Raw genomic sequence first — 72089 nt, forward strand, 5'->3', positions numbered from 1 at the left:
ATCTGTGTGGAAAGTGGGCCCTGGATGATTTATGTGTGAATGTTCCTAGTTCAAAACACCACATTAGTGACTTCAAAATGGTTCAAAAAGATCTCACTCCAAACAATCATAAAATAATTCAGTACCCCTAATCAATTTATAAAAAATAGTGTATTTTACAGTAAGGGAAAAAAATGTAAGATGTACAATAATACAGAAGGTGCTCAAAAAGATACACAAACATATGTCAATCACAGAGGACAAACTAAAGTGTAAACACAAATAATAATCATGGCAAAAAAGAAACAATTATATACAAAAAACAGGTTTGTAGGGTCACAAAAACAAACAACACTCAATGCTTCCTTTTATTTTTTCCAAGGAAGGCGTCAACGGCGTTTCGACCATATTCAATTAACTGGTCATCAACAGGACAAAACAATTAAGGATCAACCATCAGTTCTTCAAACTGAAAAGAGGGAAAAGGGGATAATTAAAGGTAATGAAAAAAACTATTTTTGGGTTGTAATCAATATGCATAGTGTGGTTCATATTAATCACACTTAGAAGGCCGGGGCCCAAGAAATTGAAAAGAGAGTCCTTCAGCAATTGAAGAACAAAAATATATCAAAACTAGAAAAATTCAAAAGTGTATAAAAATCATTAAACAAAGCAGCCACCACATGTAAGTGAGTCTCCATGCATAGTTATTGGACCATAAATTACCAATTCTGGTTCATCCCAGACTGCAGGAAAGTACAGTTAATGTACTTCGTGTCATTCATATTAGTTATAAAAATTATAAAGAGAGTGATAAACTATCCGTAGTATGTTATACATGGCCAAAGGGCAAAGGATGTATAGGCAACTAGCGAATCATGTGAGGACAGAAGAATTATGACTTGACTGGGGGAATAATAAATTATTATATTGCTTGGTCCCTCCAAAATCCAATCCATATAAAGGAAGTTGCTGGCACAGAAACGGAAAATTATTAAAATATTATCAAGTGCCGAAATTATAGAAACAACAAAAATGCGACAAAGAAGTTCTGCAACATCTTCTATGAAGACAGGACCTTCCAGGGGCTGCAGCATGAGAGCAGCACGGACAGCACAGGCCTACACTTCTACTTTAGTGGCTGCAACTCGATCTGTGTGGAAAGTGGGACCTGGGTGATTTATGAGCAACCCAACTCCAGGGGCTATTAGTATTTTGCAGTGGCGGCTCGCAGAGGACCTGCTGCGGGGCAGTTGGGCTGGGGAGGGCCAGGGTGGGGGGTGGGGGGGTAGTGGTGTCGGACATACGACGGCCAGGAGGAAAGTAAGCAAATAAATAAATAAAACTATTTACCTTGCGCTCGCTTACTGTAAAATACACAATTTTGTATAAATTGATTAGGGGTGCTGAATTATTTTAGGAATTTTGGAGTGGGATCTTTTTGAACCATTTTGAAGTCACTAATGTGGTGTTTTGAACTAGGAACATTCACACATAAATCATCCAGGGCCCACTTTCCACACAGATCGAGTTGCAGCACCCGAAGTATGTTGATATCATACAATGATATCGATGTTGCCTTTTGATAACAGTAATTGGTAGAGGTGTATGACCAAGGTGTGGTGCTCTGTATATTGTTCCCCCCAAGCAGCAGTGTGCTGTGCTCTAGGGAGTCTCAGCATCACTGGTGCCTCTGAAAGCCATAACATACATGTAATAAGACATTTTGACAAATATGTCACCATTAAACCTTAACCAGAGGTATTTAGCTGCGCCAGACCTAAAGACTAGGTTTGTGCTTTATTAGGGTCTGGCTTGTCAGTGTTACCGCCATCCTGCCTGATTGTTACCAGTTCTTTAAAATATACATACAGTGGGCTTTGGCTCCGCCCAGAGGAGTATTTCTCTCTCACCATATTCTGTTGGGTGTTGGATGTATCATTCAGTCTCCTATGAAATGCTTGCATTCCAACGTATGAGGGTCTGGTTCACAATTTAAAAGTAAAAGGAATCATCACATTTCTCTCATACATGCATTATATAAAGACAACAATCGTTTCCTTGATTTGTTGTTTGGCTATAGTAGAATTTCGTAAACGTTCTAGTCAGGAATAGTATGGAAGTCACACACATATACGTACTGAAATGCACAAGAACACGCAAACCCAGCTTCTTAAAGCAAAACAAAATTTGGCAAAGCCAGTAAGTTTAGCTTTAATGTAGTAATGCATGGAAACACAGGCTCACACACATGCAGTTTGCATTTATTAACGCATTAATGGCAAACCTATTGCTCATGCTTGTTGCACCTTGGTATATCAATTTAGATGAGTGAGTGATAAGAATGTGGAATGAGTTGTCTGAAAGCAGGATGTATACCCAGGCACCTGGAGTGACTCAGCATTGTACTGAAGGCTGGCGCAGGGTTTCAGATATGTTAAACCGTTGCTATCCTGGCATCAAACAGGGCTAGAGGGTGGAGGAAAGAAATAATGTGCTGATCCTGCAACAAACCTTCAGTATCCTGATTAGGGTTGCCACTGGTATTTTGATGTCCCAGTCAGTACAAAAATATGCAAAATGGCCTAAAGCCGGTATTTTTAGCACTTATCTGTGGATACTTCAAACAGCAAATATAAATAGAAAGAACTTTTAAAAGGGTTCTAGATCTGCATTAATGATCGATGACTGATAATTGCAGCTTAAGGTTAATCAAACAAAAGGAAACAAAGACAGACAAGTCATGTTAAAAATGAATACATACCTTATAATTTACAGCCCTATTTACTGGGAGGAGGGGAGGCTACGGCCCTTTTAGCCCTGGGCGTTGCACCCTGGCTGACCTATGCATTGAGTCCGGGAAAACTGCTATTAATATTACATTTTGACGACCAAACTATTTTACTGAATTCTGATCTACCTTTGCATTGTCCTAGTAAATAATTTACTGTCTTATCCATTAGATTAGTAAATTACGTCTTCACAATCAGCAAGGCCCAACGAGGCCAACGACCTTCAAACTCTTGTTCTGTGCAGTTAGTAAGATCAGCACCAGCTAGGGTACACTGTATGAGGGCCTGCCAGTGGGCTACTTCTTGACTCTGTTGAATAAGGATGCCATGGGGATGACAGTACTTCAGAGGTACACAGATCATAGATTTAGAGAGAGAAATAAGAGTCTGGCACAACTTTATTGGTATTCTAAGTAGGATGTATCTTGATTTTACTTACCAACTCACACAAGGCATTTTTAAAACTGTTCAATATACGGAGGCAAATTAAAATGACACATTGCATTTCTTTCCGAATTCACACATGTTTAGGTTTACATCCACCCTCGGGCGGGAAGCAAAAGCCAACAAGTATATGTACAGTAAAGAAATATTGATGACTGAATATGACATCATGATAAAGTTGAATTGCATATTTGCAATACCAGCAACAAGGGAACTGTTCAACAGACTTAACAGACTGCCCCTGCTCGGGTCACCCATGACCACACTGGTCATACCCCAGGAAAACATAAAACCATGGGAAATCCAACGATAGAGCTATAAGGCCTGGACCACCAGCAGGTCAGCTGTTTTACTACCCTGCCCCATACCCACCTGAAACATAAAACCGTTGGCAACCCTGAGGTAAGGCTAGAAGAGTTATCATCAGCCTGGTGTGGAGGAGTGGGTGACAAATAGGATGTCCCAGGGAGGCAAATAGTAGCGGCTGCTCTCATGGCAGAGTGGCTGGGTGGGGGAGGTTTGTGAGGTGGAGGGGGACAGACGGACGACAAAAATAAAGAAAAAAAAGAACTTGCCTTCTCCTCATTCATTGCTGCTCTGATCCTTTCTGCCGAGGCTCCCAGATTCCCAGGCGGCCAATCCCAGCACTTCTCTCATGCTGCTATCAGCATGAGAGAAGCGCTAGGACTGGCCAAACTGTCATGCACACTGAGTGCAGTGCCTCCACTCCTCCTGTGACTTCCCCCTGCGATGGCCACACCCACAAGACGAGTCAGGAAAGGAAAAATAAAACAATAATGAAACACTTTTTATTATCGTTTTATTTTTCACATTTTGAGGCCGCTGGAAGTGGGGGCGATGCTCTTCCACCATAGCGGAGGAGCTGCCACTGGAGGCACAGGTTACATACCCACTGCCTGTCCCCTGTTGAAGGACACATTCGGGTAATGCTTCGCTTGCTGAACACGAAGCGGCACAGGGGATGCAGGAGGCCTCCAGAACAAGAACGTAGCCAACTCCCTTCAGTGACTACTAGCGCGCCTCTGCTATTTTCAGGGGGATTTTGTCAAGCCTCAGCACATTTATTCTCACTAGGTTAACCGTGTACTTTGGATGGAGCCGGTGGTATCTGGCATAGCAGAGAATTTTTCCTGCATTTATTGTTAAGAGAAATTTTCCCCAACTCCTGCAACTCAAACAGATGTCTTTTTAAATCACTCATATAAATGTGGATTATGAAATTTGCTGGCTTTTAGGAGAGCCACGACTAATAACTTATCTGTTCTGAAAGCAAAGTTTACCACTTGTTTTGCCAAGAAATATCTCACCCGTGGCATAACTACACGGACTAGTACCAGAATATCATTGCCAGAATATCAACTGACAAATGTTGTGTTGTCTACAAAAATATCGCCGCATTAGAGTTTTTGATAGAAAAGCTGCACCCCATCATACTCTATGTTTGTAAATGAGAATTTGGACACAATATTCATGTCAGACGATATTACTGCATATGGCATTATGACATGCAACCAAAAGGGAGGCGGATTACCCAAAATGTAAATACCATTCCACTGTTGGCGGTGTGTCTACTACAAGCAGGGCCCTCCTTCAACAACACAGGAACCTCCACTGACAGCCACACCAGCAAAGACAACATTGTGCTATGAATGACTTTATTCTTGATGTCTTAGGACAATGGAGAAGCCTCCACTCCTTCATATGTAATATACCCACCAGGCACTGGACCACTACCCAACAGGCACCTACTGGTAGCTGAGCGACCTTTTCTCCTCTGTCACCACTTACATCAATTACAATAAATGAATTATGAGCTTTTTTTACTCTTCTTTCCTAATGTCCTGTTTTATAAAAAGTGGTTAACTTCAAATTTTAATGAACAATTGGCTGGGAATGCTGCTAAATACGGAGTGTAAATCAGTTTAATATCAACCAGATAAAGTATTTTTCTTAATGTTGACGTAAAAGCATCAATCGCTCCTTCTCAAGTGTCTGTGTCGTACAAGAATCAGGTTTGTAATTGCTGCTCAAAATATGGGGAGAATTTGTATATGTATTGAAAATTTGCAATTAAGGAATTGCCATGTCTTACAGTATTTTAGTATATAAAGTCCATGCCAACAAACATAGAAATGGCAATGATCATTCTGATATTGGAACAGGGCAGGCTGAGGGGGTCAGAAGAATGACAGCAAGGGTCCCATCTTAGGGGGCACAGGTACTTGTTAAAGTGAGTTTCAACTTGAATCTCTCACAAGCACAATTTCCATCAAAGAGAGGGCAGCGCTATACATCCAACCTCAGTAGTGCTTACTGTACCGATGAAGCTAGTGGTTAGTGGTAAGTGGGTGATTTATTGGTTTTGTTTAGTTGGTTTAGCCTTGTGGTTTCACAATAAAGATAACCTTTTTTACACAATATGCCATCTTGATTTTGGTGGAATTAGTGGGTGTTACATGTGAATGCTAGCAGGGAAGTGTGAGGGGCTGGGAGGGCGACCTTAGTTGATGTGAATGAGTGGAGGGTTGAAAAGATAGAATCGAGAAAGATTAGAGAAGTGATATGTTGCAGACAAGTGATTATCACATTCTGATTATTAAGGATTTGGCAGGATCTTTGCCGCAGAAAATTGCTATCAACAATGGCCTAAGAAAAGGCTATGTATTGGCCCCCTTACTCTTCGCTATATTCTTGGCAGATCTACCATTGACTTTGGAAGTAGACAGAAGCGCAAGCCCAAAAATGAATGGAAAGCAAGTATCCTGTCTACGTTATGCCGATGACGTAGTAATTTTGGACCAGACAGAGTTGAGCCTGTAGCGGCAGTTAGATCCATTTAGCAAATATTGTGGTGCAAAGCATTTAACCGTGAATATGGATAAGACCAAGATTTTATGCTATGGGAAGAGAGATCAGAGGTTCAATTGGAACTAGGGCACATCTAAATTGGAAATTGTGAATGAGTATATATACCTTGGGGTCTGGTTTGATAAGTCTTTAAAGTGGTATACGCATTTGGAGGCCCGACATCTGTGTGTGGGTTGAAAAAATGCAATCGTATCTATGGAGACATTTCTCACAGACCAGTGTAAATGGTCTACAATGCTATGATACCACCCCAACTACAATATGGTGCAGAAGTAATCTGCTTAAGTGGCAAAAGCAGCTGGGACGCAGAGGAAGGGAAATGCATAAAATCCCTACCAGGCCCATCATTGGTCCAGGCAATTAAAGTAGAGCTGTGAATGACATCCTTGAATGTATAGCCACAAGTAGCCTTATTAAGATAATGGAAAAGATTGGGTACAGGAGAGGCCATAAAAGTGTCACAGTGCTGCAAGAACGAATCTCAGCTCAGCAAACTAAAGTGGGCCAAAGAGGTCAGGAAGAAATTGTATCTAGTTTGTGAAAACCTAAATGTGAGAATTGACCGGGAGACCATAGAAATAGACGTAACAAAGAGTGAACTCAGAACTCTAGGAAAGGAATTGTCTAAGATGGAAGACATGGAGTATCTGAGATAGAAAGAGTCAGTGAAATTAATGATAACTAGTTGGGAGAAAGAAATCTGGTACCCCTATTTGGACACATTACCTAATCAATGGCTTGGATCAGAGGTTCTAAGATTGAGAATTGGTGTTAACCGTGGTATGATCAAGGGAAAGTAAGAGCTGAAATGATGCAACCCGATGGTAAATGTTCATGTAAGCTGGGTACAAAATGCGATAATTTACACATTTTAGTGGACTGTCCAAAAGCGCTGGCTCTTTGGAAACAGTTTTTACGTCCTATCTTTTTAAAATATGAGACCCTTTTGCGTGCACAAGCCATCAAACTTTTCACAGATACGACAAATCTTGAACTTGTAGTAGCCGTTGCAAAGTATATGGAGGCCGTAAAAAGGTTTTTCACGGACAAGGTTGAGAGGATGAAAGTTATGATAGTTTTTTTAGATAATGTTTTATGTGACATATATTGTTTTAGGAAAATATTGCATAATATAATATTTTTATTGTTTTTACATTTTTTATGACTATTTATAGACGTGTGTATGAACTACAGTTTAATTTTGTGTAAATTTAGGAGAAAGTACATGGAAATTAGATATTTGTAATGGAAGCCGTGATGAATTGAGTGCATTAGAATTATTGTATAGGGTGTTATGTGTTTACGTGTTTAAAGACCTACGGTCTAAATAAACGTTACATTTTTGACTTTGACTTTGATTATTACATTCTGATGAGGGAGGGGTTATGGACAGAGATGTGGGCAATTCACACTAGTACATATCAGAGACAGATCAGGGGACTTGATTTATGAAGTAGTCCAATAAAGGGATACCGTTTTGAAAAGGAATTAAATTGAGGAGCCAGGCTTGCAAGGGATGGTGGGTATTTGATGGTCAATACATCATTATCATTTTTGTTTTCATGTAGGGTTTACGGAATGTGGAGTGTGAGAAAGTGGGTTGTTGGTTGAGTGGGGTGGAAACCCTGCTCAATCAACAGCCACATTCCCTGTCAGGGTGAACCACTAAAGTCACTAAATGAACCTGTGCTTAACACTGTGGTAGCCTGGGACAAAAGCAGTCAGACTTACCTTAGAGGCAATGTGTAAAGTATTTATGTAGCACACAAGCAGTAATAGAATGAAAACACACCAGAAGGAAAATCCCACACCAATTTAGAGAAATAGAGTACATTTTAATAAATTATTTGACACCAAAACAACAAAAATCCAATAGGTAGAAGTGGAGTTATGAATTTTTAAACTTTAGGGTAGAAACTAGCTAAAAGATCATAGGGCCAACAGCCAATATCTAATCGGACAAGACCAGGACAAAGTCGAAGTTTATGGCTGAATCCGTTGGAGCATGAGTCGGATATACTAAGTGGATTGGGCCTGGTCTCTGCTTATCGTCGGTCGTAGAAGAAATTTTGGAAGAAAATGCCTGAGAAGGTAAGTTTCAGCGGGGCAATGCAGCTGGTGGTATCTGAGGAGGAGGAGGCATCATTGTTGGGTAGTGGCTGGACAAAATCTCAGTGAAGATTCCTACGCTCAAACTTAGTCTGTTTTTTGTAAGTTGAAAATCTCCAACCGTTTGTCAACTGCAGGCAGTAGCTTACAAGGGCTTCACGAGGCTAGATACCCCTTGTGCAAGGAGCCGTTGAACAGGATTTGCTGCTGCAAAGAAGAACTTAGCAGGAGCTGCCAAGGGCAATGCACCTTTGGCAGATCGATTAGCAGGTAGGTTCCAGCTTCTCTCAGTTCTCAGAGCAGTTTTTGGGCAAAACTTTTCAAAGTCCCAAGGTTTGGATTTTGGCCATCTGGGCCCCTTTAGTACTACTGCCAAGGGCCCGGGACTGGAGAGGTACCACTTGGATGGTCAGGCTGGGTCCAGGTGCAAGTTCCAGGTGCAGCAACCAGTCTTCTGAAGAACACAGTAGGCCACAGCAGCAGGTAGTCCTCTGAGAATATTCTACAAGTCCAGAAAGTGAACTGAAGAGTGGGTTATAAGGGTCCTATTTTTAGGTCTTGCCTAGACAGCGCTTGCGCTGTCTCTCCGAGACATGCATTATACACTTTAGTGTGGAAGCTTGATTGAAGCTCCACCCACTGTCCGCCCATCTTTTCCATTGGCTTAGGTCAGTAAATGCTGCCTTCCGATTGAAATGAGGCTTGTTAGTCCCGCCTCATGACGTTTATGTCGTCATTTGTATCCTTCCAAGGCTACAGGCCCCTTTACTCTACACACTTTGTTCTGGCCGGCGCCTAATCACAATGGTGCGCATGTGATGACATGCTCTGTTCCTGTTTTTTTACCTCGAGGCAAGCGTGGGATGAGTGGATGCGTGTGTGTGCGCGTGAGGCTGCAGGAGTGGACAGATGGGGGATTTCACGATCACCAGGCAACCCGGGCTGTTTTACTTTTCCACTGCCTGGGGGTCAGATACCAGAGCCGGGAGCCGTAACGTCAGACAGAAATGAGGGAGATAGGCGGGGAGGGGGCAGTAAGTAGGGAACCCGGTTCGAGTCTCGCATCGGCTCACCATCTCGAAATCCTGGGCAAATCATTTAATATCCCCATGCCTAAAAATACACAAAAATGAATTTGTTCTTGTGTGATGTAAGCAACTAGTGCTCATATAAATCACTTCGCATACTTCCAGGTTGAGTTTGCGCTACATAGCCTAGCCCTTCCTTTATTTCTTTAACCAATAAAATTTATCTTCCCAGAACGAGGCTTGGAACGCACTTCTCCTCCCGTGTGATGTTTCTGCCAGCTAGCTTAGAAAACCCCTGCCCACACAATTGAATCTGTGCTAAAATGAAAACAAATAGTGAAATAATCCCACTGCAAAATGTGCTCAATCACTCCGCATAATTTGACTTTCGTGCTGCATCGTTTAGTAAATGCTGAAGCACAATTTGGTGCTCCATGGCTGTCTCATTGTAGTGCCTTGAAAAGCCTACGGGAGTAAAGAGCTTCAGCCTCCACCGTTCCCCGGTAAGCAGGTAGTGGGCGAGCGTGAGCAGCGGCCTGGCGGGCATTGGGCAGTGCGTGCTACCATCTAACCCTGATCCATAACTGCTCAAGGACCACCAACATCCGGGGTGGTGGAATTCCGCACCACTGAGCCTGACCGGGTGGGAGGGGAAAGGTGCTGTTGCCTGGCCTTGAGGAGGTGGGCCCTGGCTGGCCATGACTTTGATCAGGCAGGGGCTTTCATTACAGAGGCAGAGAGTAATGTATCTTCAGGGGGGGTGGCATGCCTGTAAGCCCATGTGTGATGGCATCTTCACGCCTCGGAGGCCCGAGGCGGGGCGCCCCTAGCGTTACTTGGAGCAGTGGCACTATTGACAGTTAGCATCTGGTTGCACACCTGGCGGAACTAGGGGTGCTAGTTGTCAGGCGGCAGTGGGGATCATCTGCATGCATCATATTGTCATGTTGCTCGTAATATGTTACAGAAGGTCTAAGTGCCATAAGACCGAGGTGGGTACGGATGGGTGAGTGATCAGTACAGTGGTGGCAAATGCGTCTTGTGCCACGGCAAAGGGGTGCTGACTATTTTGCTTTACTGCACTGGGCCTCTGTTGCTGGTTATCCTTGTCTTCTTTGCTGCTTCCCTTTTCCTCCCGTGTCGCACGTACCACGGGAGTGGGCGCTGCAAGAGAAGGGGTCCTCACTGCACGTGTTTGACTCCTGTGCCGCAGGGGTCGGCAGTACCCATTTGTTTCCAGGTCTCGATGCAAAGTAAGTGTAGGCCTTTGACAGTTAAAATGCTCTGACTCCTCTGTAAGCTGGAGTCATTACAACAGTTTTTGTGCGTTCACGGTATCAAGTGGAGTTTTGCCTACTATCGTGTAATTTTTAAATAGAAATGAATGAACTTTATTTTATCGATAGGGTATGTGGAAGCATAATTCTCACTCCCACCTTTGTTAGCAGTTGTATATTGTATATTTTGCTGGATGGTCGTGGTGCTAGGAGCAAAGATGTTCGGGTACCTTTAGAAGTATTTGAAGGAACATTTAAATGAGTTTGTCTCTAGATTTCTTTTTTTAATTTTTATTTTAGTTGTCACATGGCAAACTTTGACCATATGATATCGGGTGCCTACGCTGTGACAATGCAACACCAACCGTTGTATCAATAAGTTATGATCTCGCTTGTGTTGCCAAGTAGCCTTCAGGCTTGGGTACACAAAACTGCGCTGGCTCTTTAATTCGCTGCCACGTGATCTCCACATGCCTGCTGTAATTGCCGAACGCCACTGAAGGGATAGTGCTAGACACTAACTGTGTTTACACCTCACTTCTGTTAGTCGTATGCTGAATGATGGTTTTTATGCATGGCGTGTGCATGAATAAATGTGATCATATATTGATTTGTCTTGAGATTTATACATACATGTTTATCTTGAATGTTTGCCTGATAAGTTCGTCTTGTACTGGTGTGGAAGGGTCGTTTGTATATCACTTCACCTCGCCAGGCTGCTTAGATATAACGACTTAGTGTAAAGTATTTTGTTTGAATGTTTTAGGCCTTCGGTGGGTATAGCTCTCTAATCACCCTTAAGAGTATCCATCTGCCATACTTTCTCATCTTGGATAAAGTGACGACTTCAGATCTTGTCTGTCCCTTCCTATATGCATGCATAGCCTCTGCCCCCTTTTCTCTCTCTCGCGCTCTTACTCTCTCTCTTTCTCTCCACACTATCTCTATTTCTCTTTCCCTATTGCTTTCTCTATGTCACACACTCTCACACTATCTCTATTTATCTTTCATTATTGCTTTCTCTCTCTGTCACACACTTTCTCACTCACACACAAATGCTCACCCTTCTTTCTCCTTCCTTCTGTCTCTCCATTCTCTCGGTTTTCACTTACACCCACACATTCGCAGAGCTTATTTCTCTCCATATGTTCCCATACCAGGCGTGTCACGCAGTTTGGTGCTTACTTTCCCTCCATATTAAACAATAGTAAATGCTTCAGCACCCAGGCAAATATGCTGCGTTATTAAATACATATAAGGTCCTAAAGGCAAGACCGATGCATTGCAAATGCTTGTTATATCTGGTGCCTACATTGGAGATTCCCTTTAAAGTGATGGAAATTTCCTGCCCTCCTACCCTGGCTCCAGGCACAGTAGACTTGTGTGACGTTCTTTGTGTAAAGGCAGGGCACAGCCTATTGATTTGCAAGTGTGGCTGTGCTCAGCTCCGCAACCTCCCTCCTCCCCCCCATTATGCCAATAAAGGCCCAACCAGGCAAACCGAATCCCTCTATTGTGTGACTATCTGGGAGGCCTATACAAAGACCTACTGACAACTACACCCAGTCATGTGACCCAGAAACAGGCTGCAGGCACCAAATAGGGCAGGAAAATGCCTACTTTCTAAAAGTGGGACAAAAAATGAGAAACCCAATAAACCCTTGGAGGCTTGGGTAATCTAAACAATGAGGTAATAGTGCCTTCAAGGGATTCTTTGTGATATCAATGTCATTAAAAAAAATACACAAAATGAATTATCTTTAAGCCCCAATTGATGGCTTAGCACAAACAAATGTCAAAAATGAATTATCACTCTCCTATCTTTGTAAGAAGTGCGTAATTTTTGATTAGCAATTTTTCATGCGAGAAGCATATATAAATGAATATACAGCAATGACACATTTCAGTCAACTTTCCTTGATGTAAAAAAAGCATTTTGAGTGAATAAATTCTTTATTCTCACCACAGATTTTTAGCGTGCTGAAATTGTTTTTTGTTGATGTCTAGTATGAATCTGGAATTTATGACTAGGTTCCCAATTTAATATTAAGCTGGTGAAGGGTTAGTAATTTCTATTTTCTAGGCCATCAATTTCTCTTAAATCTGGTCATAGCTCTCTTTTATTGATTATTCACTAACATCATTTTTCTTCCTTTTTTCACATCCCGGGTGTATTACTTCTTCATTCTTCGATATCTTTTATTGATGTACAATTTTCTAGATTATTCCATTTTTATAGGGGTCATCAGTACACATAAGAACTTACATCCTGAAGATGGTCTTACAGATGCCTTCACTACAAAGACCGAAAAGTCGACAATTTGACCCATTGTCTTTGTCATTACTTTATCAGGAAATTTTCATTGTAAATCCAATGATGTTGTTTCTGTTATTCAATATGTGAAATGGACTATGGCAAAAGTATTAATGACAGAAAGATCTATATGAAAGAAGGTTCATCCTAGTTTCTTTTACCTTTATGTAAATTGTAGTTTGTACCCTTTTACATAACATAACGTTTTAAATAAATTTTGACTCTTTGAAGTATACACCTGTGCAGAATTGTTTTTCTTACTGAATATATCTCAGTTTTGCGTTTGAGTTGTTGTTTAACCAGATAATTTATTTTGTATTTTCTAAAAGTTGGATTTTCAAAATTGTAACCTAAAATCCGGCTTAACCATTAAAGAGGGTTTTAAATTAAAATATCGTAGACACAAAATATGACTTTTCCACCTGTTCCCAATTAAAAGCTAGCACTTATTAAATTCAATAAGGTAATCCAATGTAATGCTATGGGATAGGTAGGCATCACAGTAGTAATACATGAATCTGTGAGTTTTTCAAAACTAGGACATGTAAAACTTAAAAGTGCATGTCTAACCTTTTATTTCCAATGCACCTTGCCTAATGGGCTGCCTACGGCCTACTTATGGGTGACATATATGCAATAAGAGGGTAAATTAAGGCTTGGCAAGGGGGCTTTTTTGCCAACTTGTTTTTCAGTTTAATACTGCATACAGGCTGCAATAGTAGACCTGGGACATGTTTTAAATGGCTACTTGAGGGTGTGGCATTTAATTTACAGGACCTGGGTATATGGTTTGCAACTGTACTAGGGACATATCAGTAAATTAAATATACCAATTTTTTAGGGAGTGAGCACAAGCACTTTAGCACTGATTAGTAGTGGCAATGTGCAGTGTCCTAAGGACTAAAAATTGTTTCTGAAAGGTTTAGGGATGACCATACAGAGAGGGCCAAGTCCAACAAAGAGAGGGGAAGATTGCTGCATTTCATACCATTTGAGAATATAGGTAGTAGGAAGAATTAGTAAGTTTATGCGATCCGTTGGGAGGAAGCATTTTGAATTTCATAAAGAATTGAGTTGATAGATAGTAGAAAAATGACAGGAGTATTTGAGTGTTTCCTAGCATTTTATTTTGAATATTTGACAATAAAGGGCAAGCAGAAATAAAGATATGGAGGCAGGGAGATTGATTGAGTTTCTGCATAAGGTCTAGATAGATGGCCATATCTTCTGTTTGTAGTCAGAACAAGTGTTAATCTTGCTGAGTGTCCTGTTTTTTCAATGTTGGTTCATCAGGGTGTCTTTGATGTTCAGGTTGTGAGCAGCCAGCCTTTAACCATTCTTCTAAATTTCAGATGGTTGTCAGTGGCTCTTATTTTTGGTGCGAAATAATTCCATAATTTGGAAGCCTGTATGGAGAAAGAAGTGCTAGTGTTGCTGACTGTTTTTCTTTTTTAAGGTGGAATGATTATTTTTGGTGCTAGCCTGGAAAGTAAATTACTAGGTTGGGAGTATTTGTTGATTTTAATATGGAAAAATTCAAGACTGTTGCTATTTATTGCCTTGTGGGTGATACAAAATAGCTGGAATAAAGATGGTCTTATGACTAGCAACTGCGACGAGACTTCAGGACACGGTTGATGCACTGTATATTTTTACATGTAAAAATAATCTGCAGTTGAGTTTTGAATTCTCTGAAGTCGTCTCATGGTTGAGAGTGGCATCCCATTATACTGTCCATTTGTGTAGTCAATTTATATGAAGATGAATAATATTGTCACTTGAACATTTTGTGGAAATCAAAGATGTGGAAAAATGTAGTGATGATCACCAGATCTATGCCAGTCTCTTTGTGTCAGCTTGTCAATATCCATAAAGGAGTTCAAAGCATAAAAATCCCAAGTCCTTCTCAGTTATTGTTGCCTTAACCTTTACAGATGAAGTCTTCCAATCTTTCATGAAACTAAGAAGGTCAGTTTCTTTCCAGAGATGTACATTCAGTCTATTCCATCTTTGGGCCACAGAGACAGAAAAGCTTGACCCTTGAGGGACCTGTAATGGAATCCAGGATCCACCAATAGGGATAGGCCACTAGATCTAAAAGGTCTTGAATGGTGGTACCACTTAAATTGACCTCTCAGAATGTATTAGTCTATTCACCAGTCATAAAGATTTGCAAGATATACACTCCTTAACTGGGAACCAATGACGAGAAGGTAGAGCCTGAGAAATATGATATCAGGCTTTTAAGCCCAATGCTAACCTTGCTGCAAAAAGTTGTACTAACTGCTATCTATAAATTTGATAGTCTGGTAGATTCAGATAAATTGTATTGCTGTAGTCCAAGAAGGCCAATATGAATGTGTTTAGCATCATCACCTTATGCCAAAAGGAGAAAAGCCCTAGCAATCGCTTCAGAGATAGTAACTGAAATAGACAGGAGCTCACCACAGATTTAACCTTATGCGCTAACAAAAGACTTGAATTGAATTTCACTTCCAGGTTCTTAACACATGATTCTGGAATTGCCTTGGAACCCATAGAAGTAGGCCAGAACTGAATATTTCAAAAAGAGGTTGATTTCAAAGCGCCGAGAATCTCATTTGTATTCCTGTTCAGCTTCAGAAACAGGGTTCCACATGAGATGAATAGTTGAAAAGTTTGGATGCCATATCATTTAGATAATTTCAGATCTTTATTACAATCTTTGTATCATCTGCATACAAGAAAATTGCCAAATCCACGTGATCGAATCAACACAGCAATAAGAGCCTTGACAGATTAAAAAGTAGAAGATATATTATTGAATCCTGAGGTATTACACAATGTAACGTATGAACTGATGATACACACTCTCTAATAGTTACTACAGAAGACATGTTGGAAAGAAAGTCTCAGGTCTATTCCCTTACTGGTTCTTTGATAGTGAGAACCTTCAGATGATCAAAGAGGTTTTAATGGTTCTCAAAATTGAAGACCTCAAATAGATACAGCAGAATTAGTGCTACAGACATATTGCCATCTGTGCACTGGTGTAACTCATCAAGAGCAAAATTACCACTGTTTCTGTACTATAGACTGGCCTGAAACCAACTTGCAAAAGGTTAGGTCAATAACTGCCACAAAACTGCTCTTTCAAGCAGCTTTCTCAAAATGGCACCTATAAAATTGAAGGATAGTTTGACAAATCTAGTGATTAAAAGTTTGTTTCGAAACAGTGGCCTGATTGAACTCCTCCAGAATCCTGCCAGTTAACAGGGAAGTTCTGATAATATCTTTCAGAGGGGTGAATTCCCTCTGTAGCAAATCCTTGAAAATTCTGTCAGGCAGAAGATCTTACAAACATAGAATCAGAATGATTGGTAACGGGAGGCAAGGTGGTAAATGTTAAACAAAAGTACACTTGCTGATATACTAAAGCTAGCAAAGACCAATGAAATTCTGAATTATTTCACAGACAGCGTGGCATGAAAAACTAAGGCGCCAACAAAGATACAGATATAAAAGAAGAAAGTACTGAACCTCAATGCTACCATTTGTTACACAGTATTTACATGGGAATCATGTCATTTGTTAGAAGGGGAAACTGGAAGGCCTGTAGCCGGTGATGACCAGTGCTACAGCACCACTTACTGGTTTTAGGCCTCACTCATTACCAATGTGGATCATAGAGAAATGAAATATTTGTCCTATGAAGTGTTTGTCCTATGTTGACTTCATAGACTACTCAGTAAAAACACTAGATGGTTGGTTAACTGAAAGTGATGTGCGCGACTATGCTGGGCTTTATGATCTGTTCATGAAAGAACACATGTTAAGTAATTGCACTAATAAAAAGTTGCATCAGTGTCTGGTAGACATAGGTGTAACTTCCCCGAAGAATTGAGAAAGAAGGCAGATCACTAGTTCAAGACTAGGGTGACCAAGACTAACAATGTGGGTGACCAAACAAAAGCGATTACAAAACATCCCTAAGGGAAAATAAATGGGTGATCACACTAAAGATAAAAACAAAGAGTTTTCTAACGGTCCTCAAAAATCTACACAGGAGGGTGGGCCCCAGAGCTCTTCCCAGCACAGTGGTGGGTACAAGAGTAAACATTTTGATCCTCTGAAGGCCTGGTGTCACATCAGTAAGACGTTGGGACACTGAACTGGAGACTCTGCTTGTCCCAAATGAATGCCCCTAGTCTTCCTCCAGTTAGCACTATTGTGGCAATTCTCCAGATGTGATCAATGCTGTGCCCAGAGCAAATCAGGGTTCACACTGAAGCTGTTTTAGTTTCCGATGGTGGGGTAGAATTGGCCACTCTAGGTGTTTGGCCCCCTAATCTGAAAAAGTGCAAGTTGGTTCCCTTGATTAATGGGACTATAATAGAAGCCCTGAGGGATACAGGTGCCAGCGTCACCATGGCGAGAGATACACTGGTTGCCCCAGGACATACCTGTATGGAAAAAGCTACCCAGTCACTAATTCTGATAATGTCACTATAGCCCACCCCATGGCTATGGTGTCATTAGATTGGGGAGGGGTTACTGGCCTGAAGCAGGTGGTTTTCTCTCCAAAACTACCAGTGGACTTCTTGCTAGGAAATGATCTAAAGACCTCAGCCTGGGCTGATGTGGAGCTAAAGACCAATGCAGCCATGCTAAAAATCCCTGAAATGGTGTGTGTGAAAACAAGAGCAAAAAGATGAGTACAAGGTGAAAATGAAGTGTTGGAGCCTGGAAGAATGGCCGAACCTTTCAAGAGGAAATGTAAGAAGCCTGGGCGACCAGCTTCTGAATGGCAAAAAGCTCAGGACTCCTCTCATCAGGGAGAGGACTTGTTAACCCCAGAGGGAACTGAGTCCATACGACTTGAACCTTAACAGGCTGAGCTCCTGGACCCAGAGGGACCCTCTAATGAATGGCTGTACTTTGGACAGAGGACCTGTTCAACTCTTGAGAGCCTGCAACAGCAAGCTGCTGCATAAGAAAATGGAGATGGCAGTGGCTCCCACAGGACCTATTAGGAGGAGGGACTCCTTTACACTGAGGCCAGAGTCCCCAAACCTGGTGCCACTAGGAGAGTGGTAGTGCCTCAGACGTTTGGAAAATTCTTCCTCACTTTGGCCCATGAAATTTCTCTAGCTGGGCATCTTGGCAGGACAAAGACTAGGGGTAAGCTTGTCAGCCACTTCTACTGGCCAAACACATCTCAAAAATTGAAGGAGTTTGATAGCTCCTGTGCCACATGTCAAGCCAGTCGCAAAACAGGTGGACACCCAATGGCATCCTTACTTTCTCTACCACTGATTGGGGTTCCCTATGAAAGGGTAGGTGTGGACATAGTGGGTCCACTGGAACCTCCCACAGCATCAGGAAACACATTCATACTGGTAGTAGTGGATCATACTACAAGGTATCATGAGGCAAATCCCTCTTAGGACTACTACAGCCCCTGCAGTAGTCAAGGTCCTCATTGGTATCTTTAGCATGATAGGGTTTCCTAAGGATGTGGTATGAGACCGAGGATCCAACTTCATGTCTGCATACCTATCACACATGTGGAATGAGTGTGGGGTAAACTACAAGTTCACCACACCTTCTCATCCACAAACCAATTGCTTTGTTGAGAGATTCAACAAGACATTGAAAGGCATGACCAAGGGACTCCCTGAAAAACTCAAAAGGAGATGGGATGTCCTTTATCCATGCCTGCGTTTTGCCTACTGAGAGGTGCCTCAGAAGGTAGTAAGGTTTTCCCCCTTTGAATTTATGTTTGGCCATCCTGTTAGAGGACCACTTTTGTCTTGTAAGGGAAGGTTGGGAGAAGCCTCTCTAAGAACCGAAACAGGATATTGTGGACTATGTACTAGGCCTCTGCTCCAGAATGGCAGAGTACATGGATAAAGCATCTTTAAACCTTGAGGCCAGTCAAGAGCTTAAGAACCTCTGGTATGACCAAAAGGCTGCACTGGTGGAGTTCCAACCAGGGTAGAAGGTGTGGGATTTGGAGCCTGTGGCACCAAGGGCCCTCCAAGTGAGGTCACCTATTTGGTCACCCTGGGCACTAGCAGGACTTCCAAGAGGGTGATCCATGTGAACCGCCTCAAACATTTCTGTGGCAGGGCTGATGTGACCATGCTGATGGTTATGGATGAGTATCAGGCGACAGAGAGTGAACCTCTCCCTGACCCCCTTCCTTACAGTCTAAAAGACGGGTCAGTTGATGGAGTGATCTACTCAGGCACCCTCTCTGCCCAACAGCAGGCTGACTGCAGGCAATTCCTGCAACAGTATGCTAAGCTCTTCTCCTTAGCCCCTGGACAGAGACATTGGTTTACCCATAATGTGGACACTGGAGACAGCATGCCTGTCAAAACAAAGATCTATTGGCAGTCTGACCAAGTTAAGGAGAGCATCATAGCTGAAGTAAGCAAGATGCTGGAGTTAGGGGTTATTGAACCCTCTGAGAGTCCCTTGGCCAGCCCAGTGGTTGCAGTCCCCAAACATCACTCACAGGGTGGAAAGAGAGAAATGAGGTTATGTATGGACTACAGAGGTCTCAATGAAAGATGCTCAACCTATACCCCCGGCTGATGAGCTGATTAGGTGTAGCCAAATTTCTCAGTACCTCTGACTTAACTGCAGGGTACTGGCAGATTGATATGGCTCCAGGAGCCAAAGAAAAAACAGCATTCTCCACACCTGATGGGCATTATCAGTTTACTTTTATGCCCTTTGGTTTAAAGTATGTCCATGCCACCTTCAAGTCCTTACTTGGTTTGAGGCCTTTACTGCAGCATATCTAGATGATATTGCTCTCTTTAGCCCCTCCTGGCACGATCACCTGGTCCACCTGATGAAGGTTTTACAGGCCATGCAATCTGAAGGCCTAACTATCAAGGGATCCAAATTACAGATAGGGCAGGGTACTGTTGTGCACCTGGGCCATATTGTAGGTGGAGGGCAAGGGAAACCATTACAGCCCAAGAGTCAGACAATTCTGGACCAGGAAGCCTCACCAACCCAGACCCAAGTCAGGGCATTCCGTGGCTTGACTGGGTACTACAGGATGCTTGTGAAGGAGTATGGGTTTATTGTGACACCACTCACAGAACTCGCCTCCAAAAAGATGCCCAAGAAAGTTGACTAGACAGTTAGTTGTGAAAAGGCTTTTGTCACCCTGGAAGAGACAATGTGCTCAGCACCAATTCTCTAAGCTACAGACTACTCTAGCAGTTCATACTGACGCATCTGAGCTAGGGATAGGAGCAGTCCTATCCCAAACCAATGACGATGGCCAAGATCAGTCTGTTGCTTTTATTAGCAGGAGTTTACTAAATCGGGAACAGTGTTGTAGTGTCATTGAGATAGAGGCCTTTGCTGTGGGTTGGTCTCTGAAGAAGTTGAGACCATACCTGTTATTTACTCACTTCCTAATGCAAACTGACCACAGACCTCTCAGATGGCTAATGCAGATGAAAGGTGAGAACCCAAAACTTTGGAGGAGGTCCATCTCACTTTAGGGAATGGACTTTACTGTGGAACACAGACCTGGGATGCCCTTGCCAATGCAGATGGACTTTCCAGGTTCTTCCACTTAGAAAATGAATACTCTCTTGGAAAAGGTAAGTTTCATCCTCTTTTGTTTGGAGGGGTAGTGTAGGAAAGTGCCCCTTTTTGGCATGGTTACACCTTACATTTTGCCTAATATCTGATGCACTTTGACTGAGTGTGCCCTGGGTCCCTGACAATCAGGTTCCCAGGGCCTGTGTTATTTCCCAAAACTGTGCCTTTGTTTCCCCGATTGGCACACATGTGGCCCACATATAAGTCCCTTGTAAAAGGTACCAGTGGTACCAAGGGCCTTGCGATCAGAGAGGTTCGCTAAGGGCTGCAGCATGTATTGTGTCACTCTCCGAGACCCCTCCCAAAACACATACACACTGCCATTGCAGACTATGTGTTTTGGTGCAGACAAAATATAAGAGTCGACATGGCACACATTCCTGTGTGCTGTGTCCACAAACCGCTGCCTGTGGCATAGGTAAATAACCCCTCTAGCAGGACTCACAGCCCAAGGCAGGGTGCACCGTACTACAGGTGAGGGCATTGCTGCATGAGCAATCTGCCCCTACAATGTCTGTGCCTATTCACAGACATTGTAAGTGCAGTGGAGCTATATTGAATATGTGGGTTGGGAGTTTGTCATTACAAACTCGACAGCTCCATGATGGCTTTAATGAATGCTAGGGAGTCCTCAGCATAATAAATCCACTGATGCCAGTGTTGGATTTATTACGAAATTCACTCAGAGTTCATCAAGGAGACACCCCCTGAAAAACGACGAACTCCTGGTGTCCAGCTTACTGGTCTGCATCAGCCTGCCACTCCCAGACATTTCTGACCCTCTGAGAATAGAGCCCTTGTGGGTCAGGGACAAAGGCTGCTCAGGTGGAGGCGCTTCATACCTACCCCCAAGCAGCAACAGCATTCAGGGTGGTAAGCCTTCAAGGCTTCCTTCCCTTTGATATGCTAGCAAGGGCCTCACCAGGTAGTGGAGATGCTACCCCCCTGACTAAGCACCACTTTTGTCAGCAAGGTCGGCAGAAACATTAGTAGTCAGGAGAGGTGTATCTCCCCTCTGCCAGGACCACCCCTAAGGTACCCTGGCGGAGGTGACCCCCTCCTTAGGAAATCCTCTACCTTGACTGGAAGCATTCTATCCAATCAGGTTAGGGGATGCCCCCTCCCCAAAGGGAGGGACATACAAAGGGTGGAGTCGCCCTAAAGGCAAGCCTATTGGCTACCAGGGTCCAGAACCTGTAAAGCCCCTAAATTCAGTATTTTGGAGCACCCCATAACCTTGATCCTCAGATTTCTGCGACCTAAGAAGGACGAAGAAGATGCCATTCAGCAAAGCTAGTAGACAACTACTGAATTGGCCCAGCCCTACAGGCCTGTCTCCAGCTTGAAGAGCCGGCGAAGGAGACAACGCCTGTCCTGTAGCCTGCAACTTCCAAGAACTCCAGGAAGACTGCAACTCTTCAACAAAGACCAGATCTCCCGAGGACTGAGGCCATTTCCAGAAAACCTCCAACTTAAAGGACCCAAGATCAAGGCAGATTGCGACCCTAGTCTGAGTGGTTTAACTGTCCTGTGACGTTTCCCCAGCTATCCAGACCTCGACTTCATTACTGGCTTACCTCTCCTGGACCCCACAAAGTCTCCTGCAGCCTCAACACAAAGTGCCCCCCTGGCCGTGACCGGCTCCGGTAATGAAAATCCGCCACCAAAAGGCACCCCTGCATCCTCAGCCCCCTGTCCTTTGGTATCCCAACCGACAGTGACCAGATCTTGCCTGGCAAACCAACTTATTTGTCCAGCTAGTAGTCTCCTTCATCCTGCCACGTGGCTCGAGCCTGCAGCCTCTTTGTGCATTTGTTAACATTGGGTGCCCAACACTGATGTACACCCTGCACCGGCTCACCTCTGTGCCGCTGGTGGTTTAGCTTTGATGCTGCCTTGTGCCCCCTGTGCTCACCTCAACCACTGGGGCCTGCGACCTGAAACCGCAGGTACCTATCTGCAACCAGCACCTCTTGTGGGTGCCCCCAGTCTCCGTTGACTAACATTGGGCCATTGACCTGATGCAGTACCTACCTTAAACAAAACCTTGCCCAGAGTAAGTAGTGTACTTACCTATTAATGCATAACACTATTTTCCTTCTATAGGATTGCATTGCATTTCTCCTATTGCATTCAAACTACCCATCTTTGACTACTGTTAAGTTCTAATGTTTTTGATTGACAAATACTAAAGCATTTCTATTACTGTAAAGCATTTTTACTGCCTTGGAAAACAATTCCTACTGCATTTCTGAGAGGATTACTTCTCTTGAAACTGTTACTAACCGACAACTGAGTTCTTCTTGGCTCTAAAATAAAATAACAAAGTAATAACTTTTTTACACAAAATATTGGTCTTGGATTCAGCCTCTGAGTGTGTGCAACCATTTCTTGCTTGAGTGTGTACAACAAATGCTTAACATGGCCTTCTGATAAGCCTAACTGCTTGACCACACAACAAAAAATAGAGCTTTTAATAATATCTATGTAAGCCTTTCTAAGCGTCTGGGGATTAACCAGACTCTGTGCACACTATACCTTATTTCGGTATAGCATATACAGAGCCAGCTTCCTAAAGTGGTACAATAATAAAAGCGAATCTCAGTGCATAAAAGGGAGGTGCAAGCAGCAAGTAACCCAATGTAGTCGGAGGTGCTCCCAGCTGTGGCCCTGCGAGGCCCGCGCAAAACATATATAACAACACCCATACTTATGAACCCAACTCAGTGGTCTCCAATGCCTGTAGGTAGTCTTGCAGGGGCTGCCAAATGCCCTTTGCCAAGAAGTCAGAGGCTACAACGCAGCATATAGTTCACTGGTAGTCATGCATTACATTAGGCTTTCTAACCAGGCTTTGTCAGTCGGCCAATGTCTTCTAACCCAATGAAGAGCTACAGTAATGCAATAGCAGTGAAATGTCAGACACTATTCGGTATATCTTGAAAATAGCCCTGTAATGCTAGCAGGGGGTCCGGAGCAAGACCAATGTCAATGATCAGTGCTAACTTGGTAAATATTGATTTGATGTATGTATTTGTAATGGGCAACTGTCACTCTGAAAGGAGCATCCTGGCACTGAGCGAAATAAGAATAGCGAGTCAGACATACAGTGATGTATCTCAATTTACACGAGAGAAGAACAGAATGCGTCAGTGGACCCAAAGATCCAAGCCTTGAAGGCTTTCCTGAATTGGGTTTCTGATTCCATCAACCACAACTGTGTAGGCATGAGGATCCTTGCTCTGGTTCCCAGGACTGCCAAAGATTTTCCTCCGTTCGTTTTGAACCTAAAGGTAGGAGGCTTTATTAGGTTTGCTGAAGAGGATCTGAGTGTTCTAGCAGTGATATACGGAATGAACCTGGCTGCTAAGTATTTGGGTCTTGAATCTCTAGAGGCCCTAAAAGTGATTAGCAGAAGCTTAAATAGAATTCTTTTTTGAATAGGCAGCCAATGAAGGCTTTTAAGGGCTGCTGAGGCAGAAGATCGCCGGGCAGTTTCAACACCAGGCGGGCCGCTACATGCTGTACAATCTGTGGCTTTTTTAGTACTTGTTTGTTAACTCCTGCAAACAGGCTGTTCCAGTAATCTAATCTAGACAGGATAAGTGCTTCTGCCACAGTCTTCCTTGCAGAGTAGGGAATGAGATTGAAAACGTTTTAAGAGTTTTGATGAGATTGAAGCACATCCCAGCCGCTGCGAGGGCTTGTGGCCGAAATGAGAGAGAGGCGTCGAATTTTACCCCAAGATTCTTAACAACTCATATAGTATTGGGTGGAGCAGGCCCGTCTTCTGATCACCATTGGATCGGATTGAAGGGATTATCTTTGCCTATTAACATTATCTCTGTCTTATCCGTATTGCATATAAGATGGTTGAGTCTCAACCAATGGATGACCTCTGTTAGACATTGCTTGAAGTTAAGGTCTGCTTCATTACAGTCTTTGTCTAGGACCAAGATCAGTTGCGTGTCATCTGCATAGGAGGTTGTTTTAATGTTGAATGAGGATATTAACAAGATTAGTGGGGCCATGTAGATGTTACAGGGGAATTCCCTTGGCTAACATTTTTGGGTTAGTAATGGATTTTACAATTGTGAAATTAATTTTCTGATCATGTTGAGCATCTAGGTTTTTTGCGAAATACTCCTTTTTGCTAGCTTGAGTTGTAGATGATATTTTTTCCAATTTATTTTGGTGAGGTTTAATTCTTCTACTTTGTAGGCTCTTCTCCACCACGGTTCCAGTTGCTTGCACTGGAGGTGGAGCTCTGCTAATGTAGGCGTGTACCAAGAAGCCAAGGTTTTAGATATATGTTTGTTTGTAGTTTGCACTATAGGAGCTAGATCACTGCTGATCGATGTAATCCATGTGTCAAAGTGCTGAGCATCATCCAGAGTATTTCCTGATAGGGTAGGTATAGATGCCCGTGCTATATGAGGCAACTCTGGATTTGCTATCGTCTTGGCCAATTCGCGACTTGGAAATGAAATAGTTTTTTGATTCAGAGAGTAAGTCAGATGAGGGAGATTAATATTAAACATAATGAACATATGATCTGATCAAACTTGAGGAATTGGAGTACTAACTGTTAATGAGGTGAAGTTGAAACAAACCCCATCAAGAGTGTGTCCAGCCTGCTGTGTAGGGGCTGAGGTCAACTGGTGGATTCCAAGAGTTTGTAATGTTTCAAGAAAGATATCTACTCCTGTTTTTTCTGGCATTCTAGGTGGAGATTAAAATCTCCTAGGAGAGTAAAATTTTAATACTAAAGAGGGAGGTGGCCTAATGCATCTTTTAAACTTTCTCGAAATTCAAGGCTGGAGCCGGGGGGGACTATAAATAAAGCCTCCTGCAAAGGAGAAGCAGCCGTTGAGTTCAAAACAAAACCCCATGCTTTTGTCCATTTTAGGGAGGGAGGGTCAAAGTTCGTACATTGCAAAGAGTCGCGATAGATAATAGCCAGCAAGATGGTATAATTAGGAGGAAGGCTAATACAATGTCAGGATTAAACCATTCCTTAAGTCACGACTACAAGCTGTGAATCGATAATCATCCATTGATGCCTTGGGCGTGTTTACAGAGGGAGAGGGCGTTGATAAGCCCCCCTTTAACTATTTATCAGATGGTGTGTTACAGGATGTAGTTGATCTAATATCAGAGAACTTAAGTTTGGTTCTACAGTTGGGACACGTTAGGGGGCCTTTGATTTTACAAGGTGCCAGACCACCATCAAATTTCCCAACAGTGTTTAAAGCTTTTAAGATGTCTTATGACATAGAAATACCTAAGAAGGATGGAGCAGCAAGGGTGGTGTTGGCTGCGTTCCGGATGCGTATGGGCACAGACTGGCGCAGACAGGCTTGCCTTTGGCGCGCCTGCTGTGCGTCCACGGTGGCAGGCCCATTAAGTACTGGTGCCTGCTAACCACTAGAGCGCTGCAGCACCAAGATGGCGGCTCCAAACGGGTGTTCCTCCTTCCGGAAGGGGAGGTTGAGCAAAGTGCAATGCACAAATGAACCAGGAATAAAAAAAAACACATACACAGAGTGTCTTTAGCACGAAAACTCCAAGCAATATGCGAGCAGCAATCAAATCAATGGGACTTCAGGGTAAACAGTAAATTTCACTTCCCCTCAAAACCATGTTAAAATAAGTCAATATTTTAAAATTGAAAATAATACAGATAGTGCTTTAGAGAGCATACGCGATATGGCATGCAGCCTAACCTTTGTTTTATCCAAAAAATTCTTAATATAACTACACGTCATATGTACAAAATCAGCCCCAGCGACACAGCAGTTAGGGTAACTAGAGGATCTCATGGAGTCAAATTGTGCCAGAGTGCTGGGCGTAACATAGGCTTTCTATAAGAATTTGCAATATATGAGATTGTGGTGGTGATTGGCTGAGATAAGGTGTGCTTGGGCGCCAAATCTGATCAGTCAGGGGCGTCCCAGGTGTGTTTCCTAAGTGTCTCTAAGTTTCACATCGGGCAGCGGCAGGAGACCAACCTCTCCCCATTGTTGTCTGTGATCACTAGTGTCAAGGGGAGGAACTCCACTGGCTCCAAAGGATATGTGGGGATCAGAGCCCGCAAGGCACTGTGGATGCATCATAGAACAATATGGTCCATATAGGTGGCATTAGTGAAGCCAACGTCAGCAGCTTGTGAAAGAACATGACCGTCCGGAAAGAGGTCACCAAAAGTGTGGAAGGTGTGTTGTGTCAATGTGTGATGGACCAGCTTTTCTTGCGATGTGGGGAGCCACCAAAGGCAGTGCCGGGGAAGAAAGAAGCCCTCACCCAGTACGTTTCCTCCAAGCCCAGCTGGTGGTGGATAGAGTTTGGATATCAGTGGGATTCATGGGGAACCCTATGGGGAGTATTGAGCAGAAAGGCATCAGAGAGGCCTAGTCTACTTCAGGTTTGGAATAGGGGAGGCATGCATCTGCATGGCGTGGTACTTTGAAATTTGGGACCGCGTAGGAGGCAGGGCCCTACCCCTGTCTATTCCGGTATTAGCGAACCGCGAATGGTCCATGCGGTATGTACAAGTGCTTTGTATAACGTTTTAGCTATAAATGCACTGTGTATACGATGTTATACATCACTACGTGGGTTCCATCTTAGAGCGGTGGCCATCTTATGGTTGCCCTCACAAAGGCTACACATTACGAACAAATAAGGGCCTTTAGATCACATGTGCCCTCCTTTGACTTCTCTGTGACCTGGGCAGCTTGGCTCCGCTGCCCCAGGTCAGTCCGGTCTCACGAGCTCCCCGTCCTACGGCCACCTGTGATTATCATCAGGGTTTGACACACCATAAAGCCTTTTCATCCCACACAAGCCTCCAGCTAATCTCTTTCACACCTGACTCTTCCTGTTTTATGGCTTGTTTCCCAAACAGGAGATGCCCGTGTTTATTGGGGCCTGTTGATATCTGATGTGGGATCTGAGCCTCGCTGGGTAAATAATTGTGGGCTGGCTAAACTGGAATGTGGGATGGTCATCATGACTCTGCCTTTTCGTTTGTAATGGATACATGTAGATGACCATATCGTAAAACAAGGAATGTATGCCTGAAGCATGATATTTTGTATTTAAGGAGAAGCCCGTTTCCGTAACTTTAAGCAGTCTCCTGAGAACATACATTGTGTTGTACTTCTCGGATACCTGTAATTGGTCTGCAGCCAATAAATCGATCTTTGACTTCACCTAGAAGACTCTGTGTTTCTGTTGGTCTGAAACAGGAAGAACCCGAAGTCTTAGGGTGTGTTCCCCTGCACCGCTGGGCTTAAAATTCCCGGTACGTCAGTTGGCGCCCAACTCGGGACGATTTCAGCGGTACCAGTCCAAGCCAGAGGTTCGTGAGGAGCTTTGTGTGGAAATTCCGGAGGAAGGCCGCCACTTCATCGACCCCTGCATGTCGACGTGGTCCGAAAGTCTTTTCTGCGAGGTTCTCCACGTCCCGACGGCTACGAAGGACTGCTGCCCTGATTAATCGCCCTGTTTTGGACCCTTGACGATTTTGGTAGAGCGAAACAATCGAGAGAGTCTTCTGGTGATGCCATCGATCATCGATATTCAGTTAAGTATAAGTGGAGCGTCTCCCAGTTTGTTTGGTATCCTTTGGGATTTTTGGTATCATTCGGGATCATTTTGATTTGGAGCTTGCAAGTGCCAAAGCCAGAGGACTCGTGTATTCACGAGACTATCGTAATCGATAATCCTTTGAAGTTTGAAACTAGACTAGTGAGCGAAGATGCCTGGTTCTAGTGTATTTGGAAGATTGTTTTGTTTGGGTTGTGGAAGGGATTTCCAGTTAGAGGATTCATGTCCGGTTCCTCCAATTGGAACTCCAACTTATGAGCTTTATGTAAAACATGGCGTGGGCCCCATTGCATATAATGAGGTATGGATCCGATACACCAGAAAGGACGGTGTTTTAAAATGGCCCCAAAATGGTAGTTTCGATACAGATATCTTAGATAATTTGGAAGTTAAATTGTTTAAAAAGAAAGCCCGGCCGGCGATGTTTGATTCTTTCCGCCTATGGCGAAAGGAAGCCAAACAGAAGGGAATTAAGCTAGCGAAAAGGAATAAGAGAGAAAGAGGTATGTCAATGATGCAAGCAGCTGTGCAATTTAAAGATAATGAAGAGGAACAAATGAATGAACAGCTACATAGACAGCGCAAACTAGGGATCGATAAATGTTACCCTGTTTTGTCACCCCTTGTGCAAGATGAAACAAAAGAGAAAGATTCCCTCATGTCCCATTTGCTAAGTTCGCCACCCCCGTATGCGCAAAATGCCACAGCGCCTCCACAGCTTGTAAATGTGCAGCCTCCAGTAAATATGCCGCAAGCCTTCCCACAGCCGCCAACTCCTCCTCAGCTGGCTCCTATCCCTGCAGTGCAGCCCTCTCAAGGGCCGCCAGTTGTGTTACCTATTGCCCCTGCGCTTCCTGCGACTTTGCCTAGTATGTCAGCTGCCTCCCCTGGCGCTCCTTCTTGCACTACCCCGGTACTTGTATCTGAATCCGTTTTCTTCCCTCTGTCTATCCCCCCGTTTTCGCCTCAACTTCTCCTTCAGCACGACAATGACTAGCTAATGTAGTTACTAGTTTAATGTTGCCTCTCTTTGGGTCATCTAGTATGACTCCTGGTTTACAACGTAAGCAATTGCGCAGTCAGCTGCCTGGTCCTGACGAGAAAGAGGTGTTGGATAACCTGGCGCGTAGATGGATTGGTTTCCTTTCACTCTATAATGTGGAATCAGTTGTTAAAGTTTTCGACCAATGGGATGCCCCAAAACAGAGATATGTCTTTGACAAAATGTGTGAATGCCTCTGTGAGGAATTGGAGGATCATGGTTCAAGCACAATCCCGCAGGAATTGTGTCGCGTGCGATTTGATTTCGAAAAAGGTATAACTGTGGGTCCCGATGTAGATAAAGCAGTTGCGATTTTACTGTCCTTCAGGAATAGCGATTGTCAACAATCATTGTTCGAACAGGAATTCCCTGTGGGGAAAAAGGTAAAAGCGCGCCAATATCCGATGCGTGAGGTTCCCCCAGTTTGGAGACCTGCTGATCCAAATGCTGCTCCACCTGTCTTAGCACATTTTCAGCGTGTTTGGGTACATGTCCCATGGAAGCGTTCTGAGGTGTTAGCGCTTAAACAGACATTGCCTGACCCTCGTAAAAACCCTACAGGATATTATAAGGAGTTATCCCAAACTGCAGAATCGTGCATCATGAATCTGGCTGACATAGATATGTTGTTCGGGAATGTTGTTCCACAGCCTTTATGGGGATCCATCCAATACGGATCATGCTGCAGAACTAGGGGGCACATGGGCTAATATCATTGCTGCGGACGCTGGCCAAGTTGGTGGTGCGAAGCCTGACCCTTTAGTAGCAGACCTCCCTGGTAGAATTATTACATACATGAAAACTTTAATGCCCGCGATGCGCGTAAATTGGGATAAACTATCCGCATGCAAGCAGAAGAAAGATGAGACAGTGTCCGATTTCTTTACCAGGTTTGAAGAAACGTTTATCGACCACAGTGGTCAAGATATGAGTATTGAAGGTGGCCAACGGTTATTTGTTGATAAATTTGTGCAGAATCTACTTCCCGAGTTGTGTAAGAAATTAAAAGATTCAGAAAGATCTTGGGCTGTTTCCTCTTCAGCACAAATACTGGCTACTGCACAGTATTATGAAAATAGAGATAAAGATGAGAAGGATAGAACAGATAAGAAAACGAAAGAACTGAAAACAAAGGTCCTCTTGCAGCAGGCTTATCCGCCACGTGGAGGACAGAATAATTATAGGCAAACCCAAGGTATCTATCAGCAGCCCCAACAGTTCCAGAATAATCAGCAAATGAATGGGTATTATCAACCACGTATCCCTGTAGGTCCCAATCAATGCTCATATTGCAGAGAGGAAGGTCATTTTAAGTATAGTTGCCCTAAATTAATGCAGCGTACTAATAATGCATATGGCGCAAGAGGCAGAGGTGGTCAACAAGCTCCTAGAGGTAGAGGGCGTGGAAATGTTCCCCAGAACGCGCGTCCTCTTCCGCCTCAAAATGCCATAAATAGCTTTGATCAGGAAGCCAACGCGACTGGTAATACAGCTCAGTACTACAATAATCATTATTATGCAGAAGACGACAACGTGGAAGGTAATGATTACTAGGACAGCCGTAGACAGAGAGAGGGAGTTGTTTCAGTACCAGTGGATCAGAAAGGACCATATGTTAAAGTGACTACAGCGGGTGTGACGGAGCCCTTTCTGCTGGACACTGGTGCTGCAAAGAGTTCAATCCTGCATTCAAAACTCCCTGGCGCGCCTTTGTCTGGCGAAATGAACGTTTCAGTAGGTTTTTCTGGCGCCCCAGTTAGGAACCCGATTTCTAGTCCTATGCCACTCTCTGTTGGACCTTGTGAGCTAAAAGCACCCATCATCCTAACGACAGGATGTGGTGAAAATCTGCTAGGATTAGATTAGCTAAAAAGATTGCATGCGACGCTATATTGTTCTCCCTCGGGAGTACGACTTACATTAGGTAAGAAAGTGATTTTCCCAATGTATTTGTCTAAGAATGCAATGCCACCTGAATTGTCATCCCTTCCGGATGTCCTTTGGGCTACTGGTCCCAATGATGTGGGTCTTTTGGAAATACCGCCATACGTGGTCACTTTAAAAGCCAATGTCAGATTGCCGCGCATTCCCCAGTACAAGATCTCCAATGAAGGTCAGAAAGCGTTGTTAGCAATTGTCAGCGATTTGGTTAAAAAGGGTGTGATTGAAGAGACAAGAGGCAACGTTTGCAATAGTCCTGTTTTACCTGTCTTAAAACGAACGGACCCTTCACAGCCACCTGTTTACAGATTTGTGATTGATCTTAGAGAGGTTAATAAGATTGTTGTGCCACAGTTTCCAGTTGTCCCTGATATAACTGCCTTGTTAACTATGATTCCAGCCTCCGCTGCATGGTTCTCAGTGATCGATCTAAAGAATGGCTTCTTTAGCATCCCAATTGCAGAGGAGAGCAGAGACATTTTTGGCTTCAGTTTAGGAGGTCGAAGCTTCCGCTTTAAACGCGCTCCACAGGGCTACTGTGAAAGTCCATCAATATACAGTCGAGCTTTAAAAGCGCAGCTTGATGCACTTGTTTTACCTAGTGGTGCTACCCTCATTCAGTACGTTGACGATTTGCTAATCGCCGCGGATACTGAAGAGATTTGCAAAAAAGCTACATTGTCATTGTTGCGTCATTTGTCTGCCTTTCATCACAAAGTGTCTATCTCAAAGATGCAATATTGTCGACAAGAAGTGACCTACTTAGGTCATCTCTTATCGAAGGAGGGAAGGAAACTGACCCCAGAAAGAATTCAAGCCATTGCACAATTAAGTGTGCCAAGAACACAGAGAGAAGTACGTGCTTTCTTGGGCATTACTTCATACTGTAGGCATTGGATACCGAATTTTTCTTTGCTGGCAAAACCTTTGTTAGCATTAACATGTAAAGACACACCGAATCCTAGTCCATGGTCTGAAGAGTGTCAGAAAAGTTTTTGGGAATTACGTGATGCATTGTGTTCAGCTCCTGTGTTGGGTACCCCTGACTACAGCAAGCCTTTTACATTGTATGTTCACGAAAAGAACGGTTGCGCATTATCAGTGTTAACACAGCCTTTTGGCGACAGACCGCGTCCATGTGCATATTTTTCGTCAACCTTGGACCCGGTAGCGAGGGCATTGCCAAGTTGTCTGAGAGCCACAGCCGCCGCAGCTATGTCTATTCGACAGTCTGCTGGACTGGTGATGGATAATACATTGATTGTAATGGTTCCACATGCTGTGGACACATTGTTAAACAGGACCAAGACACAGCACTTAACTAGTGCGCGATTGTCAGGATATGAATTGACACTGTTAGCAAATCATATACACATAAAGAGATGCAACACGTTGAATCCAGCTACATTATTGCCGATTCCAGCAGACCTAGATGAGATTGAGCAACATGATTGTCTGTTCAGAACAGAAGAAGAGACGAAAGGAAGAGTGGATCTTAAAGATACTCCCCTGACCGAGTGTGATGGTACTTTATGGGTGGATGGTTCGTGTTTCAAGCTTCCGAATGGTGATACGACTGCTGCATATGCTATCACGACTTTTCACACGATTGTAGAAACTGCACGTGTGCCACAAAATTCGGCTCAAGCAGCAGAACTGATTGCCCTTACAAGAGCATGCGTGTTGTCTGAAGGAATGAAAGTGAACATATATACTGATAGCCAGTACGCCTTTGGCGTGGCTCATAGTTTTGGGCGATTGTGGAAAGAACGTGGGTTCCTGACTTCGCATGGAGCTAAGATTCAGAATGGCAAGTTGGTGAATGATCTCCTTGAGTCACTGACCCTACCGTTACAGGTTGCGATTATGAAATGCAGTGCGCACAAGAAAATCACTGATGATGTTGGTCGTGGTAATGCGTTTGCTGATGAAATCGCGAAACAAACAGCAAAAGATGTGAAGACTCGAATGTATGTTGCAGGCCCTGCAAGATGGGTTGGTGATGTTGGAATGTGTGAAAACACGATAGAGAGTGTGAAGTCCCTTCAAGCTGAAGCCACAGAGAAAGAGTTGAGCAAGTGGAGAGAAAGTACGGGTAAATTGGATGAGAATGGTTGTTGGATTGATTTGTCAGAACACCGGCGATGGTTGTTACCTGATGCATATGTGCTTCCAGTGGTTACTATGGCACATGGAATGGCACATATCAGTATGAAAGGAATTTGTAAGTTGTTGGCTCCAGTATGGCAGAATGCTGGAATTCCCAAGTGTGCAGAGAATGTAGTCAAGAATTGTATGGTATGTTTGAAATACAACCCTGGTAGAGGAACCCCAACTCCAGCTGGTCATTTTGCACCTCCATCATATCCATTTGAAGTTTTGCAGCTAGATTTGATCCACATGGAAAGGTGCAACAACCTGAAATATGTATTGGTTGTTGTTTGCGCTTTTTCAAAATGGATAGGAGCATATCCCCTAAAAGACAACACTGCTTTATCCACAGCCAAAGCCCTTGTAAAGGAATTCTTCCCTAGGTTTGGAATGCCAAGAATGGTGTGGAGTGATAATGGGAGTGAATTTGTGGGTCGAGTGATGAAGAATGTGTGTGAGGGGTTAGGGATCAAGCAAAAGTTTCACGCTGCAAATCACCCCCAATCAGCTGGATTAGTAGAGTGCTACAATGGCACTCTAAAACTCAAGCTGGCCAAAATCCAGGCGAGCTCCGGTCTTAAATGGCCTGACGCTCTGCCTCTAGCACTCCTGTCCACCAGAATGACTGTGCACTCACGAGTGGGACTCAGTCCATATGAAATAATTTTTGGCCGCCCGGCCAATGTATGGGGTGTGCCAAGACCGACGAAATTCAGCGAAATCGAACATCCAGTACTGCTTGATTATTTGTATGAATTGACGGCTAAATTGCGTGTTTTACACCAACAGGTGCATGATACTCTCCCCAGGCCTCTGAAGCTCCAGGACACCCTATTGACCCTGGCACGTGGGTTCTCATCAAGAACTTCCAGCGAAAGAGCAACGATGAGCCCCGTTGGATTGGCCCTCACCTCGTACTTCTATCGACAAGGTCAGCGGTTCGAGTAAAGGGGAAGAAGAATTGGATTCACGGTACCCACATCAAGAGGATCCCTTTGCCTCTACCATATGACCAGTGGGTCCAGGAGGGTATCGCCGATTCTGAAACAGACACTGTACCCCGTTTTGTATCATTCAGTGATGCACGCGTAAGAGGCACAACTTCAGGACAAGAAAGTGACGATATTTTGCAAGAAGCTGTGCCACCGTCAATTCGATTGGACACCACAGAGCCTGAACTCTTGTTTCAAGATCAGACAGTACCTGGCCGTTTCCGCTACAACTTGAGACCAAGGCCTATGGACAAATAAATATTCTTTTCCCTTACCTTTTTGTTTTTGATATTATAGCTCTCCCATCTGAAGGACTTTCTTGATTTTTGTTTTTCGAACCACCATCCGGGTTCAGCCGCAGGGTCGCGGTGCCAAGACTTTGGGGTACAGGCCGAAGACGTTAGGTCAACGGTTCTGGTTGGTCTAGGGCGTTCCCTGGACCGACAGGCGTACTCCTTAGCAGAAGATACTCACCCGCCGCGAGCGGCACGATTAGAGGATGGAGTTTTTCAAGATGGAGAGACCCGCTGAGGAAATGAACTTTAAAGCAAAAATGTGTAAAATAATGAAGAGCAAACGTTTTGTATTTTTATGTCTGTTTATACTATGTAGTATGATAGTGTTTACTGTAGGATTTGTATTCTTCTCCTCTCAAGAGCCCATTGCACCCACTGTACAGCCTATACCTCCTCCTACTGCCTCCTTGCACTCTTTCCACCCTCTGCCTGAACACGAACAAGCTAGACGATCAGAGTTTGTAAACAACTCGTTTATTCAGCTCCTGCACCAGCACCAACTAGTCATGAATTAAACCAATTGCTGGGTGTGTGGGTTAATGCCACATACCATTAATAAGGGTATTCCTTATCTAGTGCTGCCGTTTAGTTACAATGGATCGTCATGGGCATTCCAGACCATGTTTCTCTTTGCACTAGATGCCTACTCCCCGCGACAACCGTGTTCCATCAGACCTAGCACAAATAATAAAGCTTTAATGAAAGGAGTTGCCGATATGAGCAGAGATATCGACGCATACTCATCTATTCCCAAAGATGAATTGAGAGCTGATGTAGGGTGGAACGCGACAGGGTATAGTATTAGTCTGGGTGAAAGGCAGCGGAAAATTTCATCCCCAATTTGGGTCGTACCCCACATAGGTCGGTTCTGTTTACAAGGTAATGGTCAGAATCCAAGAGCTCAACTGGGGAAAAGTGACTGTACTGAAACGTACACTTTTCCATCACAGTTTTCCCCTGCGTTTTTGGCTGCCAAGGGTACATATTTTGTCTGCAGTGACCGAGCATATACATGGTTGCCCCCTGATTTCTCGGGCACATGTTATATTGCAAATCTGCTACCGCCGACATTTACTGCTGCCTCTGACTATCACAAGACCAGAGTTGTGAGAGGCGTGATTAGTAAGGAAGATACTGCCGGTCAGGAAGCGGGAGACTTCTTTTTGCCGTTTTGGGGACCTATGGTCAATAGTAGGAACCTGAGACAACTGACTCGTGTGGTTGAATCCACTGTTAATGTTATGGCTGGTGCCCTTGGTAATTTGACAGCTGAGCTCCAAGCGGATCGCCTCATGACTTTGCAGAACCGTATGGTTCTAGACGTCATACTTGCAGACCGCGGTGGGGTATGTAAGGTTATCCAATCTAGTTGATGCATTTTCATACCAGATAACGCTCCAACAGTTTATCAAGCCATCTCCAAACTGCATAAAATATCTGAATCCATACACGTGGATAAAGGAGATTGGTCACTGGTGGGGTGGTTCTGGGAACTGATATCTGCCTGGGGTTGGAAGATTCTGATGGTCATTGGAATGATCTTAGCCATTCTTTTCCTGTTCTGTCTGTGCATACAGTGTGCTCCTGCGATATGTGGCCTTTGTGCTACATTATGTGTAAGGAAACCTGTATCGAGGGACGAGCTAAGTAATAGGATGATGCTACAGCAACATCTCCATGACTTCGTGAATATTGACCTAGACTCGGATTGATGTGAGTATAGTTATTGCCTATGTAAGGGCAAAAGGAGGGTCTGTGGTACTTTGAAATTTGGGACCGCGTAGGAGGCAGGGCCCTACCCCTGTCTATTCCGGTATTAGCGAACCGCGAATGGTCCATGCGGTATGTACAAGTGCTTTGTATAACGTTTTAGCTATAAATGCACTGTGTATACGATGTTATACATCACTACGTGGGTTCCATCTTAGAGCGGTGGCCATCTTATGGTTGCCCTCACATAGGCTACACATTACGAACAAATACGGGCCTTTAGATCACATGTGCCCTCCTTTGACTTCTCTGTGACCTGGGCAGCTTGGCTCCGCTGCCCCAGGTCAGTCCGGTCTCACGAGTTCCCCGTCCTACGGCCACCTGTGATTAGCATCAGGGTTTGACACACCATAAAGCCTTTTCATCCCACACAAGCCTCCAGCTAATCTCTTTCACACCTGACTCTTCCTGTTTTATGGCTTGTTTCCCAAACAGGAGATGCCCGTGTTTATTGGGGCCTGTTGATATCTGATGTGGGATCTGAGCCTCGCTGGGTAAATAATTGTGGGCTGGCTAAACTGGAATGTGGGATGGTCATCATGACTCTGCCTTTTCGTTTGTAATGGATACATGTAGATGACCATATCGTAAAACAAGGAATGTATGCCTGAAGCATGATATTTTGTATTTAAGGAGAAGCCCGTTTCTGTAACTTTAAGCAGTCTCCTGAGAACATACATGCCGTTGTACTTCTCGGATACCTGTAATTGGTCTGCAGCCAATAAACTGATCTTTGACTTCACCCAGAAGACTCTGTGTTTCTGTAGGTTTGATGGAAGAAAAATAACACTTCAAGCAATGGAGATGCATTAAACAGTTGCACACCCAAAGCCCGACAAAAGAGAACGGCATAGCAAGAAATGACTGAGAAACGTACGTGAAAGGATTGCACACAAAAGATACTACAGAAGACGGACCCACTATTAAAAATGTCCCGGACGTAGGCAAAGACACGGAATCCCTTATTAAGAGTGCGCAGGAAGCAGGCCATAAGACAACCCAAGGCGCTTTCTTTTACAGAAGGCGGGATAACGAGGATCATCAGGGAAATGAGAAAGGATGGCACTCCATGGCCCAATGGTATTCCTACCCCAGTATTCAAACTAGCTCAGGCACTCTCAGTCCCAATCCTGACCCCACTTTTTAATTATGCGTTCAGGACAGCAATAATACTGCAGTTATGAAAAGGATCAATCTTATTACCCATCCATAAGAAAGGTGACCACTCAAACCCTGTCAACTACAGGCTTGTCGCTCTGCTTGATCTAGAAGCCAAGGCCTACGCCTGAATACTACTGGGGGATTGGAGAAATGGCCAAATAAAAATGGAATCCTCCCACTCCACCAGTCAGGATTCAGGGCAAACAGCTCAACAATGGACAACATCATTGCGCTGGCCTATCTCTCCAAACAAGCGGTTAAAGAAAAGCATCCACCTCCATTTTGCTGCTTCATAGATTATAGCACGGCCTTTGACAGGGTAGAACGGGGCAGGCTTTGGGAAAACTGACAGCCTGGGCGATCCCCTTCAAAAGCTTTTAAAGGCGATCATAGCTTTTTACGAGTGTACATGGGTTTAGGTAAAAAAAAGCCCGAAAGCAGCACTTACATCAAGAATCGAAACTAACAATGGGCTCAAGCAGGGCTGTGGTTTGGCCCCCCTATTATTCATTCTTTACACCACAGACATGGGGAACGTCCTGAAAGAAGTCAGCTTAGTGGCACTGAGACTGGGCAAGTTGCGGCTCCCAATTCTCAAGTACGTGGACAACACAGAAGTAATGGACCACACTAGGATGGGTTTTCAGAGAGCCCTAAACGAACTTCATACTTACAATAAGAAAAACTGTCTGTTAGTCAATCAGAGCAAAACCAAGATAGTTGTATTCGGCAAGTACCCTCACAAAAGGCAATATGCCTGCCAACTGGGAGACCATAAAATAGGGACAAGACTAGCCTACAACTATCTTGGGGTCTGGCTATTAGAGAAGGCCACCCCGGCGATTCATATAACACATCTAAGCGCAAAGACCAACCAAGACATTTTCAAACAGAGGCGATTAAGCTAATGCATGAAAAGTCCAACAGCAGAGCCAATGCTGACAGTCCTCAAGGCAAAACTAATTCCGGCAGTCAACTATGGCCACCTGGCTTTTCCAGGAGCCCTAATTCAATTTATAGCGGCAGCCTAGATAAGAGTCAATAAGGCAGTGATGCAGGTGCCCAGACAAGTCAGGAATGCCAGGCTACGTCTGGAACTTGGCCTTTGCAGACCCAGTTTGGAACTACACTGGGACATAAGGGTCCTTAAAGCCTCAGATAACACCCTCAAACATCAATTGGGATCAATCTTCAGGGAAGTGGACTCCCTCTGGCATTTCAAGCTGAGCCACGTAAATGGGAACCTGAAGATTGAAGCAGAGAGCCGGCCCTTACTCGAGATTCTGCTATCTGCCTGGACAAATGTAGTGAAGTGGCAGGTCTGGGCCATTTCGTATGAAAAGGATCGGGCCTCACTCCATTCCAACCTTAATGCAATGGCAATGGACACGTCTTACATCCTGTAGAAAGCCCAGCAATACCTACAAGAGGCACTCTCAGCCCAGGCACACAGGAAAATTCTGTTCATGGGGCTCATTGCACTCAGAATCTCGGACATCAACTGAGCATGTGCCCGAAAGGATGGAGCAGCCTTTAGTCAGTTATGTTGTTATCATAAAGAATCCTGGTTACATTTACTATGCTGCTGTCCCAAATTGGCCAGTGAGCGTCAGCGGCTGCTACGCTCCATTTTTAGGGACAGGGGCACAAGACCTGCAAGGAGTCCTCGGACTGGTGCTTTTCTGAAATAAAAACCTGCATCCTTGCGAGAATGGTGAAGTTCACACACCTAATTAGACAGGAACTCACAGCCCTACCACAGTCCCCAGAACCCGCGGCATGCTATAAAGTCAAACAAAAAAATAGCTTGGGCTCCCTGCAGTCTGAGTCCAAAATCAAAAAGACGATTCCGGTACCAAAGAGCCACCGAGTGTCGTAGATGGGCCCACCAGCTTAAAAGTCACGTCTTTAAATTGCAGCCCCAGGGCAATCATAGTAGACAGCCGAGGCATAATAACAGCAATGAGGTGTGAGGAAGCAGTACTTTATTTGTGACTTCTGGCACTTGAACATTCCACAGGCTGTGCCAAAGCCTGTGAACCAAAGCAGAGTATCCTTACATCTAATGGTTACCATCAATGATTTATTCTCATGTCCCCCGCGTTTAACTATAAGAGCTTTGAACACATATATTTTTAACAGGTTTTTATTAAATGCTGCATGAACACAATAAATGCCTGCTCACTGGAAAGGAAGGAATTATGAACAAAATGTGAAATTGCACGAATAATGGGACTTACGCTGCTAAGCTGCCGATTTTTAAGCTCATTTTACTGTAAAGATTTTAAATAATTGAACGGTTAATAAATGTACTTACTTGTTTACTTCCAATTCCAAGACTGTGTCGGTGAGGAAATTACCCACATACCTGGTAGCTACCCATTTGGATGTGTAGTAAACCAGGAGTAGTACAAAACTCTCTGTTTGTTGTAGTATCTCAAAAGGTCCCATGATATCCAGGCCAAATTTAGTCCAGGGTTCCTCTGGAATTACAACAGGGGACAAAGGGGCTGTGTTGGTAACATGAGATTTATCATTAGATGCACACAAACAGCAATCTTTCACTACCTGCTCGAACTGGTGAATCATACTTGACCACCAGTATCTCTCTTGGACCTTGGTTTTTGTGAGGTTCCTACCCAGGTGTCCCTCATTACCCAGATTCACAACCTTGGACCTCATGCCTTGTAGAGGCACAGCTCTAACACCCCTCATCAAAGCACCCTGGCATAATGTGAGTTCATCCCTCACTGGCCTGAAGGATCTCAACTGCGGACCGAGCCTTTTGCAATCAGGCCAACCCTTCACCACATAATCCTTGATCGCAGTGAGTTACACATCCAATTCACCACTTTTCACCCACTCATCTCTTGCAATAGTGGGTTCTTTTACCCAACGTACTCAATTCACGGCTTCCACACTACCTTCATCTCCACCTTCCACAGGTAATCTCAACAAATAGCCCTGGGAGATATTGGACCTGGCATTAAATTCCTCCAACCCTTAGCTCCATTGCTTGAGTCTCAGAGTAATTCTCCTACTGTGGCTGCAAGAGAATACTTGGACTAAGGGTCTGTGGTCCATCCTCCCTAGAAACGAAGTGCCCCAGAAAATAAAATTTGAAGTGCTTCCCTTTCAATACACGGGTAATGCCCCTCAGCTTCCTTAAGAGCCCTGAAGGCAAATGCCATACCATTTTTTCTTCACCATTATCAACTTGAGACAACACTGCCCCTAACCCTCTCAAGCTGGAGTCAGTGGTCAAAATAGTTCTTTTTCTGGTGTTGAAATGTCCTAGGGTGGGCATCATGCTAACATCAGACTTCACTATTTGGAAAACTGCCTGGCACTCTGGTGACCACACAAAATGAATTCCCTGCTTCAGCAAGGCTCTTATGGGCTTAACCACGCTGGCAAGACCCCTAATGAATTTAGAGTAAAATTTAGTGAGTACCAGTAAGGACCTTATTTGCGCCTTATCTGTAGGCGTGGGGGCTCGCCAAATGCGGTCAACCAACTCCAACTTTAGTTGGATGTGGTCCCCTGATATAACATGGCCCATGTAAGTAATGGACGTAACTCCTATTCTGCACTTTTGTCTCTTTACTGTGCGCCTTTTCTCCTGCAACCTTTTTAACACTTCCCTTAAAACCACATCATGCTCACCACAAGAGGTTGTATAGTCCCCCAGGACCATTTTCATTATCCTTTATTATCCTTCAAAAACAGGTCACTGCTGAGGCCAACCCAAATGGCATCCTGATAAATCAGTAGGATCTCAGCAGCACCTGCTAATAGGCTGAGGAGAGATCCAGAACAGAGAATAGGTTGGCCCCTTTCAGCATAGTTAGGAATTCTGAGATATTGGGGAGTGGTTTGTGATCCACCCAAATCCACCTGCTGTGGTCCCTCAATTCCACACACATTCTAATGGACTTCCCTCCATCTTTGGTTGCTAAAACTACTGGCACCAACCACTCTGATAACTCAATCACTTCAATAACTTCAGAGGCCAACAGTCTGTTCAATTCTTCCCTCAAAGGTTGCAGATCAGGTGAAGAGCTTTACATACCTTATGTACACAGGGCTTAACTCAATTTTCTATTACAATAATATGTTCAAAGTCTTTGAGCAAACCTAGTTCATCTTTGAACACTTCAGGAGACTCATTATAAAAACAGTCCCCACTGCGACATTCAACCAGCATCACTTGATACTGTGTGATGGGATTCATTATAATCCCCAAATCTCTTTGGTGCCTCCAACCAAGGAGGTTGTCTTCCCTCTTGGCCATGTCGATCTTACCAATGGTTTCCATGCCTTTAACCCCTTCGCTGCTAGGCCTCCCCCCCATGCTAAGCCTTTTTTTGGCTATTTGTGGTAGTTCACGCTTAGGCCCCTGTAACTTTTTGACCACATAAGGTATCCGTGCCAAATTTGTGTACTTTTCTTCCAACATCCTGGGAATTCTAAAGGTACCCAGGGTTTGTGGATTCCCCTGGAGAGGACCCAGAAATTAGCCAAAATACAGCTAAATTTGGGGTTTTTTGGGAAACATGGGAAAAAAGTGCTGCAAATGAAAGCGTCTGGGTTTTATCCTGCAAATGGTATCAAAAAAGAGTTTGTGGGGCTGAAATCACCAGTTTCACATATTTTAGGGAATGACAGACTTTTGTCAGAAAACCAAAAATTTGTACACAGTTTTGGCATTTTTCTGGGACATAGCCTATTTTTGCTATTTTTTGTGCTTTCAACCTCCTTCCCAATAATAGTAGAAATGGGTATGAAAGCAATAATGGATCCTGGAAAGCTATACATTTTAGAAAAGTAGACAAAATTCTGAATTTTGAAATAGGTCATTTGTGTAGATCCTTCAAGGTTTCTTTATAGAAACTAACAGTTAAATATAGGAAAAATTGAAAATTAGTTGAAAAAAACTGCCTTTTGTGTGAACGTTTTCACCTGTAACTTCTTCTAATTATGACAGCTCTTTGAAATCAATATACCGTTACATGCGCTGCACCTTACTGGTTGTGGGGATATATAGGACTTGTAGGCTCACCAAGAACCCGACGAACCCAGAGCCAAAAACTGAGCAGCGACTTGCGATGGTTTTTTATTGTGTATCGGGCAATTATTCTGGGAAAATGTATACATGGAAAAATTGGTATGAAAAACACCTATGTATTTCTGAAATGGGAACAAAATATAGAGTTTAGAAACAGTAGATATTTGCACATTTCCGAAATTGGGAACGCTGGGTGGAAGGATATTTGTTTTCAGCCCGGTGATGCCACAACTTTCCCACACAAAAATGAGTGAAAAAAGTGATTTTTGCAGGGGATTCTGGGTCAGAAAAGGTTGGGGGATCCACGTAAGCCATACCTCCCTGTTATTCAGCCGGTGTCTAATTTTCAGATATGTGTGGGTTTGGTAGGTTTCCCTAGATGGCCGCCGAGCACGGGTCCAAAAACCCAGGTGACCCCCTTGTAAAACCAGGTCATTTTGTGATAGGCAATTGTGATGTTGCCTCAATACGTTTTGGGCCCTTGCCTGTCGCGAGTACTTGAGACTCTTACACGAGTGAGGCACCATTTTTATCGGGAGACCCGGGGGAACGCTGGGTGGTAGGACATTTTTGTCACCCCGGTGATGCCACAACTTTCCCACACAAAAATGTGGGAAAAAAGTGATTTGCAATAGCAGTAAGATGGTAACAGTTCCTTATGAATAGAGAAAGAGAGACTCAGACAGCCAATTAGGCTTTAGAAGAATGTGCAGTGTCTCCAAGTGGGTTAGAGTGTGCCGAGAAAGAGTGAAGGTACTCCTGTGTGGATCTAGAAGTGCCCTCACACACCCTAACAGGTGTATAGCATCATCATTGGGCTGGTGCTCCTCGTGGGGGTGGCGCTGCAGTCCCTCACGGGCCCGTTTGACGGGGCTCTTTGTCGGAGATCTTCAAGGAGTTTGCCGCATTTGTGCATGGGGGTGTGTGGGGCTAAGTGGAAGTGGTGTAGAGAGTGAGGTCTAAAAAGAGCCCAAGGACACTTACAATTTATTAAGGATGTCCTAGGGGTCTAGGTTAAAATATATCACGGGGATGGAGAAGCAATCTCAGTTGCCTGTGTGAGAGGGGAAAATGAAACAAATAGAATCCCTCTTCTCTCACCCGTGTGGTGGATAGTGTGAGTGTGTCAAGGGGTCGACATGTTTCGCGCCATAAATAGTCCCTAATGGATCTGGGGGCGTTTCATCAGGACCAAAAGAGTAAAGTATGTCAAATGGGAGTCGGGAAAGAGACACCCTATAAACCCATGAGTCCTAAATATAGGAGATATTGTTGAAAAGATAGATAAGAGACACGTCGTCTTTGCGTGTCCCTTGTTGCGGCCCTCCCTAGTTCCAGGACAGGCCTCGTCAGCTTCGCCAAAAACCAGTGAAGGCAGTTCGTACTCTTCTTCTGTGCTCCGGATCACCTACCCGGTAGTCCAGCAGCCGAAGCTACCGGGTAGGTGATCCGGAGCACAGAAGAAGAGTACGAACTGCCTTCACTGGTTTTTGGCGAAGCTGACGAGGCCTGTCCTGGAACTAGGGAGGGCCGCAACAAGGGACACGCAAAGACGACGTGTCTCTTATCTATCTTTTCAACAATATCTCCTATATTTAGGACTCATGGGTTTATAGGGTGTCTCTTTCCCGACTCCCATTTGACATACTTTACTCTTTTGGTCCTGATGAAACGCCCCCAGATCCATTAGGGACTATTTATGGCGCGAAACATGTCGACCCCTTGACACACTCACACTATCCACCACACGGGTGAGAGAAGAGGGATTCTATTTGTTTCATTTTCCCCTCTCACACAGGCAACTGAGATTGCTTCTCCATCCCCGTGATATATTTTAACCTAGACCCCTAGGACATCCTTAATAAATTGTAAGTGTCCTTGGGCTCTTTTTAGACCTCACTCTCTACACCACTTCCACTTAGCCCCACACACCCCCATGCACAAATGCGGCAAACTCCTTGAAGATCTCCGACAAAGAGCCCCATCAAACGGGCCCGTGAGGGACTGCAGCGCCACCCCCACGAGGAGCACCAGCCCAATGATGATGCTATACACCTGTTAGGGTGTGTGAGGGCACTTCTAGATCCACACAGGAGTACCTTCACTCTTTCTCGGCACACTCTAACCCACTTGGAGACACTGCACATTCTTCTAAAGCCTAATTGGCTGTCTGAGTCTCTCTTTCTCTATTCATAAGGAACTGTTACCATCTTACTGCTATTGCAATTAATTTGGGAGCCCTGGTACAGGACCTTTTCTAACAGCTCCTCGTCCCCCCTCCTTTGTTGATATATTATAAAAAAGTGATTTGTTCAGCTAAATTTGAGGTTTGCAGGGGATTCTGGGTAAAAAAGGTTTGGGGGATCCACGCAAGCCATACCTCCCTGGAATCCCCCAGGTGTCTAGTTTTCAGAAATGTGTGGGTTTGGTAGGTTTCCCTAGCTGGCCGCCGAGCATGGGGCCAAAAACCCAGGTGACCCCCCCCCCCCCCCCTGCAAAACCAGGTCGTTTTGTGATAGGCAATTTTGATGTCGCCTCAAGACGTTTTGGGCCCGTGCCTATCGTGGGTACTTGTGCCTCCCACACAAGTGAGGCACAATTTTTATCAGGAAACCTGGGGGAATGCTGGGTGGTAGGAAATTTGTGTCAGCCCGGTGATGCCACAACTTTCCCACACAAAAATATGTGGCAAAAGTGATTTTTTCAGCTAAATTTGAGGTTTGCAGGGGATTCTGGGTAAGAAAACGTTTGAGGATCCACGCAAGCCATACTTCCCTGGAATCCCCCGGGTATCTAGTTTACAGAAATATGTGGGTTTGGTAGGTTTCTCTAGCTGGCCACCGAGCACTGGGCCAAAAACCCAGGTGACCCCCGTGCAAAACCAGGTCGTTTTGTGATGGGCAATTGTGATGTTGCCTCAATACGTTTTGGGCTCTTGCCTGTTGCGGGTACTTGGGCCTCCTACGCGAGGGATGCACCATTTTTATCGGGACCCGGGGTAATGCTGGGTGGTAGGAAATTTGTGTCATACCAGTGATGCCACAACTTTCCCACACAAAAATGTGTGAAAAAAGTGATTTTTTCAGCTAAAATTGAGGTTTGCAAGAGATTCTGGGTAAGAAAACATTGGGAGATCCATGCAAGCCATACCTCCATGGAATCCCCTGAGGTGTCTAGTTTTCAGAAATGTGTGGGTTTGGTAGGTTTCCCTAGAAGGCCGCCGAGCACGGGGCCAAAAACCCAGGTGACCCCCCCTTGCAAAACCAGGTAGTTTTGTGAAAGGCAATTTTGATGTCGCCTCAATACGTTTTGGGCCCTTGCCTGTCGCGGGTACTTGGGCCTCCTACACGAGTGAGGCACCATTTTTATCGGGAGACCCGGGGGAATGCGGGGTGGTAGAAAATTTGTGTCAGCCCGGTGATGCCACAACTTTCCCACACAAAAATGTGTGGAAAAGGTGATTTTTTTCAGCTAAATTTGAATCTTTTCAGGGGATTCTGGGTAAGAAAACGTTGGGGGATCCACGCAATCCATACCTCCCTGGAATCCCCCGGGTGTCTAGTTTTCAGAAATGTGTGGGTAAAGTAGGTTTCCCTGGATGGCCTGCCGAGCCCGGGGTGAAAAACCCAGGTGACCCCCAGTGCAAAACCAGGTTGGTTTGTTATAGGTAATTTTGATGTCGCCTCACTAGGTTTTGGGCCCTTGCCTGTCGCGGGTACTTGACCCAACCACACAAGTGAGGTACCATTTATCTCGGAAGACTTTGGGGAATGCGGGGTGGGTGGAATTTTGTGGATCCACGCAGATTCCAGAACTTTCCACCATAGAAATGTGAGGAAAATGTTTTTTTAAACAAATTTTGAAGTTTGCAAGGGATTCTGGGTAACAGAACCTAGTGAGAGCCAGACAAGTCACCCCATCCTGGATTCCTGTGGGTGTCTAGTTTTGAAAAATATATAGGTTTGCTATGTTTCCCTAGGTACCGGCTGCACTAGGACTCAAAATCCACAGGTAGGCACATTCCGAAAAAAAAGTCAGTGCCTAGTGAGCTTTCTGCCGCCCTGGGGAGGGGGGAAATTAGGGGCTATTGCCCTGATATACTCCAGAGGGGCGCAGAAAGACTGTGGCTATTCTATTGGGGGTTGTGGGCAGTGGGATGCCCATTCCGGTCAGCCCCCACCCCTGCGTATCAAAAAGCATTCATATTCGCTGGCGCATAGTGGGCTTTCTGCCCTCCCCGGGGGCAGATCAGGGGCTACTGCTCCCATCTGCCTCCTGGGATGGGCAGAAAGACTGTGGCATCTTTTGTGGAGTGGGTGGGGGCATTGGCATGTCCATTCTTGGCAGCCCCCGCCCCAAAATTTGGAGAAAAAAAATCCCTGGTGCCTAGTGGGCTTTTTGCCCCCCCGGGGGTTGCAGATAAGGTGCTATTGCCCCATCTGCCTCCCAGGGGGGTGCAGAAAGACTGTAGCATTTTTTATTTGGGTAGGTCATGGACATGCCCATTCTGGCCAGCCCCCACCCTGGGCCAATAAAAAAAATAATCCCTGGCATCTAGGGTGCTTTCTGTCCCCCGGGGGGGCAGAAAGACTGTACCTTTGCGGTTGGGGGGGATGGGGGCATTGGCATGCCCATATTGGGCAGCCCCCACCCCTAATTATAATTTATTATGTTTTAATCTGGTATCTAGTGGGCTTTCTGCACCCCCGGGGGGGGCAGATTGGGGGCTACTGCGCCATCTGACCCCCAGGCGGGGCCGAAAGACTGAGATTTTGTGGCCGGGGGTGAGGGCATTGGCATGCCCATATTGGGCAGCCCCCACCCCTAAATAAAATATAAAAAAAAATCCCTGGTATCTAGTGGGCTTTCTGCCCCCCTCCGGGAGGGCAGAAAGACCAAATTTGCCCAAATGCATATGGGGGGAGCATAGGCCCTTGCCCCAGAGGCCGTTCCCCCCTCCCTGGTGTCTAGGGGGTGGATCCTTGCTTGGGGATCGCCCTCCTGGGGTAATCCCCAAGCAGGGATCCCCTCTCCAATGATACCTCTCCCGTCTTTCTACGTGCTCAGGGGGCTGAGATAGCCCCCTGAGCACTTAGAAAGGTCACAGAAAAAGCGGAGGAGCCCCGGTAGCTGGGGAAGCTCTTTCCCAGCTCCCGAGGCTTTGGGGGAGAAAAAAAATCCCTCTGCTGTCTGCAGCAGAGGGATTTTGTGCACCTGTCCACATGACGGAATGGTTCCGCCATGAGCACAGGAGCACCGATGCTCATGACGGAATCATTCCATCATGAGCATCGAAGGCGTTAAATTGAATCTTCTTTATGACATACCCCAGAACATCGAGCCACCATACCTGACCTGGTTGATATTTGGTGGAAAAAACTTCTCATTGGAAAATTTGTCATCCCATCGCTCATTCCCAATTATAGTGAATTGGAAAGCCCAAATCAGCTAATACAATAGCGTTCTTTCCACCAACCTGAACTTCGCATTTGGGAATCACTACCTACTCTTCGGATACACCATCTTGTTCACTCTTCACATTCAAAATCACAGTGCATAAACTTTCAGTGACAGTAGCCACACTCTCAACAATACATACTCCCTTAGAGGACTTGCAGACCTTTGCATAATGTCCCTTGAGACCACACTTGTGACAGGTTTGACTTTTTGCATAATATTTTAGTTTGTTGGACATATGTCTAAAACTACCACTTCTAAAGAATTTAAGTCTACTGCCATTGGATGGAGCTTTGAACTTGGTCTTCGCAGTAATCTCAAAAACATTGATTTATGTACCCTGCTTTGCACAGCACTGTCTGGTGTCACTGTGTGGGTCCCTATTTTCTTAACCCATCGAGATGCATTTTTAACACCCTCCACAATGGCAATCAATGCATTCCTTGCCAAAGGTTTCCCCTGCACTCTACTACTGTTAGTGCACCCCACTAAATGGTCCTTTATAATTAGGGCTCCCGGTTTTCCATTTAAACTGATTTTTACATATGAATACAGACGGAAAACAATTCTTCCTTTGTCTGTATTTATAGGTAAAAACGGCAAAATACTAGCACATTTTGCCGCGCTGCCATGCCATCTACAGTTCTCGCCACACCCCTCTTCCTGTTGCTGGAAATTCCTTCTAATCAGGGTCTTTTAATAACCTACCGCCGTGCCCCTGAACCAATCCTGATGAGATTGAAGCGTCACTGAGTGGGCGTGTCAAGACCAGGACTCTGCCTCTCAAGTGAGCTCTGCGCCAGCCCTCCGCCATTTCAACTGGAAAGGTACGTGTATTTCCCCTATGTATGTGCTCTCAGGGAACAGATAAATGGCGGCTTAACAGTGTCCCTAGAAACAAAAGAGCGATAAAAGCCTGGACGCTACCCCAAGAAAACCGCTCCAGACACAGTCTGTCCCTTGGGATCCTCTCCCCTCTGGTATGAACTGACAGCACCAGAGTCCGAAATCGTATCCTCTGTCCTCCTTCCTCATGTAAGATGCTAGGGATTTCACTTCTTTACAAGTGATTCATGTAAAGAATTACATGAGATGTAAAGAATTTCACTTCTTTCTTCGACATTCCCTGTGATCACCCTGTGCTCGCTCTGCTGCTGACTCTGCAAATCGTAAAACTATTTTACGACTTTAAAACTTTTCCCAGCCCCAAAGCTGTACTTGCTGAAGCTGGATTTTTCTGTGCGATACCTTACCTTGTTTTCCGGGGAAGAGCTATTTCTAATATGGTGTCCTCCACAGTATTAGTGGTATTTGATTTATTGAGGAAGAGGGGGAACAATTCTGTGGAGAAGATAGCATTTGAACTTTATCTTGTGGCACAGTTAAATAAAAATTCACAATATCTTTAACGCTTGGAAGACAAGGGGAAGCCCCCTGCCTTTGACTAATTTGCAAGCACTTTCCTTCTAGCTCCTTGACTCTCTCTTTAACAGTTTATCACTCTTTGCTAACAAAATTGTCTCCATTGCCACATTATATTTGCCATGATTTCCGATTTGTTTCCTGTACCACAATCTTTGGTTGAATTATTTGTTGCATTATTTTCCCCTCTGCACTGCCTCGTGTTTTTGGCTGGGAGAATACATCTGCTCTTGAACCTGGCACCACCTCTTGTAAGCTCTCCATATATTTCTCTTTCAAATATGATTCATGACTAATACTACTCTGCTAAGGACTGGTCCCAGATAATTTAAATAAATGTGGAAAAATACTAGCTGTAGCATCGTCTTTTGCTTGTGGCAAAAATAAATGTGGATAAATACAGAAAAAATGCCCAAAAAATAAATATGGATGAATACAGATGAAAATGGCAAACAAATAAATACCATAAAACTGGGAGCCCTATTTATAAGGGAATCCGTAAATTCTTCGAACTCACACCTACGCGACAATACCTTTACATAGGCTATGTAATTGCTCACATTCTCATGTGGCTCCTGTGACCTGGTAAAATAATTAGTGCCTTTCCAACATCAGATTTATGCGAGGCCCAAAGTACTGTTCAAGCATCTTTCGTGATTTCTCAAATACATCAGATAGTTTGCCATCACCCTCACCTAAGGGCTACTTGTCAATGCTTTCATAAATGTTCTCGCCCTCTTTTCCAAGATTGTTTAAGAGGATAGCCCGCTTCCTGTGCACAGAGAACTTCTCCCCAATGATGGCTACCACATATGAATCAAATAGTTTCCTCTTACGTTTCCATTGTACCACCGAATCACCGTTATAGGAAAGGAATGCTGGGGGCTGTCACATATTGGTGACTACCATGATTATAGGTTTAACTTATACCCATCAGAGAAACAAATATATAAATTCAAAGAATTTCTTAGCACATCAACAAACATTTCTCAAGTTTGTGTCCACACTTGAATTAAACAGCCACCATCAACTAGTAATTAAATATGGGGCCAGAAAACTATTGCTGCAGAAAACATTCATAATAAAAACAATGCCTGTTAAAAAACATGTATTTCGAAGAAATACTGTGGGCAAGATGGCAGCCGGTCACTCGGCTGAGTAAGCGCTCGCTGCCTACTCTCCGTGTCTCTCCCCCCGATGCGGTAATTAAGCTGTACATGGGCAAAGGAAGGAGCCCGACTAGGAGGAAGAGAAAAGATCGCAATTTGCTAGCTGGCGTTACCGGGCATGCTGTGGGCGTTCTTTACCTTGCGGCGCTCCCCGCTAACCGGCATACCGCGATCGCTGTGGTCCCGATTTCAGTTTAGCGATCCTCGGATTGCTCTGCTGCGGTTTCTGACGCTGTGGGAGCACGCTCTTGGTCCGGCACGGAACGGGATGCCGCCGAAGAGTGCAAGAGCGGGGAAGACCCGTGCTGCTGCGGGGAATACACCGCAATCCTCCAAAGACAAGGGATATCACCAAATCAACCAAAACGATCCAAACACACAACAAAGTGGATCGACTACAAAAGACATTCAAAGTACGAACTCTGGAGCATCAAAGAAAACGACACCTGTAATTTTCCTGGCGTCAAAGCGAAAGGGAAGGCAAAATCAGAATATTAACAATGCTGAAGGTGGGGAGGCTTTGGAGATCTCTGTGGAGAAATCAGTGGAAACGGAGGTGAGAGTAACGCTGAATGGGGCCACAGTGCTAAGGTCTGAGGGTGTCTCTGATGGTTCAACAAATAGGCAGACAAATGAGGACTTGGCAAATCTGAATAAATCCCCCCCTCAAAAAATGGTGCGGTGACAGCCGGTCGGCATGGACTATCCCGGGAACAGAGAGGAAACTCTAACGGGAGGATAGAGACTGAGGCAAGCAATATACAAGAGCCAGATATAGAGGGTCCCTTCTTCTCACTGTCAGATCACTCGAGTTCTTCGGGAGATGAATCCATACAGGTATCTGAGGATCCTCTTAATTTATCAAACAGACGCTGGAGTGAAACTAGTAGTATATGCTTAGAGGAAGAAACTCTGAGAGGTAGGGATAAAATATACACTACCGGGACTATACGCAAGAGAACAACCCCACAGATATTATCTAGCGATCAAGTAGATCAAGCAGACTCCAGCCAGAATTCTATAGGAGGGGCCGGTGAGCAATCGGGAGGGATCTCCCTGACCCTCATTTACGAGACGATGATGGCCCACAGGGAAGAAAGCCGGGCAGAAAGTTTAAAAACACAAGGTGCTTGCAGGAAGTTGCAGAATTCTGTCAGACGGATGACTAAAACCTGCTCTGAAATTGGGGAAAGAATAACAGAAGCAGAGACTCGTATTTCCACTTTAGAGTATGAAATGGTGGCACAGAGGACGACTACTGAGGCACTAACAACTCATAGGGATGACTTATTATGGAAGATTGAGGACATGGAAAACCGCTTGCGCCGGAATAATCTACGAATTCTGGGCATACCTGAAGGGGTTGAGGGAGTAGACCCCCGAAAATTTGTTGGCAAACTTTTCACCGAGGCATTTCCTGAGTTAACCCTATGGTCCTGGGAAACCGAGATACAACGGGCCCATAGATTCCCGTTTCAAATAAAACAAAATCAGGCCAATGCTAGACCCAGAGCTATATTGATATGTCTCTCTAACTATTTGGCCAGACAGGCAGTATTTGATCTAGCTAGGCCAGACAGACAGAGGAAAGCAGCAGGTGTGGAATTTTTCGTTCACCCAGATTTTTGCCCCACTACTGTGGAGAAACGATGGCAATTCAGACAGCTAATTGCCCCTTTTCAATAGAAGGGGGCACAAGCATTTCTGCTAGCCCCTGCTAAACTAAAAATTATCTACAAAGATAAAACGCGATTTTTCTCTTCTGAATTGAAGGCGAAGGAGTACTTGCAAGAGATTAAGCACTAGGGATAGAATATACGCACATGAAAGGCAAGGAACTATAATCTATAAACTATGTGTGCCACCTTTTGAAGAGAACTGAGTGTGAATAAGGGCTTCATCCCCCCTTTTTTTGTTTGTTTTTGCCCATGTATATATATATATATTGTCGTTTCCTTTTTTACTGCACTACTTATGAGTGAGACAGAGGTAGATTGCATTGGGGGGGGCAATGGGGGGTAGGGGTGGTAGCGAGGCTATCCATCACAGTAGACCTTGAGGTCTATTAGCCTACATGCTGGGGAAGGGGGGGGGGTTTGCTTTCTGCTGGCAGGGGAAGCAGGAAAGGGAAGGAGGGTGGTGTTCTAGTGTCGGGGAAGGGGGAGGCTGCCAGAGGGTGTGTGTGTGTGGGGGTTAAAATGGCAATAAAAGTCAGTAATCGTTTTAAGATCTATGAGGGAAAGATAGAAAGAAGGGAGAGGCAACCGAGAAGGGCAGGAAAGGTTATATAATGATCCAAAGCAGGCTGATGGCAGGGCTAACAGTGTGCACATTTAATGTGCGTGGCCTTAATGATAAGGGGAAGCGTCAAAGAGTGGCGTATGAAATAAAGAACATGTCGCCTGATATAGTTTGTATCCAAGAGACACATATTCCTTGGAGCAAACAAAAATGTTTGAGAGAGTTTGGTCTGGAAATGCAGGTGTGTACTACACAAGGGACCACCACTCGTGGGGTTGCTATACTTTCTAAAAAGGGTCTTTTAAAAACAACTAAAAGTGCTGCAGATAAATATGGGCGATGGGCCATGATTGAATGCATTGTGGCTAACAAAATGTATACAATATGTTCTGTTTACGGCTCTAATCATGATGAGGAACAAGTAATTCAATATCTTAATATGGAATTAGCTAATTGGGCAACTCCAGTGATTCTGTCTGGCGATTTTAACATTCAATTTGAAGATATCATTAAAGGATCCAGAGGTGATAAATATATTGGTAAAAAACCCAGAGTTTATAAAGCTCTAAAACAGCTTCTCCAAGAACATGGTTTAGTTGATGTATGGCCTAGGCTAAAACACCCCGAACCAGGATTTATGCATTACTCATGCCCCCATCAAAAGTTTACTAGAATAGATTATTTTTTTATAACCAAAGCGCTCCTAAAAGAGGCACAAATATCGATTTATCCCCGTATAACTTCGGATCATAACCCAATTATGCTCAAACTTGCAATATCTGGTTTAATGCGACCTAGAAGCACATTCTCTTTTGATAAAAAACTAATGGTAAATGAAGAGTTTGTCGCTCATATTCGTAAATGGGTGATAGATTTTCTGGCTATTAATCGAGGTTCCACTAAATTAGGGATGGTTTGGGATGCGATGAAAGCCGGACTTAGGGGAGAGATAATCGGTTTTGGTCTACGCATTCAGAAACAACTTAGACAACATCTGATACAATTATATGAGGAGTTATGCCGTTTAGAATGTAGATTAACCGAAGCAGTACGGGATAAGGCCGACATCGCACAGGCACAAACAGCGGTGGCTTGGGGTAAATCTAAGATTAATGAGGAATGGGCTAAAGATATTGCCCAAAAATACCATCTCTTCAGGAAAGATTGTTATGAGTTTGGGGAAACTACTGGCAGATGCCTAGCGAAGAAGATCAGGTGCAAGGAGGTTACAAATATTATAGAGACAATCGAGGACTCATCAGGGAACATAATAGAAACACCAGAGGGCATTTTAGAAGTATTTAGAGCATTCTATGAAAAACTGTATTCTGAGGAAGATCATAGTAGAGATGATCAGGAGGAGCTATATAAGGATCCATACATGATAATTCTGGATGAAGATGATAAGAGGGCATTAGAGGAGCCAATATCAATGCAGGAGTTGGTATATGCTGTGGGCTCATTGGCTATGGGAAAAGCTGCCGGGCCAGATAGACTCCCATTAGAAATATATAAGTTATTACTATCTGAAATTGAGGCAGATATGCTTGAGGTGTGTCGAGAGGCACAAAAAAGCACAGCTCCACTATCCTGGGATAAAGCAAGTATTATTGTATTTTTAAATAAAGAAAAACCTCCTACACTCCCAGGGTCGTTCAGACCAATATCTTTAATAAACTGCGATTGTAAAATTTACGCAAAAATTTAGCGACACGTCTATCGCATGTCATTAAGACCCTGGTTTCAGTTCACCAGCACGGGTTCATATCAGGCAGAGACATGGTCAATCATATAAGTAGAGTAACAACATTACTGGATATTGCTAATACACGTAAGATGCCATGTGGGGTGGTATTATTAGACGCAGAAAAAGCGTTTAACCGTGTCTCATGGGAATTTCTATGGACCACACTTAGGCTACATGGTGTTGGTACAGGGTTTATCCAGGCCATTAAGACTATGTACAGATCTCCAAAGGCACGAATATGTACATTAGGGCTAGAATCAAAACCATTAATTATATCAAGGGGCACTCGCCAAGGATGCCCGTGCTCCCCTCTGTTATTTGCGATGTATATCAATCCGTTCTTAAACCTACTAGAGCATAGATTAAACGCTCAGCTGTCAGGCCCAAGGCTGGAGCGGGTTGATATACTCACGTATGCAGATGATATTGCAATAATTACACCAGACCCGGCATCTACATTGGAACAGACAGAGCAATTAGCAGTAATATTTGGGAGGAGTGCGGGTTATAAATTGAACTTAACTAAGACACAGGTAATCTGTACTGAACAAACACGATTTAGGGATCAGAGAGTTTTAGAGGAGGCCGTATATTTGGGAATACGCCTGAATGCTTGTTTAGATACGATGGTTAAATGTAATTGGGAATCTCTTCTGAATAAAATTAAAAGAGATTTGGATAGGATGGAAAACTTACATCTGTCATTACTGGGAAGATGCAATGTTATCAAAATGAATGTTCTTCCAAAGGTATTATATTTTTTTAGGGCAGTACCACTGGAAATCACAAAACAACAAATACAGAGACTTCAATTTATTTGCAATAGTTTTTTATGGGCACAGGGGAAACCCCGACGAGCACTAAAATGTATGAATTGAATGAGAGGCAATATAATGGCACAAATAAGTCAAATACAACACAGAACAGATCAAAATAGAGATGTTTTATATCTTCCATCTTTTATTGTTCTTGTTGTACTTCGTAAAGAACAGCCAGCCAACGCGTTTCGCCCAAACATGGGCTTCTTCAGGGCTGAAATGGCATATAATACAAAACCGTTCTTAAAAAGCAAACAAAGTAATCAAAACAGACAATCATTCTAAAATATCAAATGTGCATGAATGATAAACTGAGAGGAAGAAGCGAAAAAGCCACCATCTTGACCATGTGGTTATAAAAGCAAACCACATTTCAGGAAAATATGTGTTGTCAGAAAAAGACCCTTGTGCGAAAGTATCACACCCGTGAAAAGAAAAGATACTTGAGAAATAAGTGACCCCTGTTCCACGCAATTCAAAGGTAACGTGAATACACCAAGAAAGAAGAAAAAAACAAGAAAACTAAATGCCTGTAGCCTGAGGTAAGCATGGCTACAGCACAAATGCGATAGTTATTGAAGCTTACCAATATTATTGTGAGTATAGGATATTTCTTTTGATGATCAGCAAACAGAAAAACGTCAAATCCGTCAAGCTGTATTAGACAGAAAAGCCTTTCCTTAATGAGTAACCAGTACTAAAATGCCAAGAAAGTCACGGATTGTAAAATCAATATAAGCAAGAATAACATACCCAATGTGTAACAACAATGAGACTCAACGACCTCAGAGACCCAAGAGTAAACGATCTCTGTCTGAGGTCTTAATCTGTAAGAAAAACAGTCTCAGATCAATAGTCGCACTCTCATAAATCATGAAACATTAAGCAGCTACAGATTATGCATTCTGCCCTTCATGTTATCCAATTAAAATGTCCTAAAGTATACCAAGCACTCTGATCGAATATCCTAAACCCATAGTTACGCAAAAAAACATTGAATACCAAGGAGAACACAGTGAAACACAAAACAAAAGAGAAAAAAGACAAAAAAACTGCCCGCAACTGAGGTCGGGCTTCACGACAAGCGACGCTAATCCAAAACAACTTCTAACATGTTTAAAACTGATCGAAAAACAGCACATTCACATCCAAAACGAACACTGTCATACTGCGGTGACTGAATTTTCATTACGGGCATGAAACCGGAAGCGTGGTTTCGCGAGCGACTTTGATTCTCGTTCTAGTTGTTTTTTTTTTTTTCTCTCTTACAAGCCGTTTGTCCCGGAAGTGCTTTATCGTAATTACTTCCTGGTTGGCGGTTTGGTGACGTTTGATGGTTTAAAAGCCCCTTTGCGGCAAAGTACTTCCTTTACTACTTGCCAGTCTAGGTACGGGACGCGACGTACGGAGACGGTGTCGGATACTCTATTTTGGACGTGGCTAATACCACTGTTCGGTGAGTTATAATGCAGGTTGTGCGTATTGAATTTAGGTTCCGACAACCACTTGCTTTGTTGTGAACGGGTTGTCGAGTTGTGAATATTATGTGGCTTTGACTGGTCGACTCTTCACTAATGTGGCTTTTCTTTTCAGTGTGTATATTTTACGTATTCCCCGTTATTGGTGAATAACTTTTGTGTGGCATGGATGCCAACACAGTAGACGGGTGCCTTTTGTTGTTTGTTGCTTGATGCTCTCTTGATTTTGTGTTTGTGCCATTCAGTGTTTGCTCATTGGCGATTCAGTCACCGCAGTATGACAGTGTTCGTTTTGGATGTGAATGTGCTGTTTTTCAATCAGTTTTAAACATGTTAGAAGTTGTTTTGGATTAGCGTCGCTTGTTGTGAAGCCCGACCTCAGTTGCGGGCAGTTTTTTTGTCTTTTTTCTCTTTTGTTTTGTGTTTCACTGTGTTCTCCTTGGTATTCAATGTTTTTTTGCGTAACTATGGGTTTAGGATATTCGATCAGAGTGCTTGGTATACTTTAGGACATTTTAATTGGATAACATGAAGGGCAGAATGCATATTCTGTAGCTGCTTAATGTTTCATGATTTATGAGAGTGCGACTATTGATCTGAGACTGTTTTTCTTACAGATTAAGACCTCAGACAGAGATCGTTTACTCTTGGGTCTCTGAGGTCGTTGAGTCTCATTGTCGTTACACATTGGGTATGTTATTCTTGCTTATATTGATTTTACAATCCGTGACTTTCTTGGCATTTTAGTACTGGTTACTCATTAAGGAAAGGCTTTTCTGTCTAATACAGCTTGACGGATTTGACGTTTTTCCGTTTGCTGATCATCAAAAGAAATATCCTATACTCACAATAATATTGGTAAGCTTCAATAACTATCGCATTTGTGCTGTAGCCATGCTTACCTCAGGCTACAGGCATTTAGTTTTCTTGTTTTTTTCTTCTTTCTTGGTGTATTCACGTTACCTTTGAATTGCGTGGAACAGGGGTCACTTATTTCTCAAGTATCTTTTCTTTTCACGGGTGTGATACTTTCGCACAAGGGTCTTTTTCTGACAACACATATTTTCCTGAAATGTGGTTTGCTTTTATAACCACATGGTCAAGATGGTGGCTTTTTCGCTTCTTCCTCTCAGTTTATCATTCATGCACATTTGATATTTTAGAATGATTGTCTGTTTTGATTACTTTGTTTGCTTTTTAAGAACGGTTTTGTATTATATGCCATTTCAGCCCTGAAGAAGCCCATGTTTGGGCGAAACGCGTTGGCTGGCTGTTCTTTACGAAGTACAACAAGAACAATAAAAGACGGAAGATATAAAACATCTCTATTTTGATCTGTTCTGTGTTGTATTTGACTTATTTGTGCCATTATATTGCCTCTCATTCAATTTGTTTTCAAGTATCTATTCACGTTCTACAGGCAGCAGAACGTTTGAGGTGGGCAATATTGCATACTACTAGTGACTGACTTTGGTGGTGCAGTCTCCTGTGACCCGGCTGCCTCTTCTTTCCATGTATAAACTAAAATGTATGACCCTACCACGGGATAAAGCGGGGTGGGCAGTACCCAATTTTCAATTTTATTATTGGGCATGTTTATTACAGTACATTGGAATTTTATTGGTGGGAACTAGTGGTGAAACTCTAGGGGATGTGCCTCATATACATCAGCTATTATTAGGTTCAAGGACAGAGCGAACATTTTTTAAAATTCAAGAGCCAAGTTATTATAAGAAGACCCGCTTCAAGGTCCTCCAGGCAGCTTATAAGGCCTGGTGCCAAATAAAGAGGCAGCTAAATATGGGTAAAATAAACTATTATACACCCACGGATGCAGCAGCACTACTTCCATCTGTCTTCTTAGATGGCATTATGAATAAATGGAGAATTAAGGGTATTATAACTTTGGGCCAGCTGGTAGACAGTAGGGGTGTTAAAACGTATGATACATTGATGACTAACTATGACCTTGATAAAGCGGATATTTTAAAATATTTGCAGATCCGAGACTTCTTGTGCAGAAGGAGGGATATCTCACGTTTGGCTGAGAAAAACAATCTTTTAGAAATTGTGATGGCCCGGGGTAGAATTGGGGATATATATCAGGCACTTATTGATACACAAAAGGATGATGTTGAGGCACAGAACGATAAATGGAAATTGAGAGTGGTCGCAGAAGGGAGTATTCTGCAAGAATCTATTTATTTAGCTGAAAAACTTCTAATATCCTCAAATCTGAAAACCCAGCAATATAAAACCATGTTTAATCTATATTATACACCTGCTAAATTGGCACGCTGGGGTGGAGTAAATGAGGACAAATGTACTCGATGTGGGGGGGAACAGGCGGATATAGATCACATGTTTGCTACATGTCCAGAGCTGAGATTATTGATAAATAGGATACAGATATTTTTAACTGAAGTCACAGGAGTACATATTGAGATAACCCCATTAGTTATGATGCTGGGGGTCATACAGCATAAAACACCTACACATGGAATGTATATATAGAGATATTTTATCTATATTGCAGTTACAGTAGCAAGGTTATGTATAGCTTCACTGTGGCGTCAGAAAGAACCCCCTACATTTGAGATGTGGAGAGGCAGATTATTTGCAATTTGTAAACTTGAGACTAGTTTATATGCCATTAAAAGCCCACGGAAACTCAAACTCGGTGAGGAGATATGGGGGGCTCTGACGGAATATCTCTCACCAACAACATAAGATCTCAATTAAGCCCTGTCGGGTTGGTAGAGACTCTATCCTCTCCTCCAAAAAAAAAGAAAAAAAGAAAAAAAAAGGAAGGGAAAGGGGAAAAAAACAAAAGGGAGAAAAAGGGGAAGGGAAAGGGGGGAAAAAGAAAGGGGGGAAAAAAAAGGGAAAGGAAAAAGAGAGGGAGGAAGGAAAGAAAGGAAGGAGGGGAAAAAAAAGTAGTACTCTGCTTCTATGATGTGGTATATGTACATTTCATTTGTATTATTAGCTCCTTTTCTTTTTTCGGCTGAATTTATATAACTTTACAATGGCTGTTTTTCTTTTCTTTTTTTTTTTTTTTCTGTTGATCCCATATGATTTTGCAATGTTTTTATTTCCTGTCATGGGGTACATGTTGTGTATTTTCTTATGATTTGCCTTATTCTCGTGTATCAACTTACTGACTTAATAAAAAAATAAAAAAAATAAAAAAAAACATGTATTTCCAAACGTGTATTTCCATGCTGGTGTAACTGCGAAAAGAGATTGTGTCTCTCTCTTTCACTCTTCCTGGCTGGGCCCAATGCATACAATAGACGCATCTCGCAGAGACGTTGAAGGTACAGCCCAGTAAGACCTGAGTGCATTCAATAGACATGTCTTGCATCATGCAGTGCAATGGAGATCACGCTGGGTCACATGCTCAGAGGTCTTCAATGTCAAAATTGGCACGTGCAATGCTGACACACTCTGTGTTGAGAATTCAAGCGTGGGAGGTCACAACACACACATGTATCTAGCTTATATAGTAGATAGCGCACAGCTAAAACCTTGTAGGTTTCAGCTTAAAATCAAAGTACACAATTTACCTTCAAGTTTTAGGTATTAAATTCAGTCAATTACACCGCCGGTTCCTCCAGAACTCCAATAACAATTATATCACAAGGCATCCCAAACTCCCAGGGGTTCTTCATCTGGGGTAGTGGTGGTGATGCTGGTCCCCAATCCAGCTCCGCTCATCGCCAGTATTGGGACTCAGAGTCCTTGAAGTTCCTTTATCTCTGTTTATTTGAGAGACAAGTAACACTACCGACAATGCACCCTGCCTAGTCCAGTTCCAGTCTCCAACTGACTCCACTAGAATCGTCCTCAAACTGGAGACATGAACATTTCTGGCATGAGCTGCGCATGTACAATTAAAGGAGCTGTGCACATTAAATCACAACAGAGTGCAACCAGACTCCTCCCCAACACAGCTCCTCACACCTCCCACTCCTACAGTGAGATCATAGGTCAGCCCTGACCCCAGCCATTTACTTGCATGGTGCTCTGCTTACTCCAACGTGAGACATAGGAATCTCGCCCTCAGGCAGACTAATCCAGAGATTCTGAAACAGACAATGCCCAATGATTTGACATCCCTGCACTAACTTTGGCCTCGAGGGATAGTTAACCCTCGCCAGGCACATGTGCAATAGCATGCACTTCGTCTTGCCTGATCCCTCCTAAAGAAAATAAGGCAATCTCGATTTGTGACTGCAAATAATCTGCAGTCCTTAATGTTAAGCCGCTTGGTGTGCTCCTTCTTCCCCCTACACCATCAATGGCAGTCCAACGCCCCAAACAATCTTCTAACACCAGCCACCCTTGAGTGCCTCTCAAATGTTATCATTATTTCAGTTCTAGATTTGGAAATCTTCCTGTTCCTTGGGTTATGGGATCCCAGTGTTTATCCCCAAAATACTAATAGACTGTAGTGGTTTACGTAGATCATGCTCTTCTGTGGAATATTTGCTTTCTCCTATCCTTACTGCTAATAAATGCAATGAACTGTGTCGGGTCATCAACAGTGAGGACAGGCTAGTAAGCCATTAAATGATATTAAAATGTTGTAGGAATATTATATAAATATTAAAGTTTTTCACTTGTTAACAAAAGTTGTGACTGATTTCCATTGTTTATTTTTTAAACAGCCGATAAACTATAATTAGAAATACATAGAAAAACACTGTTCATCTCTGTACTCGAATCCTTTGCTAATAATTCAGCAGAACCCTTGATCTCATGTTTCTAGCCCTGACTGGATGTCCCGGAGCACCCCAAAAATGTCATAGTGGCCATCTCCTGACGGTGTGCTCATGTGGCACTGGGTAGAGGTGCTGTGTGAATGATCGGCAGGTGCCTACCTTTCAATACTGTAGCAGGCGCAGTGGTACCAGGGACTTATGGGCCTACAGAAACTTATATCATGATTGTATTTTACTATCCATGCAGTGGAGAGGGGATCCATTTCTTTGCTTGCACCTGACCTCTTTGCAGCCTTTTCTGTCACTGCTGATGAAGTGGCCTTTGCACTGTTTCCAAATTTCTCAAGTTTTTAAATCCAAAGCAATGTCTAGGGATATTCCACCTTCTCAATCACCATGTGATGTGATATTGTCATTTTTTGAGGAAAAACTACTCTGCATCCAACAAAGTGTCAGCCCCATCTCACCGTTTAAAGGTGATAAAGGGGGGCACAATCCCCCAACAGGAGCATTCCTGGCTACCTTTCATATTATTACCCTAGCACAGTCATGACAGGTCATACTCTCTTGTAAATCGGGTTCTCCTTATGATCTTTGTCCCCCTTCATACCATAGATTCCATACCCTCATTGACAGGGTAAACCCATTGATCACTGACATTTTGAATACTTCTCTGTCCACCACTGAGGTCCCTCCTAAAGAATGGAAGATAGACCTTTACAGTAAAAACAGGTCCTTGATCCTTCAATGCCATCCAATCTCCGCCCCATTTCTCTTCTCCCTATCTTGAGTAAGATGATTGAAAACTTGATAATCAACTGACAACTTTCCTGAAGGATATGGAAATCCTTCACTCTCAGCAGTCGGGCTTCTGTTCCAGACATTCCACAGAATCCGACCTGTGAGATGTTGCTGACACATGACAGCTCACCCTGGATGAGGGAAAAAATGTAGTTCTGATTTTATTAGATCAGATGCATTTGATACCATCTCTCTGATATCCTCTTGCAACTCATCGAGAGATGTGGCATTTCCCATCTGGCATTGTCGTGGATTAGATCCTTTCTCTTTGACCGTATACAAACAGTCATGTTAGGACCTTTGTATCCCCCAAAAGAAAGGTCACCTCTGGGGTACCACAAGGCTCATTGCTCGGCCCGGCTCTTTTTAACATTTATACGACTTTCCTATTCGAGTTGATCACCTCCTTTGGTATTGAAGCCACTTGCTATGCCGATGAGGGGCAGTTAATCTTGTTGTTGGCTAGAGCTTCATTGGATCAGAACACAATTTCAGAAACTACCTAGGTGAAGTAATTCAGTGGAGCAATCCCAACATTTAAAATATAACACTGACAAAATGGAGATTATGTTGCTTGAGCAGTCCAATTTGTTTGATCCAGCTTTGTGACGGCCTAAGTCCACTTCCCCTACCCCAGCAACGGTACAGGTGGTAAAAAACCTCAGAGTAAAATTCGACACCTCTTTGACATTTCGTCCACAAGCGCTTGCAGTAGCAGGCTCTTGTTTTGGTTTAATACATTCACTAAAAAAGTATTTTGATTATCCCCCTTTAGCGGCAAGGAAAACAGTGGCCTGTGCCCTAATAACATCCAGCCTTGATTACTGTAACGGTCTGTATGCAGGTTCGCCAAAACCGACCATCCAGAGACTACAGGTGGATCAACATGTCGCTTCTGGAGCAGTATTGAACCTCCCCGATGTTTCTCTGCATCAGCAGATCTGAATCAATGCCTTCCATTGGTTGCCTGTCCATAAGAGGATTTTGTTTAAAATTGTCCTATTTACTTTCAGAGCATATACACAATCTGGCCCAACATTCCTCGCTAGATGTACTCAATAAACGCCATCACGAACGCTCAGGTCGTCACATGACAACCTCGTCAAACCCCCTCGTTCAGACTTAAAACAAGGGGCAGAAAATCTTTCGCAGTCTTAGGCTAAAAGGTCTGGAATGCTCTTCCTAGACAATTTAGACTTATTGAATCAGAATCCATCTGAAAATACAACTTAAAACATGAATTTTTGGGACCTCTAATCCACTTTGTTACTCACCCATCCTCGGATCTAGTTGATCCTTGAGTGGCAGGCATTTCCTATCACCGTTCAGCGCCAGGACGCTCCCTGGGAGTGACAGCACGCTTTATAATTAAAAATAAAACTGCTGACCATAATCATGGTTCTGTAGATGAGACCTCTGTGACTTCATGTATTATAAGGGAAGATACTTTAATATTGCTATATACTGGAGCAAAGTATTTTCATAATCGGTGAAAACCTTTTTCTGTATTTTACACTGACATAATAAAATTACAAATTGTATGTGAAGGCTGCAGACTAAAGTCGATTGATATACATCAAATAACCGAAACATATCTAACCAATTTTATTTAATGAGAGCTGTGCAATGAAAATACACGCATTTAGCATGGAGGAAGGAGAGTCCTGTTGCCTTGTGAATAGGCTGTTTTAAGTTCAAAGACCTTCAGTGTTTGCAGTGAACAACAGCTCGGTGACCGTCTGCCTGGGAGGACGTTTTGCAGACTGGTAGCCGGTGCTCTTCACCATTTTAGTCTGTGGCCCGCTGTAGATGGTTCTCTATTGTTTCAAGTAACAATGGTGAAGCTGACGTATCGTATTCTCGACTGACAGGCATTTTTCAGTGGTCGGCAAGTGGACTGTGAAACACGGGTTTAGCAGAAAAGTCCAAATAATAATACACAGTCACAGCATTTATGAAATGTCTCTCGTTGTAGCACCCGTCCTCGCCACATTAACTTATCTTTTATCCATCTCTTCTGTGTGTCCTCTCCTTCTCTGTGACTCTCTCTTCCCTCTTCTGACCTTTAGTAGTTTTTTCCTTCCCCTTCTTCTTATTAACCCTAATCTTGACTCCTCTAAACCGTTGAGTTCTCACATTGTCTTCTCGAATTTCTTCTCCTCAACTCACCTCACATCAGCTACCTGTTCTCCTTTAATCTAATCTGCTTCCATCCCCTTCTCTCCTCCCTTCAACACTAGTGCCATCTTTTTCATGTTTCACATTATTCTCTTCACAATCTCATCACTCTTTGATGTTTGCTTCCTTACTGCTTCTAATCTCGGTCATAAGGGTGGCTTTGAGGTGAGTTTACATGTTATGACATTTCTCAAGCATGTATGACACTGAATGGCAAACGTATGTTTGCATTTTTGATAAATATAGATGCAAATAAAGTTTCTGGGCTTTTTTCTGTGTAGCAAAGGCGCCAATGTCATTTTCAAATTTGTGACTATGACTTCGTATAATACCACGTGGTTTTCCTTTATTCGTTGATTTACATTCATTCATTCATTACATTAATGATTTTATTTTATGTTAAAGGACTCGTAGACATTACCAATGACAATGCCAATAGGCTGATGCGAGGAAGGATAGGATTGCTTATATCATAATGGGTATAAAAGTGAGAGCAAGGATGAATAGGTGAATGAGTGTGTAGGTGAAAAGATTAATTATGGTGAATTAGTGTGAAGGGGGTTTGGTGAAAAGAAGGATCGCTTTTATGACATGTAATATCGAAATAAAGCTTTTGATGATGATGAAAAGAAGGACTGTTACAATGGACCATCAATGGGTGGAAGAAAAACAAGGATTTATGGATAATTCTAGGGAGGAGTGTGAAGATGAATTGATTGGGGGATTATGGTGACTGTGTGAGACAGTGAATGAATGAAGGTATAACATGGTAGGCTTGTGCATCAGTAGAGGCCAGCAGTGAGCACACAAGGGTGCGCAGGAGGACAGGAGACTGTAGCTGGTGTAGCTGTTCCAATATTTCTGCCCCTGTCACTCAACCAAAGGCAATTCCGCATTCTGTCTCAGGACACAAAACACGACTGTGCTCCTTTGTTACACCATTTCTGTGAGAAGGTGGCCTGATATATGCTGTCCACTAGTTCTATTGGGCACCTTGTATCAGTCCAAACAACCCCTTATGGTGAATGGTTAAAGACAACCTTTATTGAAAGCTATCCTAGTGGTAGCTATGGAGATCAGCCTTCAGGCAAGTCTTGAAGGAATGTAAAGCAGCTTGTTTTACCAGTCTATAATCTCTTGAATGATCAAATGAAAGACAACCACACCGGGTATATATAAAAAATATATGTATTTAAGATAGAACACACCCCTCTAGTCTCTTTATGAGACTGGAGTTCGAAGTACTTTGTCTACAAGTTAGAAATTATCAGTAATAGCACAAATACACGTTTGGGCCCTAGGGGCGTACCAAACCATATACCCAAAAAGTGGTATAAGAACCACGACTGGAATAGACACAAGGCCTAGAGCCTGTAGAATCGCTGGGACCCCAAGGAACCACCCAAGGTAGTGACACAGAGGACCCACGGGGACTGTATGCAGTGTGTAAACGCAACCCCAGGTTCCCGTTATCTTCTATGGGCAATCTCACGGTTGGAAATTTAAAGATTAGGGACACTTAGAATCGAGTCAGGACCAAACCCTTTTGGACTTAAGAAGTTCTAGGGCTAGCACCCACGGGAGCACCGGAGTACTTGAGTTACCTCATCCAGGGAAGCCGGGTCATAGGTGTCTTTTGGTGTTGGGTCGTGTCGTCGATTTCAATGGAAGCCTGCAAAGAACTGCTGCTGCCGTGAAGAGGAGAAGTGTCCTTAGAGATCCAAGCCTGGATCTAGGATGGAAGAAACCTGAAAGCATAGGGGACAGAGTCTGGGTCACTAGCCAGTGACCAAGGGCAGGATGGACCAATGCCCACAGATGTCGGGTGCTTCAGGTGAGTTGATGGGTGTCTTGACTCCGACGAAGTCCACGAACCGGATTTGAGCTGCCCCACAAAGTCTGTCGAGTGCTGCGGTGTCGGCGACCAGGATGGACCCAACAAGCCTTGGCTTGGCAAGTCACTGGAATTCAGAGAAAGGACTGCGGTGCAGACAAGCAAGGCCTGAGGGACTCACCCAGCAAGGGTAAGTCAGGGCACATCTGGAGCAACCAGGAAAGCCCAATTAGAAAAGGAGTTGCCTTTGTGGGGACCTGCTAGCCAAAGGGCTAGTGATCGCGAAGGAGCCTCAAGCGGTCACACTTGAAGCTGGCCCACGGGTCACTCCTGGAGTGGAGGCCAACAATCTTCGGTGCAGGAGGTGCTCAAGGCTGGAGCTACTCGGAGCCCAAAGACCAACTTCAAGGAGGACCAGGAAGATAGCGTTGCTGCACAAGTTCACGGTGTACAGGGGTCACGGTTCCACGTCACCCACAATAGCCACGGGCCTAAGCTTTGCTGGGGACTCAGGGTAGCCTCGGGGAAGTCTGGAAATCCACCTCTGGTGATGCAAAGACTTCGGCGTCCGGCGGGAGCTTCAGCGATGCAGACCGGTCTGTTGCTTCTTTGGTGCCTGCCAAGCAGGGGAGTCACTCCTTGACCCCAAGGGAGATTTCTTCAGTCTTCTAGTCAGGATAGAACGTCGAAGGTCCAGGATATATGTTGCAGAGTTTCGTGCAGGGTAATCTATAGTCCTAGGGACTGGATTCCTATACTTATACCAAGTTTAGGGGATGGACTAACTCTAAGGCCCCACCTATGGGTGGGCTTGGAAAGAGGGGTGGTTACACCCATTTCCTTTGTCCAGTTTTGCGCCAGAGCAGGGGCAGGTAGCCCCTGCAACCGGTTTGAACTGGACTATGCACAGGGATATCAAACGTGTTATGTTATGTTATGTTAAATGGGACTTTTATAGCGCAACGGCTACTCCAAAGGAGTGTCCCGGCGCTTTTGTGCTCCAGACCAAAGAAAGAGCTGGAAAACATAACAGTAAAAAGAGCAGGGGCCTAAAGAGGGGGCAGATTATCCAGTGAACAGCCAGGTTTTTAAGTCTTTTCTGAAGGCAAGCAGGTTAGCGGTGTTTCGCAAGGACACCGGTAAGGAATTCCATAGCTGCGGAGCAAGAAAGCTAAAGGACCGGCCGCCTAGCCGAGCCCTTTTGATGCGTGGCACCCGAGCCAAAGCCAAAGCTTCTGACCTGAGGGATCGTACAGGTCGATAGAAGTCCAGCCTCCTCTGAAGATATTTGGCACCATTGCCATGCAAGGCCTTATGGGCGAGAGTCATGGCCTTGAAAAGTATCCTCTTCCGCACCGGAAGCCAGTGAAGGGATACGAGGAGATTGGAGGCACTGGTGCGGCGGTGCAGGCCAAAAATTGCACGAGCAGCAGCGTTCTGAGTAACCTGCAAACGCTGGAGGAGGTATTCAGGCAGACCCAGATATAGGACATTTGCATAGTCCAATCTGGACCCTATGAGTGCCTGAACAGTGATCCTCCGATGTTCCTCCGAGAGAAGGGGAAAGAACTTGCGCAACATTCTGAGTATCCCAAAGCATGTTCCCGTAAGAGTGGAAACCTGGGATTTGAGCGAGAGCTCGTTGTCGATTTTAACCCCCAGGTTCTTAGCCCACTTAGAGGACTGAGTGGGAGGGAACATGTCAGCAGGCCACCATCCCTGCCAATCTGGTTCTGATGGGCATCCGAAGAATAGTATTTCGGATTTGTCCGAGTTGCATTTGAGGCTGTTGTGTGAAAACCAGCTAAAGACAGCCCCAAGGCACTCGCAGATCCTTTCTCCATCGAACTCTTCGCTCTTACGACAGGTGAATAGAAGCTGGGTGTCGTCAGCATAAGAGACGATCCGGGCCCCGTAGGACTCCGCCAGTGTCGCCAGAGGGGTCATAAGGATGTTAAATAGAGTGGGGCTCAGTACAGAGCCCTGAGGCACTCCGACTCCCAATGGCGGCATCTCGGCGGACCCGGGTGGGACCCAGACCGTCTGCCGGCGGTTGGCCAGAAAGGAACGAAACCAGTTGAGCACCGTCCCCCCTAGACCGATGTTATGAAGTCTAGTGAGGAGATCCTCGTGGGGGACGGTGTCAAACGCCGCCGACAGGTCTAACATGACTAACATCACCCTGCCTCCTGTGTCCAGCACCTCCTTCACGATCTCCGAGACTTCCAGGAGCGCCGTCTCGGTGCTTAAGTTGGAACGAAAGCCCGATTGGGATTCATGAAGTAACTCATTAGACTCCAGGAAGTTAGAAAGCACGCTGTGCACGTGTTTCTCCAGGATCTTGGTCAGTGCTGGAAGGAGCGAGATTGGCCTATAATTAGAAGGCGCCTCTGGATCAAGATTGGGCTTCTTGATCAGGGGGATGACCATGGCTTGCTTCCAGGCCTGGGGCAGAAAACCCTGACTCAGGGATAAATTGAGGATAGGATTAGCTGTGGGATTAATGACATCTGCCATTTTCGCTAAGAATTTTGCTGGACACGGATCTAATGGTGAGCCTGATTTAAGGTTCCTCATCAAGGCTAAGGATGCGGCAACCGGAAGGGGAGGAAAGTCTAGCAAAGCTGGGCCAGGAGGAGACAGGAAGACTGTCTCCGTCGGCATCGTAGGTAAATCATCTAACGCTCTCGACGGGAAAGAATCCTGAAATAGCCTGATTTTGGTGGTGAAGAAATTGGCAATAGTGTTAGCCCAGGTCTCCACCGGGGCACCCTGAGTAGAGGTTGTCCGGGGGCTGGTAAATTCACGTACAATTGAAAAAATCTCCTTACAGGAGTTAGCTGCGTCTTCAATCCTTTTAGCGAAGTAACATTTCTTGCCCTGTAAGATAAGATCGTGGTAGGACTTCATCATGATTTTATAGCGTTGTTTGGCTTCAGGCTCATACTGGACTCTCCACGCCCGCTCAGCAGCTTTACATTGCCTACGAGCGTGGGCTAAATCCTCCGTAAACCAGGGGGCAGAGACCCGCCGGGCAGCAGATCTGGGTGGCTGTGAGGGAGCGAGCTCATTTAGTCTGGCAAGAAGCCAGGATTGTAGGCTCTCCAGATCTTTCTCCAGGTCGCCAGTACAGGAAACAGGGTGATCTGCCAGGGCATGCGTTAGCATGTCTGGGGTCACCCGGTGGAATGCCCTATAGCTGCTGCCCTGCTGCCTCATGACACTGGCCGGAGAGGTCACAGTAGAAGGTATTTCAAAGTGGGCAAGATAATGATCAGACCAGACGACTGGCAGAAGAGTTACAGCCATGATAGGTGTGGTGGAAAACACCTGATCGAGTGTGTGGCCTTTGTTGTGGGTCGGACCAGAAAGATAGGGGGAAAGGCCTAGAGTGGATGCAATATCCAGCAATTTGATGGCGTCCTGGTCATTATGGTCGTCCATATGGAAATTAAAATCTCCCGCCAGTAGGCACAGCTCCGATCTAAGGACAAGGATCGACATGGCCTGCTGGAGATCGTCAAGAAAGGATCCCACTGGGCCCGGAGGTCTGTAAACAATCAGACCCTTCAGCGCTTGTTGCGACGATAGGGAGATGGTAAAGGCTAAAGAGTCCGCCCCTGCGATGGTGTGAGTATGCGTGACCGTGCACGGAAAAGATTTTTTAACAACCAAGGCAACTCCTCCTCCCCTACCCTTGTCTCTGTCCTGTCGATGGATGGTATAGTCCGTGGGGATGGCTGCCACAATGTCCGGGTGGGAGGAATCATTCAGCCATGTTTCAGTAAGCATCAGACAGGTAGGACTGGTCGTTGAGAGGAGATCAAAAATCTCTTGAGTGTGTCGGTGCAACGACCTCGTATTGAGGAGTAAACAAAGGTGTTTTATGCTACACTCCTTAGCAGGGATAGGGGAAGGGAAGGAGCGAACAGGGTGCCAATGGCAAGCAGGGCACGTATGTTTACCCTTATATCGGCCAGGAAAAACCGTGTAACACGACGCATTCCAATTACGCAAAGAGTATAGCTCCTGAGCGGAGTAGGAGAGCATAGGGGCCAGAGGTACCAGCCACGCCAGACGCTTCCGGGACGCTGACGGGCGCAGACGGGCAGGGCTCTAGCACGACTCCGGCGCAGGTCCGGCGCATCCGCTGGTCGCGTCCGCTGCGCGGAGCCGTAAGTGCCTGTTTTTATAGTCCTTGTCTATGGCCTCCCCAACCCAGCCCAAACGAAGATGGCCGCCAAAACCGGCGTCCAGCCCTCGGCATCAACACTCAGCCGAGGGTGGGACCGGAGCTGCAGGGAGGGGGGAAAAAAGAGTTTTTAAGCGCTGCTGAGCGCTGGGGGGTCTCTACACACTGCTGCAGGCTAGAAAATACAATTAGCAAGCACAGGTGAAAAAACGAGTAAAATCACGAAAATTAGTTTAAAATGAAAAGAAAAGCAGGAGACCTCCCGGCTTCCGCCTCAGGAGGGGAAAGGTATGTGCAGAGTCTGATATTACCGCTTTCCAAGTCTCAGGTGCCTTTTATAGTCCTTGTCTATGGCCTCCCCAACCCAGCCCAAACGAAGATGGCCGCCAAAACCGGCGTCCAGCCCTCGGCATCAACACTCAGCCGAGGGTGGGACCGGAGCTGCAGGGAGGGGGGAAAAAAGAGTTTTTAAGCGCTGCTGAGCGCTGGGGGGTCTCTACACACTGCTGCAGGCTAGAAAATACAATTAGCAAGCACAGGTGAAAAAACGAGTAAAATCACGAAAATTAGTTTAAAATGAAAAGAAAAGCAGGAGACCTCCCGGCTTCCGCCTCAGGAGGGGAAAGGTATGTGCAGAGTCTGATATTGACTATGCACAGGGATATCAAACGTGCCCCCAGTGCAGGACTTCAAAGCACCAGAGAGTGCTCCCGCCCAGCCCCAATACACATCTGCCTGTCTGGGGAGGTGGTTACACCTCCCTTCGACAGGAAACCTATTGTCCAGGCCTCCCCTGCCAGAGTTTTGGTCAGGAGCAGGAGGCCAGACCGGTGTCTGTGGCAGAGGCATCCATTTTGTGATGCCAGGGCTCAGGAAAGTCCTACGGGTTTGACCAGTGTGAACATGTCTTTCCCTCTAGAAGGGTGGAATGCTACCCCCGCCACCAGGACTGGTGGGGGGGGGGGGGTAGTATTCCAAAGAGTTTGACACCAAACACGACATGTTTTGATGCAGCCATTCCAAAGTTAGCATTTACCGCGAGGTTATAATGCACTTAAGAGTATATGGTATGGCTGTATCACAGAACAGCCATAAGGAAGTATTTCCGAAAGCTGCAGAGGGGCTCAGCTCATGCTTGGGCACCCTCTCACACTAAACCAAGCACTCTGCCTTCAGGATTGTCAAGGTCTGCCATAGAAGTGGCTTATAGGTTTATATCTGTCTGTATATATATGTGGATATAGGTAGCCTATACCACTGTAAGGGGTGCAAGCACACCCTTACACAGGCTGCAGTAGCAGACCTGTGGTGCCATTTTGGAGTGCTTCCCAGGGGTGGCATAATACATGCTGCAGCCCCTGGTAGGCCTCTGAGGTATCTATGCCCTAGGTACATAGTATACCATATACTAGGGGCATATAAGGCACTCCAGAATCCAATTAGATATGTACCTAATGTACATGGAAGCCATTTTAGAGAGGAAGCAGCTAGGCTGTGGTCCTGATCAGCAGGGCCACAGCCAGACTAAGGTCGAAAAACAGTGAAAC

This window comes from Triturus cristatus, chromosome 3_2, assembly GCF_964204655.1.
Source record: "Triturus cristatus chromosome 3_2, aTriCri1.1, whole genome shotgun sequence".
Classification (NCBI taxonomy): Eukaryota; Metazoa; Chordata; class Amphibia; order Caudata; family Salamandridae; genus Triturus; species Triturus cristatus.